Consider the following 72,089-nt stretch of genomic DNA (forward strand, 5'->3'; position numbering starts at 1 on the left):
AGGGGTGTGGTTAGGAGATGAATATATAGCGGTGGTGTTAGGGTGGCTCTTTTCATTTGAACCATTGGATGGAGTGCCACGTGGATGATTAGGATAAAGTAAACAATAGAAGCGCGTGGCGAGCTTGTGGAATTGGCGAATATGCTTGTGGTTGGTCCGGAATCCCAACGAAATATCTGATCCTGGACCTAGTTCTCTCCACAGGGGTTTTATTTTTTTTGAAAAATTTACGATGCGGAAAAGATATGGTATGAGCAGAGTTTTGACCAATTAAAACCCAATAAATAATAAATTCCAGTCGATTGATTAGAAGTTTTTCAGATATCATATCTTTTCGATGTCATAGTCGGAACCCTTTTTTTTATATTGATTATTCGTTTCTTTTTTACCTTACAGGGGCTTTAATCTAATTACCGTGACATAGAACCGCAATTCTTTATTGTTATTAGCGGAGTTCGAAACCGCATCGCCTCTGGGGCTTTCCCGGTTACGTGCCAACCGACTGGGGTTTCATTACCTTTACCTTTTGTGACCATGAAAATTGGAATCTTATTTAACCTTTTGCATTTTGCGTATACCAAGAACGATTATTTATTATTTTATTAATTATGAGTCCGAGCATGATACGGAACAGGCACAATCAATTATTGAAATTTGACAGTTGTAGACCATTCGATTCTTTGATCCAACGGCGACCGGCGGTCCAATTGATGCATTATTTAAATTGGACTAAACAGTAATTAACAGGTCAAACTGACGAAACCGCTGATAACTATGTGATAATGGCTCATTTGTCGTTAGCATTGTATGATGGCGTCTGGCTCGTGTCTCCACGTGTCCATTCTACTGCGATTACGGGAGTACGCCGTCTATGGTTCTTACTTCTTAGCTACCATATATCGTCCTATGGGAATTCATTGATCCAGTCTCTCGATGACAGTGGCGGGGTTTGGGTGTGGCTTGAGTTTATTTGATAAATGGTGTTATGACATCGCTAAATCAGTATTTGTTTTGATAAATGGATTCGTATGCATACATACTGATAAAAATTGGTTTTAATTTATGTGTATGTTAATCGTTAGGAAATTATTTATTTTAACATTTTCCCAACAGTTAACCATTCATTTATTATTACGTTGATATGGAGTTTAGTGCATGGTTTTTAAAATCAATCTGGAGACTGAACCGATCAGGGGTTTGGTTATCGTGTCTAATGGTCCGACAGTTGGGCCCATTCTAATAAAAAAAATAAAAAAAAAATTAGAAGAGAAAATAAAAAATGAAAACCAGTCAAAACGATTCAAATAGTTCGAACGATTAATTGCCTGGGTCAGCTATTTGCTGACTAAAATCAACGATTTTTATGGAAAATTCGGTTTTGAAAAAAACTAGCTCGATTTTCCTGATCTGACTATCCAGTCCGATCCAATTTTGAAAAAGATGATTTAGTGGCGTTTAATTGTCAACAAATCCCAAAAAAATGTTTATCGACCACTTTTTTTCATTTATGAGTTTAGTGGGACTTACAATTGAGTTGGGTAGAGAACTGAGCCTATCCACCCAAAGAATGTCTGAACTTATTGATAATTGGGTTAGCTTTACTTTAGGACTATTCTATTATTATAGACTCTATGGGGTTTCATTTGAGGACTCCGGATCTCCTGCCCATGCCTACCCACAATTAGACCTATTCATGGGTCAGGGGGCCCGGGCTGGCCTGGCCCCTGGATGGGCTTGAACAGGCTTTTTAGCCCGCGGGCTTAACCTCGGGCCAAAAAGCCCGGCCCGCATAAAATTTGAGTCGGGCTCGGGCTTTGCCAAAATAGCCCGGCCCGAGCTCGACCTATAGTTAAACCTAAGTAAAAATCCTATGTGATGTCCATTTGAATAAATTTTTTGATTTAAGAAGGTTGTTGATTCATTTGTAGGCCCATTGTTAATTTAAATATGGGAAAAAAACATCTGAATTAAAATAGATAATTTTCATTTGAATAGGAAAAAATTCGAATTTCTTTTATTAGGTCGGGCTTCGGACTCGGGCTCGGGCTTCGGGCTTTTTATCAGGGCCAGGCTCGGGCCCAAGTTGTAGGCCCGTTGGTCGGGCCGGGCTCGGGCTCGGGCCTAACATTTTTCTGTTAATAAGGAGTAAAAGCCCGGCCCAGCCCATGAACAAGTCTACCCACAATACACCACCCCCCGTGAATTGGGAACATCTCCCCTTGCATAATACTATGCAGAGGATGAGATATTCTCCATGTGTGGTTGCGATAAACATGGGCAGGAGATCTAGGCTCTAATTTGAGACTAGTTCTTTGCACATTTTCTTACAGTTTGGGATCTGGTCTATCAAGACCTAGACCAAATTTGAACCTCTGACAGCATAATATTTTGTAGCCAATAGTCTACAACCCTATTTTTTCCTCTTAGGCTCTCACTTTGTCAATCACTCTACTCCAAAATCTGGTGTATGACTATTCTCTCTCTCTCTCTTTGAAAACAAGCCAAATATTGCCTCTGGGTGATGGGTTGAATAATTTAACCATTTGGGTCAATAATAGATTATGGTTTTTTAACTGCCGTTGATTTGGATGATTGGACCGTTTATCCCAAGAACCGTTCAGATTACCGGTTCCATTCTACCTCAAACCCAGTTCTTGGCCAAAAATCATTGAATCAATCAACGATTCGTTGATCCGAGCAGTCAAACTATCGACCTATCAACCAATTCAACAGTTTTTAGCTGTTTTATTTTTAATTATTTTTATTATTTTTATTTTTGTGTTAAAATGGGTTATCCATTCAAACCGGATAGTCGAACCATCAACTCGAAAACCAGCGACCAAAACAGTTCCATTTCCATGTAATTTTCTAAAACCATGTAATAGATTAATAGTTGTGAAAACGGCTCTAAAAATAATGTAGAAGTGAAAACCGCAAGGTGGGGCATATTATAGCTGATGTGAATGGAGGGATGAAGGCACACGAACGATTTGGGGGCTTTGTGTATTGCCCCTTTTTATAGTTTCATGCAAGATTTTTAAAACCAGATCGGACAAAGAACCATTTTGGGTCCAGTTCCTGAGTCCAACGGTTCAACTGTTTTAACTGAAGGGAAGGCCATTTAAAGCAAAAAATTAAAAATAAATTTAAATAAATAAAAAATGACTAAAACTGTTGTCCAGTTCAACAGTTCGACCACCCAGGCCAACGATTTGTTGACCAAATTAACGATTTTTGGCCGAAAAGCAGTTTTTGGATGAAACAAAACCAACTAAGTGACCATTTTCTAGTTTTTCTGGTCCGACCGTCCAGTCCAATCCGGTTTTGGAAACACTAGTTTCATGAGTTAGACAATAGAGGATCAGGTCCCCGATGCCAATGAAGGTCATAACCCCTGACCCTGGTGGTAGAGGGATTTGATCCCAAGCTTGCACTACAACAACCGGCCAAAAAACTTAAGGCACCTCCTTTGAAGCTGCTTCTAAAATTTTCGATATAGTTGAAAGTTTAAATTTGCAAATTTGAAAAATAAACCAATTTTAGAAAATAGATTAGAAGGATTTAAGGTTGCGATTAGACTTGTCCATGGGTCAGGTAGCCTGACAGGCCGGCCCAACCCAATCTAATTTGGACTTGGATAGAATTTCAGGCCTATAGGCTCGAGCTTGACCCTCTTTTTGGGATAAGCTCGAGCTTTCTCAAAAAAAAAAACCCAACCTAAGCCCAAACCCAACTTAATAATGTATTATATAATAAAAATATATTTTATATAATACATTTTTCTTTATTATTCTTCTCTTTTTTTTTCAAGTATTAGTAAGATCTTTTATTTTTTTTAGATTTCGAAGTCTTTTAACTATCATTTGTCATTTGGTTAGTTGTGTATTACCAAATTTTCCGGATAAGCAAATATAACTCCAAAATGATGGAATTCTTTCTCGAATACATTACTTATACGAATTTGTTCATTGACCAAGCTGGAAAAATGGTAATGTCTTTCTCTTGAGTGGTTTTGAGGATAGATTCAATGAACCTTCTTTTTTTTTTTAATTTTTTAAGGCTGCGTTTAGATAAATTTCATGATTTGTGCATTGTCAAGCTTTCAAATCAGGTAGGAACACAGGATCCAATGACCAATGACCAGTGACAATAACCTTTATACAGCCATGCATTTGGGAACATGACGCTTGTCGTCAGTGAGATGTTGCCATTATACAGCTGCAATGACGGTTGGGACTAGTTGTTGAAACCCTGTGGGAACTAGATCCGGACCATCTGTTCTCCTTCACTATTGTTATGTTTTTAAAAGTAATTTTCACCAAATGCTCCAAATCACTTTTTCGACTCATTTTTTCCCAAACCAACCCAAAGGTCAAAAACTAATGCTCGTCACATGGAGCCTAACTCATAATTATTTTTTCTGATATTTGCAGGAGAATAATTGCATCTCTCTGTCTGGGCGATGAGAGGACACACTAATTGGGGTTGCATGTTGTTACTTTTAGATCTATTATTATAGATCATATGGGGTTTGGTTTGAAATTGGTTCTACACGTAGACTTAAAGTGTGTGACTGGATATCATAACCTAGACCAGATGAAAACCTAGACAGCAATATGTTTTGTAACCGTAGTCACAAGTTTGCAACCCTATTTTTTCCCCTCTCCCTCTGTCTTTTTGTAGGTGCTTGACATCAATGCTATTTCCTCGCGAAGGAAACAGTGAAATATCAGTGTCACATCATAAATCTGTTTTTTTGGGAAAATGTGTATTGTTTAGTTAGTTGTTGTTTTGAAAAACATTTTATCAGACCATGCTTTGAAAATCAGGAAAAATGTAGTATGCCGACATGGTTAGCCCTTTTTGGTATTTTCCCTTTTTTCTATTATTGTTAACAACAGTATGCTAACATAACATTCAAAAATGCCTATGTGGTAGCAATAACAATAGTACTAAATAGAAAACTTGAAAAAACAACATATTTATGCCTCTCAGAAAATGACATTGATTCCAAACACCACCTACATTTAGCCTATAACAGTTGGTTCTCAGCTCAAGCCTTAGATGGAAAATGGTTTTTTGATCTGGTTGAACCACATACCTGATTATATTAAAGTTTGAGCTTAGGACTCGTGACAATGCTGTATAGACGAGGGAGAAGATCATCTTGATTGTGTGTTTTCTGTTTATAAAATTGAAGTCAAAAACATGTTCTTGAATCTAATTTTAAAAATATGCTTTCATCTAATTATTTAACACCATATCTCACAAATCACATCATTTTTATACTAAAAAGAAAATAAAAATTTTATTTTTATTTTAAAAATCAATATTTTGTTGGTTCAAAATAAGATTCAAAAACATATTTTTTTAGTGATGTGACAAGTTCAAAAACAATTAAAAACAAAAATATTCATGTTGTAAAACGCCCCCGTAAGTGTTTGGCTTCAAAGTAGTGCTGTTGTTATGTACGGCCATCATCGGGCTGAAACCTTTAATCATCTTTTCTCGGTGGGAGTTAATGGCACACAACACAAGATATGGGAGGGATAGAGCATATTGTCGATCTAATAGATCCCTTGTCTAATGGATGGTTTGGACCGGCTGCAGGATATGGACTTGTGTAAATTAAAAGCACCCTAAGGCTATGGTTGATTTGAAAGAAAAGATAGGGGAAGAAAGGCAAAGGCAGGGAAACCTTTAGGCTGCTTTTGGAAATAGTATAAATATCGGTTTGATGCATTATTGCACCCTGGCCCTGATTTGCATGTGTTTGGAAATATTTTAAAAATATCATTAAGATTGAAGTAAATTTGTCAGAATTTATTTTGATCCTGTGGAGAAAAACTATTTTGATTTTTTTGAAATAAATTCATACCCTTCATCAATTGAGAGAAGTACCCATGCTTTACATCGTTATTTGCCAAATCAGAAGTGTAAAGCTTCCAAAATTTGTCATTCACACGTTAGAATTGGATAGAGTTCCACAAATTGGCATACATTTGACTCGCACAACATATGGGAATTTCTTCCATCAGGCTTTGCCTACATGTACCTGTTAATCATTAGACATGGAATAATCAATTAATCGTTTTGAAGCACTTTTCTGCTTGAATATTTTATCTTTTTATCATATTACTAGAATTAGAACAAACATCCAAACGCAAATGACAGGGGTGTTGGGAGGAAACATGGATTGAAATACCAAACATTAGTACATCAATAATCTCTTGAAACATAAAGGCACACGATATGAGAAAATGGGAGAGTTAGCAAAGGAAAGTTCACTGGATGATCGATTTTCGGAGGAAGGGGTAGTAGGTATGAAACATATGGCCGGCGTTGAGGAGAGGGATTTTGCAGCGGTCAACGGCACACCCTCTCTGGTCAGCGTGAGAAGCAAATCTCCCTGCACAAATCCCTCTCTACGGCTATCCTTGCAAAAAGTCCCTCTCACACAATGGTAAGGGTTTGGGGCCTGGGGGTTTTCTTTGCAATTTCAGTGATCCGCGAAGCACCAGATATCTCTGCCTCAATCACCATTCACCACCACATCACCATCCATGTAGGCACCACATCAAATGTGTGTTTCGTGAAACGTGAAGCCATTGGGGGAAGCTAGAAATTTTCACTTCCCCAAACGGCTCATTGCACGAAAATCCACCCATTTCCATTTATCAGTGTTTTTATAATAAACGGTTGCACCAAACAGCCGGCTAACCTCTAATAAACGTTTATCGCGCTAAACACCTGTGTCACCTACACGGCAACGTTTATTGAGAAAATGCTAACGGTTTCAAACATAGTCTAAGTGGAGGTTGGATCAAAACCTAATAAAATGGATTCCCGGCCCCACTCCAAAACATCAACTAAAATGTAAAGGATTACTCTTTAACACTCCTCCAATTAAAATGTATTAATTTTCATTACAAAATGTAATAGACCTAAACCTTTCTCAGGCCATTTTCCCCCAAACCCTACTTGTGCTCCCTATCTCATTTTACTGTTTAACACTTTAATTCCCCTCCCCCACCCACAAAAAAAAAAAAACAAGAAAATTTTTTACTTCACCATTGCTCCCGACAATTTCACAAACACGACCTTCAAGCTTTGTTGTCCAGGTGCTCACTTATGCATAAATTTGGAGCACAAAAATTAATGCGGATAAATTCAAAAGAATTTATTTATTTGTTTTGCAAAAATGTAAGTGGGATACAATTTCTCTCTTTTTTTTTTTTGCAATCTCTTGTCTTTGACGAGATCCGAAACCACGACTAGAACTTGCAATTATGAGAAACAAGTAACACCCAACCTTCTATAAACGAAAATTTATTCACACCCAATCAATGATTAGAACACGAACAGCTAAAAGCAATGTCCTCACTTGTAGAATTGACGGAAGCCTTTTAAACCATAGGAATTTGAAGATCAAAATTTTCTAGGTTGATGTAGTACGAAGTTGTAGCAATTTCCGTGTTTCAATAATTAAAGAGTTGGACCATTTCTTCTTTCTTCCTTGATCATAGTGCAGCCCGTTTCTTCTTCTTTTTCAAAAGCAATGGCAGCGGTCGGAGATGAAATCGGTGGTAGTTGAAGGGGGGCGCCAAATGGAAGAAAGACCGATGGAGGGCTAGAGCTTCCAAGAGGGCTTTGCTCTTCTACCTTTATCTATTTATAATGCCTCTCTTTAAATGAATTGGCCTAAGAATTTGAATTCAAATTTCATTTTGGCCAACTATTGTAATTAATATGGGCCCACTAGATTGACAATTAGATGGTCAATCTTTGATCCCCTTTTAAACGTAATTAAATTCATAGATTGGATTTAACATGCCACTTGGCAGTGGGGTGGACCCATGCATCATTTAGTTCACTGACCAACCATTAATTCCCTTTTTTTTGTTGGATCAATTAAGCCTTGTTGTGTGATTTCCTTTTTTAAATAAGCTTCTCTCCACCGATTTTGGGTTTAATCCAATCAAGATTGATTGGTGAGGCTTGCTGAATAGGCCACTTGGCAAGAGTTGACCCCGAAGATTTCATCAATCCGATTAAGCTACCCTTGCATATCTATTAGCCAACCATATTTCCTTTTCTATGAAACCTCATTTAAGTGTGATTACCATTCAATTAGGCTCCACTGAACTGACTAATTTGTTAATTAATCTTGTTAGGATTTCATCTCGTGTAATATGCCGATTTAGGAATTTATTGATGGGTTGGTGGAGTACCTCTTTCTTGGGCTGAAGAATTAGTGAGTCCCTACACTAGGTCCCACCATGATGGGCCAAAAAAATTATATTCCAACAAACCTTCACCAAATTACCTATCATGAAGTTCCAGCATAAGACTACTACTACCAATGGTTGATCAGTCATTAGGCTCGTTACATCATCAATAAACCTCCATCAGGTGGTTAACCAATACATGACCAGTGGCTTCCTTCTTTTCTCAAGAGAACCAGAACATTTTTTTTTAAGTTAGTCTTCGGGTTTGTAACTGAATTCGTTAAGAACATGGAAATTCAAATGAAAAAACAAAACATTGAGGAGTAATAAAAACTAAATGATGAAGTGAGGAACTAGAGTAAGTTTATTTGTTATAGGCCTAGTGGAAGAAAAGGGTAAACAAAGGATCAAAAATGTCATATGAAAAACCTGCAATGAAGATAATTCCAATTTCAAGTGATGTTATTGATGGTTTAACTTATATGAAAAACCTTCAAACAACTATAGAAAAGCAAATGAAAGTCGTCAAATACAATATTAGGTTTCTAGTGAAATAAATGGTAAGGATAATAGAAGAAAATGATCTCTCTACTTGGAGTAGTAATGGTTGAAGTCAGGGCTTGAACTTTTTCAAGTCTCATTCGCTTTTCGGTAAGTTATTTATCTGAGTAAATACACTTACCTAGGTAAATGTTTCTTAGGAAAGACTTATACAGATAAGTGCATTTTCTCATATTCTTTTATTTCCCATGTAAATAAGTCAATGACCATTTTATCCATAAAAATCAATTATTTAAAGGAGCACTTTTGTTTCATTTAAATGTTGGTAACTTTCCCCCAGATAGGAAAGTTATTTATCCACCTAAAAGATGGGTATCGCTTACCCAAGAAAATAAACTTTCCCTGATACTCACATAAATCTGAAAAAATAACTAGGGTTTCTTGGTTAATGGAAGTCAAAATCCCATTGACCAACTTTCCCCCCTCTCAATATCCAAAAAAGAGAATGCCCTTAATTATCTCTAATTTATAAGAAAATTTTCCTCCTCATTCTTACGTCTTCCATATCTGGGTTAATCTCTATTACTACCTTTGGTTTCTTGCTTCAGGGTTTTCTTTGAAATTGCCTTTGGCACAAGCACAACATTTTCTCTCCTTGCTATGTCAGCATCACCAACTTATGTCCAATCAACAACTACTACAATTGGTTTGTACCCATTCAATGAATCGATTAACTATTTTGTTTTTTCAAATAAGAATTAATATTGAATTGAAAATTATTAATTTTAGACAAAGGAAATTGTTGAAAAGAAGCAAAATTTACTCTTTGCTACGACTTGTGCAATTAGTGAGTGGTTGGCTATAGAAGTTCTTGAAGTTTTCTCTTTTTTTTTGGCAAGGATAAAACTGGAATTCATTAAACAACAAGTTAAGGGAACATTTGGATCCCTTTACATGGTTTCTCAAAAAGATTGGTGAGGTTTACCAAGTTGGCACAACTATTTATAAAAGAGTTCATATGCCTAGCTCTCTTTGCCATTTCATGGGCTAGCAAAATAACTTCCCTGCTTACATACATGATTTTAATATTTTAAAAAATAGATAGAAGTTCCAAAATATGGTCATAGAGTGCTTGTTGGTCCCACTTTATCTGATTGTTTGTCCCTTTGAGCTTCGCTAACACTCCTTTAGCATCTGAAAACAAAAAACCTGTCTTTACACCCATACAAAAAAACTTTCTTAGTCCTCTAATCACTACCCAGAGCTCAACTGTTGCTACGGATCTTGCCAAATATGGTTCTCCTTCTGCAAGGATAAGATGAGACATGTGAGTGAACATATACAAACCAATAGATGCAGTTTGTGTGAATGGGTTCCATGAGCCATCAACAAGAATGATTGGAAATTTTGAGGAGAAAACTTGTTGTAAATCTTCTTCTGATTGAGGATCTGATGGATTGAGGAATTTTAGTCTGATTCTTTGTAACTACAGTAGCTTTCAGCCTTTCTCAATATTTGAAGGGGGTTTGGGTTCACTTTGTTAAATAATTGATCATTTCTTACATTCCCATATGCTTCTAAAGATGGCACATATCTTTGCATTATAGTTATACTTTATCACTTTATTTTTCAAATGAGAGTTGTGTTGCCACCACTACTAGATTAGGTCCACTTGGCCAGAGTTCAAAAAGATTTCTGGTACCAAACCAACATGAGCTTGAATCCAGATTGCCCTAGAGAGGGAGCATTGTAGGAAAATGTGCTCTTGGGTTTTTGGAGAAACTTTACAGAAAGTGCACCCAGTTTCTTCTCTTCTCATACAGCTCCATATTTTTGTCTTGGTTCGAACAACTCTATGGAGAACCTTCCATATGAAGATTTGGCATCTGTGGGAGCATGGACTTTTCCAGATTCTGGACCAGCTTAGAGGGCTTATTTGTGTTTGGAGTGGAGTTTCTAAGAGTGAGTGGTAAGCTGAATTTACTGTAAATTCTCCATTGCTTGTATTCTTCCAAAGAAGTCTATCAGGCTATTGAATGTTCATCAGAGGGATACTTAGAATAGCTTCAATACTTCTTTCTTCAAATAGGCTATTGAGGAGGTCAACATTCCAGGTTTGTTGATCTGTGATTAGCTCACAAACTTTCATATGGATGAGTTCAGGGCTCTCAGCTCTTTTGGCTGGAATGTTGCTTTCAAGTTGAGACACCCATGGGTCCATAAAAGCTAAGATAGATCTACCATCTCCAATCTTCCAGAAAAAGTAATTTTTTAGTTTATTTTTTAATTTGATAATACATTTCCACCAAAAGGAGTCTGAGGCACTATATTCCCTTCTCAACCCCCCTAAAGACACTATATTCCCTTCTCAAACCATTAAACTCACTAAAACAGAAAATTCATAAATAACGATGGAAGAGAAAGTGATTGTAGTGATTTCAATGCGAATTGGTTAAAGAAGAGAAAATGACCTCGCTTCGAGTATAGGAGTATGGATTAAGTCAGGGTCTTTTTTTTTGCTCGGTTGGTTTATTCCACTAATGGCGTCCTTCGGTTTTTAGGATTGTTAATGGAGGGGAGCTCTTTTGTCTAATGACATCACCAGATAAAGGAGGTTCTAGTCCAATTAAAAAAAAGAAGAAGGGAGATTTCAGTATTTAGGAGAAAAGTCAGTGGAGGTTTAAGTTTTTTACTCCAATCAGTGATAAACAAAAACCTGCCCCAACCGGTGCAAGCCCCACAGGGTCAAATTGTCATCTCTATCCAACCTAAGACCAATCCTCTAATATGGACCTCAAGCTCATCTTGATCTAATCCAATGTCAAAGCCTAAGTTCGTAGACCAATGCCTTAATTGAGCTAAACCCAATACAACATGGATGATGGGCTTGGGTGGTCATGTTGGTTAGGGGTGACCATTAGACCTGTTCACGGGCTGAGTTTCGGGCCTGACTTACACTATGTTGGGCTCAGGCTTCAGGCTGGGCCCCATTCAAATTTTAGCAAAAGTCAAGCCCGAGCCTTGCCCATGAACAAGTCTAGTGATCATAGAAAACCAAAAAATTGAACTGAATCAATAAAACCAACTTGAAAATTCTGATTAACTAGTATTTTTGAAAAATTGATTTTGATTAACCAAACTGGTCAATTTGGTTTCAGTTAACCAAATCGAAAATTCAGGTTAACCAGTATTCTTCAGACTTACAGGTCTCTCTCTCTCTCTCATACACCTAAATCTAACCAATCACCTGAACTCTCTCTCTCTCTCTCACTAACCAATCACCTGAACCCTCTGTCTCTCTTTCTCTCTCACTCTTCACCTGCCCAACCCTCTATCTCCCTTACTCTCTCTCCACCTGCCCGAGGATCGCCTCATCTCTCTCTCTCCCCTTCATACGCCTTAACTAACCAATCGCCTATAAGTTTGAATTGGTTAGTTAAGGCATATATGAGAAAGAGAGCAAGAGAGAGAGAGAAATGATCTCCAGACATGTGGAGAGAGAGTAAGAGAGACAAAGGGTTGGGCAGGTGGAGAGAGAAAGAGAGATAGAGGCGATTGGTTAGTTAGAGAGAGAAAAAGAGAGTTCAGCGTATGAAGAGAGAAACATGTCTGAAGAGAAAGATGGGCTCTCCTCAAGCAGGTGGAGAGAGAGAGAGGAGAGCCGATGAGAGGAAGGATGAGCTGAGAGAGATGGAGGAGGAGCACATCTTATAATTCAGGTGCAACACGTGTGGAGAAGAGAAGTCATTCTTAAGCACCCCAGTCGTTATAAGAATATAATTATATATATATAAGATTTAATATTTATAATATAATATATTTCTAATATTTTATTATATATATAATATATATTATAACTATCAAAAAACCAACGAACTGATTCAACCTAAAAATGAACCAATCAATTGATTAACCAATTGGCTTTGGTTTGATTTCAGTTCACGATTTTTCAAAAATCAGTGGTACTGTGGCATGCACTCCTAATGTTAGTTGGATATTAAGGTTTTCATGCTTATATGTGTATACATATATGTTGCACTTCTACATTTGATTTGGATTTTATAACCTAACTCACAAGTAGATATCAAGAAAAATAGATGTATAAACACAAAACTTATATGTGTATACATAGCATGTATAACATATATTTGTATATTTTTGACATCTATACTGTTATAAAGTGAATGTTTGCCTTAATTTCGGTGCAAACTATAAAATTTAAATTTGATAATATAACGTCAATTTGTATCCTTTTTTTTTTATTTGCACACATGTACATGCCCTTAGGCTAGTGTGTGACTTGAATTGGTTATATAATTATTCTAAATATACTAGTTGTTTTTGCAAGTTTGTATGATGTGATGATTGTCCTTGTTTTGAAAAACAAGATCATACATGTTGTGAGCATCCCTAAACCTAAAAGAGAACCAAATTCATAAGGCTCCATTCTTTTGCAATAAATATTTCATTTGTAGTAGGTGTAAATGTATGGGAATGCAAATGACTGATTGTAAATTTTGGTTAAATTTATCTTCTGATTCAATTGATTCAACCAATGACATGGTCCCCACTTTAATGACAAAATAAAGGCGGGATGAAAGGTTTGTATGGAAGCAATCAAATAAGTAAAATAATGTATCAAAATTAAAGCATTTAATAGAATAGCTACTACGAGCAAACATGGCCTAAGTGCAGAGAGCTGTGATTTCAGTGAGCTGGACTTGATAACGACTTGTTAATATTTATTCAGTGGGCAGCTGTACATTTGCTGTTGAGCTCCTGAATTCAGTTGCACCTTCTCTACATAGCACAATGATTATCCGGATGATTCTTTATTATTATAATATATCCATTTCGGTTCTGTTGGTTGGGATTTTGCAGAGTGCAGTGGACGCTCCCCACATTTTTGTGATCCTGTAACCCCTGTTGGTGGTCCCCCGAGAGATTTTTATCATAGAAACTAGGTATTTTCACAGCTCTTGACTTGCTGAAAACAAGAACCTAAGTACGATATGTTTTCACTTTTCAGTTTTCAGGTAAAGCTAGCATGTCTGAATCCTAGAAACTAGGGCTCCCCACATTTCAGTTTTCACTTTAATGATAAACCCATTGAACGATTGCAACTATAACTTCAAAATGTAATACCACCAACAAAGATCAAGTTAATGGTTTTCATTTATTCCTCATGATAGCATGGGTTAGAGGCTAATTAAGGGTGATCATATTTTCAACAAAGGTTAGGACTTAAGACCATCCCCAATCTATGCCTTCCAAGACCGTAGATGGCTGGACCATTATTTGATAATCGACTTTTATGTATATTATGGAGAATTTACTATATGTTTTTCAAAATACAACACAAAACAACTGCTATATTAACAAAAATTAATAAAATTGTGGAGGCGTTTGTTTGTTTCCATCGCTGCTTTGAGAAAATGATGACACATTGGAGCCATATCAGCAATTCACCTTCAATGGACGTTGAATCTGTTATTTGGTTGATCATTTTCTCAAAAAAACGGCTGTCGATAAAAATTTCGTATTAAATTTGGAGTATAAAAAATGTAGATAAATTCAAAGAAATTTAATTTTTTTTAGAGATGTAAGTGGGATACAAACTCTTTTTTTTTCTACAAAAGAGACTCTAATGTAAATGCACTTTTACACCGATTGAGTTGAGAAACGATGGTTCAGTGAGAGTGTAAAATATGGACCAGCCATTGTGCCCATTTACACTCATCTTGTTGCAGCTGGAGATTTATTAGAGGGAGGGAGGGAGAGAGAGAGAAGGGTGGAACCAGGGTGTAAAGATCTCCCTTCTCAGAAGCTCAGAAGAGAGAAAGGGAAAAAAGACAGAGCCACCAACGGGAGGAAAACGCCTAGGAACGATGAGATACTGCAGCCATGGAGGAGCAAAATGCCCAGAAGCTGAGAACGCCCATCTGAATCGACCTCCAAGTTCCCCCAATCAAACCCCGTCGAAGGTGGTGGCGGTGAAGGAGAATGCCCAAGCAGAGAATGCCCATCTGAATCGGCCTCCAAGTTCCCCCAATCAAACCCCGTTGGAGGTGGTAGCGGTGAAGGAGAACGCCCATCTGGATTTGCTCCGATGCCACCGATATACACCACCTAATGTTAGGAGAGAGAGAGGGAGAGAGAGAGAGATGTATATTTATTACATCGATTGTCGATGTAATTAAATTAACAATAAACATGGTGTAAAATTACATGTTTACCAAATGTCTATAAAATTAAACCGGAGTGTAAAATTTACCCCGGTTCAATTTTACACCTCTACCAAACGCAGCTTTAGATACTCATTTTTAATGATAAAACCACGCCTGAGTGGCAACTCAATCCTAATGCCTTTTTGGTTGTAGAAATCTTGGTTGAGAGAGAGAGAGAGAGTAGCAGCATTTCTCTATACACTGCCAGTCGGGTCTTGACTTTTTCTTGAATAATCATGAATGAAATTACTAGAAAAGGATGGACAGATGCCTTACAATCTTAATCAGTGCAAAGCAAAAAAAAAAAAAAAAACTCGTGAGAGGGGTGGGGTGAGGAAAGACAACAAGTATTCACCCTTGACACAAGATTGACTAGCTAAGACATGAGATATAATGTTCTTAGACCTAATATGCAAAAGGTAATAAAATCAAACCCTTGCAAATCCACAACCAAATGTTGCTGCTCCGAATTGCAACAAGGGTGACGCTGATGACAAGTAGAGGAACTTTGAACTGGTGGCGACCTGATCATTTAATGATGATCGGAGGCCTTTAGGTGGCTCCCGAGGAAAGGTTCTTCAACATTTTAGTTAGGATTAGATGGGAATCAGGGCCAGTTGAGCTGGTGAAGTGAGCTGCGAAGTGTAGTGCAAGTTGTGAACAATATGAGCAAGTGAGCAACGAGATCGAGAGCAAGAAGTAATGCATGAGATGAGAGTGCTACCCTGGATGGAAAGTCCTCATACAAGCGTTTGGACTTTGGAGTGTCTCCCTTGGTTAGGGTTTTCCACTCTTCCAACGGTGGGTGGCCCACTTTGCTTTCAGTTTGTAAGCCACGCATCACCTCCTCGCATAGTTTTGGACCAATCCATTAATTGTGCAAGAGTGTCTCTAACAGTGGCTCATGTGTCCCATTGTTGACAGGGCGGAGGGCTCAAGCAGTTAGTTATGTTGACTCAAATCGTGGGGATAACTTTGGCTGTCTCAGTTGATCAGGGCCAATAGCATAGGCTGCTGAGAGCGTTTTTGGGCTGGGCAGGCTGGGCATGTTCACCTATTCGAGTCCGGATCTCCTGCCCATGTTTATTGCAGTCATATATGGAGAACATTTCATCCTCTACATAATATTATGCAGGGTGAAATGTTCTCAATTCACGTGGGGTGGTGTATTGTGGGTAGGAGATCCGGAGTCCACCTATTCATGTTCATGTCTTTCTTTTTTATCAAAATAAAATAGGGGGAAATTACTAATTTATCCACTCATGATAACGTGGCATTTCCAAAATTGCTCTCAACAATATAGGTTGTTGGCCCCCAACATCCAAATCCCATGTCGTCTGCTGCCCCATTGCCAATGAGCAACACATGTCACTTCCGTATTGGTTGGAATTAGTTGACCACATGTTGCCTTTTTAGTTGAAGCTTTGTTGATCATGTATTTGTTCCTTAGGCTGTGTTTTGTTACACTGCAATTTTATTTGCACTAGTATAAATGCAAGGGAGTGCAAATGAATATAATGTAAATTCTCTTCGTTTAATTTTGTTTTAGGTTTTACTTTATTTTGTTTCATGTCTTAATTTATTTCATTTGTACTGCAATCAAATAAAATAAGATAGGATTTTAAACAAAAATATGGCAGAATTTACACTCAAAATCATTTGCACTGCCACAATTTTTCATTAGTGCAAATTTAATTGCATTGCAACCAAACATAGCCTTAGGTCGGCCACATTTTTACATCTCAACTTGGCCATGTGTTTGTTTTTCATTGGAGCACGGACCATGACTGCATCACCAATGCTGTATTTGGATGCGATGTAAATCAAGAACCGATGTAAAATTTACATCGGTTCGCTTTTGTACGCGTTTGGTAAATAAGTGTAATCATTATTGACGTAAAACTACACTCCAATTCAGTTTTGCGCACGTTTGGATGGAGTGTAGTTTTACGTCAATGATAGATGTAAAACCTCATCACATTTAAAATTTTACTTCGACAATCGATATAAAATATCGATTTTATCGATGTAAAAATTAAACCACTTTTTACATCGATTTCAAAATACAACGGTCATTATATTTAAGGTTTAGTGTAAAACGTCATCAGCGTATTTTTACACTGATAACGTTTTACACTTCTTCCAAACGCAGCCCAAATATCACCTTGCAATGACAATTTATAAAGGATCTTAACCAATTAAACCACTAGATTTGTTGAGCGTCTTGGCTACCCTAAGACCAATAGGCACCGTTCAAGATGAGTTGATTTATTCCAACTTTTATTGTTGAAGGTGGGTTAATTTCTTCACACTTATTGTAAATGTAGGTCGAAAATTAGTTAACCTGCCTTAAGCCGTTTAAATTTCTGACCTAACTCCCAAGTAGACTTGTTCATGGGCCGGGCTTTTACTCTGTATTAACAGATTTTTCTAAGGCCCGAGCCCGAGTCCGGCCCGACCATCGGGCCTACAACTTGGGTCTGAGCCCGGCCCTCATAAAAAGCTCAAAGCCTAGGCCTGGGCCCGAGCCCGAAATTTAACCCATACTGTTACTATTGCTGAAGTGGCTGAATTGAGAGAGAGAGAGAGAGAGAAATTATAAAGAAAATAATAAAAAATGTATATATTAAATTATAAATATATATTTTAATAAATATTATATTATTTATATATTTCATATAATATATAAAATACATATTATATATTTTATAAAATATATAATGCTGAGTTAGGCCGGGCCGGGCTTTTTTGACAAATCCCGAGCCTAGCCTGAAACACAGTCGGGCTTACTGTGTTAGGCCTGAGGTCAGGCCTACAAGCCTAATTACATAACCAAGCCCGACTGGGGTGCGGGCTAGGTCGGGCCATCGGGCTACCCGACCCATGAACAGGTCTACTCCCAAGGTTTTGTAGATCTTGGCTCACATAGCACATTTAATGAGCACTTGGTAAATATTCTGGCAAATATTCAAAAGTGGTTTTTAATCTTTTTCAAAGGTAGGCTGGGGGTATTTTAAGAGACAGGTGTAAAAAAAAATCTAAGTGTGTATTGAATGTGCTTACAATGTTGTGCCTATCTTATTTGGATTTCACACAGGAATGGTCGTGTCCTTGTCCATGAGACTAATGTTCCATAGTTTTCTCGCCATATAATGTTTCCTTATTGTGTTTCAATGGTTGAAAGTTGAATCAGAACCCACGTTCTTATTCACTTCCCTTCTACCCAATATAACTACCATTGCGAGGACATTCCCTGACGAATGTCTACAGCTCCCACCATTCAAACACGTGGCCTTCTCATTTTTTTTTGGAAATTTAGACACATGGCATTTTTTGAGAAGTTATTAAAACCCACCACCACTATTCAAACAAGTGGTCTTCTCATTTTTTGAAAAAGCTAGACACGTGGTAATCTCTATTAAAGCCCACAACCCACTAATAGGTTACAACCTCCTACCATTCACACATGTAGCCTTCTCATTTTTCTAGAAAGCTAGACACGTGGCTTTTTCTAAGAAGTTGATGCTAAAACCCACAACCCACTACCACCACTCAGACACGTGGCATCTTATTAAATCAAGAAATATGATTCAAAAAGTGGGTAGTTTCACTCCTAAACATTTTCAATAAATAGTTATTTATTAGTTTAACACATGTTTATCCATAATCTGTTAAATACAAATAGTGATACCCATTAAAAGATCACCATAAACCCACATTTGTTTTCAAATGATTTTTTTTTTAAATAAAATACTTTATTAATTACAAACTTGATTTATCTTTTAGGAAGCAACTTAATTTAACTTTTAAAAATAAATAACTCAAAATAGATTTATTAGATAAATAGTAATTACCAAATAAAGTGGGTTATTGTTTACCAATAAAGCCTCATTTAACATCTTAAATCAAATTAAAAAAAAACATAAATTAATAATAGGTTTCAAATAAAATAGGTCTGAATAGATTGTCAATTACATAGATGCAAGACCCATATTAGCTTTTTAATTTAATTTTTGGTAATTAAATAGTAAACTTCAAACTAAATTATAGACACATTTAATTACCCCTTACTTAATATTGGGGTCATTCTCTAGTAAAAACATAAAGGTTATTTCCATGCATGCTAATGCTTAAGTCATTTCTATGATTGTATATTTCTCACTTAATTTCTTCGAAGTTAAATAGGTTCATGTCATTTCTACAAATTCAAACTGTTCATCCCATAACGATATAGGTCTCTTAGAGAGGGCCTTTGGATGTTTTGAAAAGTCCGACTATGTTTAAGAAAAACGGGAAAAAGTGAATCAGATAATAACAAATAAAAAAGAGAGGTTTAATCTAACAAATTGTTGAGCATGAGGAGTTGAGGACATATGAACATTATCAACTTTTATATCATTACAACTAACATATAACTTACTTTAATAATTAGAGTCGGGCACCACAATAGATTTATTATTATTATTATTATTATTATTATTATTATTATTATTATTATTATTATTATTATTATTATTATTATTATTATTATTATTATTATTTGTTTTAAGGCACAAAGCCGAAATTCATTCAACTAAAACCTTGATTACAAATCATTGCTCACACCAATAAACATTTAACTCATTGTACTTCATTGCTTCATTATTTTTATAATTTGATTTGAATAAATTGATTGATAAAAATAGATTAAATGATAGGGCAGATCTCTTAAAGTATTTTTAAGTTTTAGAAAATGGACTTATTCACCCTTACAATTTAGAAATTGTCTTAAAATACCTTTAAGTTTTTCTGACAATTGACTAAATTCTTCCCAAAAGTTAACATCCATTAGCGTTCTGTCACAATCTGTTCATATGTAAATCCATGTGACGTATATAATTTTTAAATTCCACTATTACCCTTTTATGGTCAATTTTGTCCTCCAGTACCATTCAAAATTTCAAAATATAACTCAACAAAGGCCAAAAGTCTTTTCCTTTTTCTAAAATTTAGAGATATGCATCAACTGAGAGAAAACAATTTTATGAGATCGGTTTCTATCAGGGCAAACTTGTGCCCACACCATTCTAACAACCTTTTGCAACCTTGCTTTTAGAATATCTCCCCATGAAATAAAGCACACAAGTACAAAGATATTCTCAATCCATGGTAATAAAGACTGCTCGAATGGGCTTTACCCGGACTAAAGCCAAACTCCAACTTTATCACACATAAACAAAATATCCTAAGGGTTCCAAATTTAGTTTGATAAACCATTTCTATCTATGTTCTAGAGTGAAGAAAAGAGTAACCCATTTGCTTTGTAAAGCGATATAGCATCCCTACACCTTTGTTTTGTAGCCTTGACTAAAACAGTAAAAGCAAGAAACTATTACTTAGGCACACATTCAAATAGGGATGGCGAATGGGTGGATTGTTAGATTGGGTTGGGTTGGGTGTGGGTTGAGTATCAACCCCCTCATATTGATTCTCCAACCCAATTGCCACCCATATTTATTGATGTTAGTGGCCACAACCCACCCTAAACCAAATTGTGATTTTTTTTAATTTTCTCTATTTCAAATGAATTAAACATGGAAACATCAACTAAGAAGACATAAAAATGATAAAAAAAGTTCAAAAAATATTTTTCAAATGAAAATAAAAATGCACAAAAACACTAAAAATGATAAATATATTTCATATAAAACATAAAAAATTATAGAAAAAAATAAAAATAAATAAATGAAAGTATCAATTTACATAAAATATAAATTTGTAAAAAAACGTAGAAAACTTCAAAAAATACAAAAAAAGCATAAATTTAGCAAAATAGAAATTGCATACAAATCAAATAGATTATAAAAAAACTATAGAAAAAACAAAAAATGCAAATAAATAACAAAAAATATAGCAAAATGTATAATCTACAAAAACAACAAAAATTATGAAATATTTAGAAAAGTGATAAAATTCAAAGAAAATACAAAAACTACTAGAAACATAAAAATTGCAATAAAATTTCTTTGAATTTTTTAATGCAAGAAAATAAAACGTAAAAATGTAGGAAAATTTTTTGATAGAAGTTTTCTTCATTTTTTTAAATTAATAGAAAATTTAAAAATGTAGGAAAATATAAGAAAATTTGAGAAAATATTTTTGATTCCATCTTCTTTAAAGGTAGTGAACATATATCTATCTTCATAAGGAAGATGATGAACACAAATATGGGCTTGAACCATATCTAGCATGATCTCCTCCTTTACAGGCGGTGGATCTGTTTTATGAACCTGTATTTGTTTTCATAGAGGAAGATGATGAAGGTTTGAACCAGATTTGCGATCTCTTCCTTTACAAGCAATGGATCTATGTTTGCAAACCCATATATATCTTCACTACCCTATATTCAATAGAGGAAGACAACAGTGTAATCCCCTCCTTTACAACTTAATGGGTACTTCGACCCAACTCACCCTGACCATCTTCCCCTAACCCAAATGAATGGCTCAACCCATAATGATCCACATCTTAAATGGGTGGGTTAAATGGGTTGGGGTCAATATCGCATCCCTACATTCAAAAGCACAACATCCCTAGCCACCTGCATTATTATTTATATTTTCTTCAATATTGAAAGTAAGAAACAATAATTAATAAATTTTTAATTGAAGAAGGACTTTAGAGATTACCATAAATAATCAAGTTTAAATTTTATTGCTTAGAAGATACCCATCTTTATAATAGTAGTTGGAGGAACCTAGAAATAATTAAGATGAAATATGAAAATTAATTATTTGTTTATATGAAAAAGTATATATACTATGTTGTTTGTTTGTTTGTAGAATAAGAATTTGAATACCTTACCTACTTCATTGACTTTCTCTTCCTCTCTCTCTCACACACACAAAAGTGTGCCTTTGTCCTCAATTGTTATAATTCAATTAGCAAAAGATCTCTCTCACACACGCACACGTGTCCCTTTGTCCCCAATTGTGTTAATTCAATTAGCAAAAGGCAATTAAAAGCCTTGATATAAAAAATGTTACATGTTTATTCAAATGCTCATTTTGAAAATTAAAAAAATGATGGATAAAATACTCATTTCATTAATTTAGTGGTAACTACAGTTCTCATTTATCAAAGAACTTAGCAATAACGATAATTTCTAAACAGTAGGGTGGGGTGAATATATCAATTTACTAAAACATATGGGCATTTTAAAAAATTTGTCTTAAATAATATTAGTGGTTAAACCCTTCTGTTTTGGTAATGGACACGTTCCATATGCAAAAGTTGCGTATTGTGTTTTGTTCAATCAATGCAATATGTTTTTCATTATAATTTACAAACAAATATATGGACATTTAGAGAAAATGCCTGATCAGTACCTTATATTTAGGGTTGTGTTAAGTCAGTTTCCAAACTTTAAATATGTCTTTGCATTATTTGAATTTTTAAAAACTGTATAATAGGTCCTTATCGGACAGGTGAAATGATAGCAATACCGGCCCATTATATATTATCTAATTTTTTTTATCTACCACATCCACATAAACCAATTTAATAATAGAATGGCTTGAATTGGTAGCGTTTCAGATACAGTGATTGTGGCGGAGAATCACAATGTTTGAGGGCGATTCAAAATGGATTAAAGTTGACTAAAATTTCCTGTACATTGAGTATGTATTTGGAATCATGGGCGTTTATTGAATAAACGCTGCCACATATGCACCACTTTAGCATTTCCTCTATTGTGCTGATTTGTACTCATAGATATTTGAAAAAGCAGGTATTGCTTTATGTGCGTGTGTACATTGGGGAAGCTTCATTTTAACACTTCCCCCAATGGGTAAGCGTTTATTCACTATTTTGCTGATGTGGCGTCTAATGGTGCCTAAGTGTCAATAAACAGATTCATTATTGTTTTTCTCAGTTTTACAAACAAATCAAGTACAAATGTTTACACATACTTATCATCGAGCCTAACTCATTGAGAATCGGTACCACTGTTACTCTCTCTTTATCTTCTCCAAGGTAAATATGGTTTAAGCACTCCCTTTACCGTACTTGCTTTGCTCTGAAAGACATCACTTTAGATTCTTCTCAGCTCATGCTGACTCCCATGACCGTTGACGGCGAGGGAGCATCGCCACCTCCTCCCCCTGCTCCCATCTTCGACGGCGAATTCATCCTTTAATTGCTTCAAAAATACCCTCAACCCCATATACCTCCTTCAACACCACCAAACACCAGTTCTTCTTTAACCCCACCTCCATCTCTCCCCGTCAATCCTTTTTGGTAATCTTGGTGCTGGTGGAAATTTGTTGCGGCTTCTAGAAACAACAGCAGAAGAGCACACTAATGTTTGGTTCATTGGCACGAGAACTTTGGAGCCACGAGGGGTTATTGAACGGGAATTCTTCGCAGCCCCGAGCCTAGAGGTTGATGGGGTAAACTTAGAGGCGCAATTCAATATTTAGAATGATCAAGAAAAGGTTTTGGGTAGCAAAACCTCATATGGTTGAGAGTTTTGTTCTCCAAGTTCTGTTGGATTTTACTCTTATGGGTTTGATTGGTCAATTACATGAGAAATTGCACCTACACACTTGATTGAAAAATTAGCTTTTCTCTTACAAAATCCAGTTTTGAACTTGTCCCCACATTAGAAAATTATAAGCTTTATTTTCTGTATTTTAATAGGAGCTGATTTACACTCCTTAGAAATAGTAGAGGAGAGTATGGGGGTTTGATACCGCGCAACGCACGTGCACGCGTGCGTGCGCGTGTATGCGGCGCAATGAGGCACTTTGGAGGTGCACTTTGCTCGCATTTCACGCGCACCCGCGTAGCTCGCAAAGGGCGGCTTTGGTTTTGGTGTGATGGTGACCGTTGATCACCATTGATGAGATCAACGGTCACGATTTGATCGGGTGTAATCAAGAGGCACAATTCAAAGTTAACAGTCATTAACTGTTAACTACTTTTTAAACAGTCACAATGATTGAAATTGTAACTGTTCAAGATGCCTTCTCTAAACCAACACCTACCTTTTCTTCATACCTCTTCATAAACTATTTAAGGAGCATGAATCAGACTTCAAAAACACACATTTTCGAAATCCACTTTCTCTCTCTCTCTCAGTCCGGTCTGCTACAGTCTCATAGAAGATTTCTTCGGAGATTCTTCAACTTTGCTGGTTGCAGATTCTCGCCCAAGGCTCTATTGTATCCTGGGAACGGATTTGCCTATAACCCAACAGCAAACTCAGTGAAACTGAGTGCGGGAAAATAACGTTCTAAAGACAGTGTCTTCAGACGCGCCTCAGAGCTTCTTCTCCAAAGTTACAGTGACCCCATTTTCCAGCAATTTTAGAACGTTATTCTGCAATGAAGGTGGAAACAAGCATGACTTTGATCAAGATGATGAACTAAGATCTTGTTCGATGGAGCAAACTTCAGCCGATGGCAAGACAATATGATTTTCTTTCTGACCACACTAAAATTATACTATCTACTGGACCCGAATTTGCAATCACTTCCTGAACCCATTGACAAAGACTCAAAAAACTAAAGAAGGAAAGAACAAAACGAGAAGATGACTCACTTCTGTGCCGATGACACATACTGAATGTCTTATCAGACCATTTCTACAACTTCTAAAATGAACTTACATCTTCAAAAGAACTCTGAAAGGCCCTGAAATTCAAACACAATGTGCAAGAAATAGGTACGAATAAGTATCTTATTACATAGTACTTTGACTTCACCACAATAGTTGAGACAACTATTGTGCATAATGAATTCATTAAAAATGATAAAAATTAATGAAAATTTAAAATGCATAACCCATTTTATTAACAATGATTTATTGCAAAAATTAGTAAATAATAATGAAAAATACTAACAATTAATTAAAAATAAGAAATTTAAATATAAAAAATATTAATTGATAATTTCAATAATATTATAAGATAACTTTGTATCTATTTTTTGTTCAAATTCGCGGTAATTAATAGGAAGGATACCATGAATTTTATTTATCCAAACCTTTTCTATTGAATCTTTTATCGAAGTAATTGAATAATTATTCATGATTGAGCATGAATACAGTATTTTGATTGTTCCATGATAGAGTCCGTTCAAAAAAGGATCATACATTTTAGGCAAGCAAATTTGTTCAGTTTCATCATTACACAATCGAGTCCTTTTTTTAAATACATTCAAAACAAGAGATCGCTTGCCTAGGGCTTCAATTCGATTTCTAAACTTGTTATTTATGTTATCCTTTTTTTGTTCATTGATATAAACCCAATGATTATATAGTTTGTCAGAGGAGAGTTTTTCTATCGTGCATAAAGAGATCTTTTTTGTATCATTTCTCCAAAAGTTGATAAATTAGGTGGATATGTAAAGTATATTTTCTGTTTTGCATCACTTTGGCATGTAAAAAAGAAAAAATATTGTGACATTTCATTTCTTACAGTATTTTCTAACCGATTTTTTTTATATATATCACAATGGATGATTCCATCATTTATAATTGAAAAGAAGAGTAACAATAGGTTTTTCAAACCAAAAGAGGTTTTTTCCTGTTTAGTCCCCTCAATTTTGGAAGTTGTTTTTATTTCTACATCTGTTTCTTCCTTACTTTCCCCCTTTCTTCCGTTTCTGAGGTTTCTTAGTGAAAATAGGTGATGACATTCTGCCTAAATAGTAGACACTGGTGATAAATAAGAGAATATAAAGATTTGAGCAAATAGAATGATTTTGCCATATCCAAAATAATACCAATCCAACCCATTTCATGAATAAAATGTGACCAATTAACCAACCAACAAAACTACTTGTTACAAATAACATCTTGTTGTTGCATCGAAACATATAAATGTTGACTAACCTGACTAATGTTGAACTTGATAAAATGAAATGGTTGAATAATTGAAAAATGAGATTATTCAGGAATACCATTGAATGTTGAGATTACACATTGAATTTCCAGTAGTAGATCCATAATCAAAAAAGTGTTTGTGATTGTTCCAAAAGAAATAAAACAAAAGATACAATAGAACTAGGACAGTTATTGTATGAGGTTTATCCAATGCTAGATGCAGAGGCACACAATAGATCGATACGAACATCATGAGCTGTCCCGTAATAAAACTAGTTGTTGTTGATACCTCATTCTCAGTTCCTTCTTCCATAACCCGAGTTCGAAGAAAGAAGAGATAAGAGGGCCCTATGGAGAATGTGGTTATAAATCCATAATAGAGTTCGACCACAACGACTAAACTGATTATCTTCATGCATAAGGAGAATAGATTACCAGGTAGAAAAGATTTCAAAATCATCATAAACCTCCCTTTTTTTCTTTTCTATTTAAATTTCTTGATTATTATATGATGATTTCTTAACCTTCCATATATAAAAATAGAAAGAGATAGACTAGAAATAACATCTCTTATGTTAGATATATATAGAAAAAGAAAGCATGCAAGTCATGTCATGCCAGCCAGTACGACCTGATTTATACCTCTACTTAAACTCACACAATACTGAGGACGGGGCGGAAAAATCCAAGGATTCCCCATCCTTGATGAGGAGTGGGGTGCCTTGCCCCTGAAATCACCAGACATTGAAGAGTGGTTGCCTTGTCCTGAACCTGCCTGACACTGGGGACCGGGCGGGGATGGGGTAAAGTGTCTTGACTATGGGGCAGGGACAGGGATGGGGTGCCCCGCCCTGAACCCACCCCGTTGTCATTCGTATATAATTATTAATTATCAGTGAAATTAATAAAAATATTTGTTTTTGTAATTATTTTTATTTATTTAAAGTTAATCAAAATTTCATTTAAAAATAATAATAATTATTAAAATTACTACAAATTATTAATAAAACTAAATTTATTAAAAAATATTTGTTCATATTAACTTAACAATAATTATTTTTTGTAAATCAGTATTAAATGAAAATTACAATTATTATTTTAGATATTAACAATAACTTCGAATACTTTTAGTTAATTAACAATAAATTTTGATTATTAATTTAATACTAATTAATAGTAAATAAAATTATTAAATCTTTCAAATTTTCTCGTGCATCACACGGGTCCCCTCTAGTTCTATTAATTAAATTAATACATAATAAACTAATAATTCCAATAACACAAAAACTTATACTTTTAAAAATCAACCTCAAAAAATAGTGTTTTCGTCTAAGTGCTGGTAATAAATTAAACCACTTGAGGTCAAATGGGCCAATCCATATTGTCACAATTAAATGATAAAATTCAATAATAGATAAAATGCAAACAAAAAATGATATTAAAAAATTGGAAACATTTTTAACATCATATATTCAACATATTAAACAATAATAAGTATGATAAATAATAAATGTTTTTATTAATAATAGAAATGGAATGTAAAATTTAAAACCAATTGGAAATAAAACTATTTTCCTATTCTCCTTCATTAAATCTCATATATAAGGTATATTCTCTCATTAAATTCTATATTTAAGATATTCTTTTCTTATCATTAAATTAAACTAATTAAATCAACAATTTAATTTTAATAGTATAAAAATAAATATTTTGAAAAATAATTTGAAAACAAAACCATTTTCTTCCTTGGGGTGAGAAAAAAAAATCAAAAAATCAAACCGAAAAATCGGTTAACCGAACTGGTTGATTCGGTTTTGGTTAACCATTTAAAAAAATCGGCAATTAATCGAACCGACTGATATATATACAATATTATATATTTATAATATTATATTTTTTTTTTGAAAATCGAATAAAAAAGTTCAACAGTCTAAGACTTTCAACCTTTCTCTTTGAGCCTTTCAATTGATAATTGAAATATATTATATTTTATTTCAATTGAAAATCGAATACTGCTAGAGTGCTAGTCTCTCGGTCTCTTCAAAAATCGAAACCTTGTCTTTCTCTGTTTATCTCTTCGAACTTCGAAACCTAAACCTTCTCTCAGTTCTCTGTTTCTCACTCTCTCAATCTCTCTTAGTCTTCAACTCTTCAAATTCCCTAGATGGCCAGACCCTAATCCCAAGTGGCCAGTTCGGTAGTCGGCACTACAGTTCCCTTTGCTTTCCTTTGACGTCGGTCGTCCTTCGACCGACGACCTCTCTAGCTCTCCCCCAATGTCTTGTCTCTCTATTCTCTGTGAGTGTCTAAGTGAGCATCTCTCTCTTCTCACCTGTCATCTCTGCCGCACGGCCTGCGCCAACCACCAGCACTAAGCAACAATGTTGGTCGTTGCCTCGCCAGCAAGCAAGCACCAACGCCATCACTATATCTCTCTTCTCTCTCTCTCATCTCTCCTCTCTACGGCTCCACCACGCACCACCTCTCAAATTCACACTTCAGGCGACAACCGACAGCAACCTCTATCACGAACCAGTTCGGCACCGACAGCAACCATCAACAGTTTTAGGGTTTTTTTTTTTATTTCAAGTGCATAAAAAACCGAAAAACCGAACCACGGTTAACCGGTTGCATCAGTTCGGTTTCAGTTTTGATATTTAAAAAGCCGATCAGGTTGGTTCGGTTTAAAAGAAAACCCACGGAGCACCCCCTACGAGTGCGAGTGGTGGGTAAGCAATTCAACTGTTCAAACATTTGGAGTCAAATGGGTTAATAAATAATGTCATAATAAAATAAAATAAATAAAATATATAATACAAAAAAAGAACTAGGCATATCTCTAATTTTGTATATTCATTATACTAAACAAAAAGAAGTATGAAATGTAAGAAGTATTTTTATTAATGATGAAAATGAATGCCAAATTTAAAATCAACATAGAAATAAAATGATGTCATCATCAAATAATAAAATTTTTTGAAAACAAAACATACAAAGAATCACTAAAATAAAAAAAATAGAGAAAAATTTGGGCACATATTTAATGTTATATATTTATAAAAATAAAATATTTGGTACATCTCTAATATTATGCAATCATTATACTGAACAAAAATAAGCATTATACAAAGGAAATAGTTTTATCAATGACGAAGATGTAATACAAAATTTAATATCAACCTAGAAATCAAATTATTTTTTTCTTTTCGGGTGGTGGGTTAGTGATTTGGTTTAATGGATTAATCGATGATATAATCGTTAAATAATGAATCTTTGAAAAATAAAAAAGTACAAATAATCAAAATAATATAAACACACACACACACACACACACATATATATATATATTAATTATGTCAAACAAAAATCAAGTGTGATATGTAATTATTTATATAATAAATATGAAAAATATATAATTTAAAACTAATCAGAAAGTAAAGCTATTTTATTATTTAGATGGTGGGTCAATGATCAAACTTTTCAAAGAAACCCATGATATGATAATTGAATAATAAATATTAAAAAAAAGATAGAACACAAAAAAAAAGAAAAGTTCAGAATTTTATTGAAAACATTTGGGAACATTTAATGTTGTAATTCATCATAATAATTAAAAATTATTATGAAAATAAAATTTATTTTTATTTATTCTAGAAATTGAATAATACTAGTAGCAGTAGTAGGAAACTAGTAATAATAATAATAATAATAGTTTTTGTAAATTAAAATCTCCACGTGCAAATGCACGTAATAATAATAGAAAGTTCAATTAATTTGGTTAACTGAATTTCTAATTCTAAAGACCAAAACAAAATTGAATTAACCGAACCGACTTAACTAAAAACTAAAAAAACCGAAACCAAAATGTTCGGTTTTAACCAAATAATGCTCACCCCTAGTCCTTTATCGAGAAGTAATCTTCATACTATTTCAACATTGTTATGGTTTCTTTTTAAATTTTATGTAGTTGATGAAAATTTCTTGTATAATATTAAATCTTAATTTCTTATATCTTTTTTAATTTATTGTCTATATGCTTTGTTACATATGCTCTACCAATTATTTCTTTTAAGACATTGTTAGAACTTGGACAGTTCCTAACACCATCATCAATTCATTTGAATTTGTTCCTGGCACCGTCGTAGTAATAGTGTGGCCATTTAGTCTCAAGGTAGAAGACAATGAATAGTGTCTTCATCCAATGATAGTTTTGATATTTTTAAATGTTTTAAGTGGCACATGTCATCATGTGATACATATAATTGATGAACCGTATAAGAGCCCATTAGACACATTTTGAAAGTTCAAATATTACATATACACGTTTTAAAGTTTAGAGACTAACTTTTCACAACCCCTAAAATACAAGATAAATTACCCTAACGCCTTGAGAATATGCACTAATACAATGTAACCTATATGCTATATAAGTATTTTTCTTGTTTGAAATAAGATGAAATAAGATGGAACCTCCGAGAATGATTTTCAAAAGTGGTTTTCGCTTAGGTAGTGACTCGAAGGCACTGGCTAATCAATTCGGGTAAGACTTGGGTGGTACAGGGAAAGGATTAGCAACCCCACTCCCACGTCCAATACGTGGGGCCTACATGGTGATTGCAAAATAAACATAATTGCAAATAAATAATTAAAATAAAGCAGAGATAATATAGAAAATAGCAGGCTGAAAATAACAAACTCCATCAGCTCTAAAAGACGTTGCCTTCCATACTCACAAACCAATCCCCTTTGGACGAAAGATACTCTGTCACCCCTTTTCTATTGAAAAATGTTCAGCCTTATATTTTCGTTTGAATTTAACTATCAACCAAATTATACAGAATCAACAATTTGTCATAGGATACAATTGTAGACATATAATGGATAAAAACAAATAAAAAAAAAGAATTGTCGCATTTGCATAAACATTCTTAGTTCAGTGATATAGTTCAGCAAGTTCCGGCTGCTCTGCAAGTTGATTCGGCAGGGAGCAAACAATGGAGAAAAAAAAAAGGAAAAAGAAAAAAGAAAAGACGATTAACGGAGCTTACCTGAGTTGGAATTGGATGTCGGCCTGAAAACTGTCACGGAACAAGGGATATCTTTGATTTGCTTTGATGTGGGACGGAACAGATAAAAGGAGAAGTCGAGCGCTGTAGTCGATGTGGCCTAAACGGAGGACGTTGCACAGTTCTGAAGACTTGATAAAGTCTGATCTGAGCTATACTTCAAATTTGATGTCTGAAATGCTCAAACAGGGGAGTTCAAACTAGCTTCACACTCGGGGGAGGTGGACGAACTAGTGATCTGGGAATAACATCGGCATGAGGGAGAAGAGGAAGGGGAAAGAGAAAGAAAGCAAGAGAGAGAGGGAGAATGAGAGAGAGAGCTCACCGTCGATGCTAGAAATTGTAGTGGCGATGGTGAGCTTTCGGATTGACAATAGGGGGAGAGAAGGTGTTTGAATCATCAAAAAAAAAGGGGGGGGAGAAGAAAGAAATTAAGCGAGTGATAGAAGTCAGGGAAGATGATAGTACGCTGCCGCTGTTGAGTTCGAATCCGCCGCTGAAAAGAGGAACGGGAGGGAGGAAGAAGAAGAAGGAGAAGAAGGAGAATAAGAAGAGAGAGAAGAAAAAGGGAGATCGGAGTGTGGTCGGAGGTAAGGGAAAGAACTTTACTGCCGCTGATTTCTTCGCCGCTCAAAGTCGCTCGAAGGGAGAGACGATGAACAGTGCTTCCTCTCTAACCTCTTCTGGATTAGGTTAAAAGAGAGTTTTGGTTTTGCATTTATAATGGTAGGGGTAATTTTGTAATTTCGGTAAAAATGTGGGCATTTTGGTAATTTAATTGGCTGGGTTAAACTGGATCCAGGGTTTAATGATGGACGGTCCGGGTCAATATACTGGAGGGTTGAGATGGGTCTAACCACGAGAGTGGGTTTGTATGGGGGTTAATAGGATTGGTCGAAATTGAATCTTTTTTTATGGAAGGTTTAATTGGGGTATTTTTGGCTGAAATTTTATAGAGTGGGGTTTTTGAACATTCTGAGTTGATTAGTGGGGTCAAATTGGCCCAACTGGGCCTGGATCAGACAGATCTGGAAAGGGCTTAATTCGACTAATTTGGAACCTCAATATGAAATCTATGGTCGATGAAGGGTAAACGAAAGTAGTTTTGGGTCAAATTTCACGGGATAGGATTTTTAGCTAATCTGAGGTGATTTGTAAGGTTATATTAATCCAATTTGGCAGATTTGGAATCCGATTAATCTGAAGCCTCGAAATAGAATCTTTGGGTGATCGATGGTAAATGAAGGTATTTGGGGCTGAAATTTCATAGGTGGGTATTTGGGGGTGTCTGTGATCAAATGATGTGGTTTGATCTGTATTTGAAGGGTTGAGTTCGTAGGAACAAAATGTTTCGAAATGGAATCTTGGTCTGATGAAAGGGCAAATGGGAAAGTCTATGGCCGAAACTTTATGAGTAGGTGTTTTGATGTGTCTAGAGTTTAATGATTTGGTTTGATCAGTTTGAATGTGTTAAAATCAAGAGAATCCAGGTTCCTAGTGTTTAGGTTAATGAGAGGTATCGAAATGGAATATTTGTTTGATGGATGGGTGAACGGAGGAGTCATGAGTTCAATCTTTCATGGGTAGGTGTTTTGGGGGGTCCTGGGTCTAATGGTTGTGTCTGATCTAATAGTTGAGGTGTAAGTGGGGTTGATCGGGGCCGTCGAATCAATATCGAGCAGGTTTAACGATGGATCTAAGAGATTTCAAGGTGAAATTTGGGATTTTTGGGTTTTTCAGGAAGGTTGGATGAGTTTGATTAAATGTTTGGGGTAAATTGTAGGTTCTCGCGGTGGATCGAACAAAAATCAGGGGTTGATAGTCATCTACAAATTATTATTTTTTGGGTAATTCTCCAAAACCCACCGTCACTTTTTATGAATTCTCTTAAATTCACCATAAATTTTCAAAACGTCCAAAAGTGAGATAATGGTAAAACCTTCATTATCTCTTTCTTCGCTTTCTTCCTTTTCAATGGCTTCTCCCTTTGCTCTACCGCCAGCGGGGACAATGATAGCGTTCTTGGAGTGATTCATTCATGAAAATGAAACTGAAACAAGACCAGGCGACGACGACGACGCAAGCCTATTAAGAGGCCTCGAGTTACAAGGGACAATAGATTTCGTCCGCACCGCTGCTGTTGCCAAGGATTTCGGCGGTATCGTTGAAGCAAAGCCGCTAGCGGTCACCATGCCAGCCTATCGAGAAGACGTAGTTAGAGTAATCATAGCAGCTTCCAGGTTCGCCCATCTCACGGTCGCTGCAAGGGGTAACGACCACTCCATCAATGGCCAGGCTATGACGAACAAAGGGCTGGTGATCGACATGGGGTCCATGGAAACTCAGATTGAGGTGGTGAGGTTTGGCGACTCGGCTTACGTCGACGTTGGAGGGGGAGTGCTGTGGGAAGATGTACTCAAACGGTGCGTATGGGGCTTCCTCTTTAGACGAAAAACATTTCAAACACTGCATTTCTTCCTCTTCGATGGGCTTATCCTGTCGAACGGTCATGCACGTCCAAAACACCTCATCGTACCAGAAACTTTTACAAAGCAATCTGATCACAACGGAAAAGGGGGATCGGACTAGATAAGAACGAGGGACTGGTGGCCGACGCGCATCTGTTGCCGACGACTGTAGTGGGTGAGAAAACCGGAGTCGTGATAATTATTCTCTCCGACTTTTCTGTTTGCTCTGCCACTCTCATACTCCAAGAGAGGAAGAGGAAGTAGGGGGTGCGAAGTTAGGGCAATGCCTGTTTCTTCTGTTGTTGTATCTATTGAAGAAAATGGTTCTCTTCGTTCTTTCAAACTAACAGAATTGACATTCTTAGCTTCACTGATGCCGAAGAAGGAGATCAGAGCCGACCGATTGTCAAAGCTCATCCCGTTAGTCATTATCTCCTCTTGGATGTTTTGGTCATAAATGAAGTTGACTTGAATCCATCGCCACCGCTATTTGGGACGATGAACAGTAGATTACCCATAAAATTATGTTTAATAAGGCTGATTTGTCATTTAAGGGTATTTTGGTCATAAAAATTATATTTGTGTTGGCGTAGATAATTTTTGCTAAATAAATATTAATGATACTTTGATGGATGGTGAGTTTTAGGAAATAAAAGCTTAGTGATATAATGAGTTTTGAACGTTTTAAAAAATTATTATGAATTTAAGAGCATTCATAAAAAAAGTGATGGTAAATTACAATTTCCCTTACTTTTCTTGCAAAACCCTAGAAAATGACAAAAGAGAAGCAAATGATTCATAAAAAAGTTTTTATGTTACTAGGAGATATTTTGAAGTCCGGAGGATTTAGATAGTTTTCATAACTAAAGGTAAACAAATAAAGCAAGGGTAAAGGCAATGCCATCGGGACGGGCCAATGACCTAAGATCGAAGTTCAATAAGGATTTCGTGCAACATCAGGGTCTGGGGATGCTGTGTCTTGTCCATTTTTGATTTAAGCATACCGTGACCTGCCTTGCCCGTGATGTTAGCATATGCAAAAAATAAAGAAAACTTAGAAATGGTACTTGAGCTAAGGTGTGTGTGTTTTGCGAAGGCTCCGTGAGGAACACGGTGAAGGGATCAAGACTTTCGAGCTTTGATATTTATTTCTCCTTTCTTCCCGATTGGAATTGGGTATATGTACTATCAGTTTCGTGCCCTAACCCCCACCCATCCTCTCTCTCTCTCAAGTCTACATCCTTACAAGTGAAAGGAAAAAGATCCTGAATAAACCCTAAAACATGTCTGGGATGTATGGTCCTGGGGGCGACGAATCTGCTCCACCTCCCAGAGGTGGTGGTGGTGGCTATGGCGGTGGCAGTGCTGGTGGAGGCTATGGATCTGGCAGTGCTGGAAACTATGGAACTGGCGGTGGTAGTGGCTATACAGGTGCTTCTAGCGGGGGCTATGGAGGTAGCGGCGGCGACGGGGGTTACGGAGGCAGCGGTGGCGGTGGTGGAGGCTATGGAGGTGGTGGGGGTTATGGGAGTGGCGGTGGAGGTAGAGGTGGCGGTGGGGGTGGATATGGCGGGGGCGGAGGCGGAGGCTATAGTGGTAGCGGTGGTGGAAACTACGGTGGTGGTGGCGGTGGAGGGGGAAGAGGAGGAGGAGGATACGGAGGGAATTCACAAAATCGAGGTACTTAAATCTCTTTTTTTTTTCTTCGCAGGTTTCGCTGAGTTTATGTTATTTCTGTTATTTATTTTTAATCTAATTTACTTTTCTGCTTGCAGGCGGTGGTGGCGGATACCAAGGAGGGGATCGCGGCAGTAGAGGTGGAGGTGGTGGTAACAGAGGCGGCGGTCGTGGCGGTAGCGGTAGAGAAGGAGATTGGCTCTGTCCCAACCCAAGGTGCTATCTTTCATCCTTCCTTTTCCCGGTTTATTGTTCTTTTCCTCTGCAATTTACTATGCGTTATTGGAATATGTGCTGAAGTTCTGGTTGTTTGAATTTGTCCTTCCATTCATTTCCCTCCGTAACTTGTGTTGACTTTGGATACTTTCGATCTTATTTTTTGTAGTTGTGGGAATCTGAACTTTGCAAGAAGAGTTGAATGCAATAAATGTGGTGCGCCCTCTCCAACTGGAGCAGGCGATCATGGTGGTAGTGGCGGTGGTTATAACAGAGGAGGAAGCGGAGCCGGACACGGTGGGCACCGTGGTGGTAGAAACGGTGGTTATGGTGGTAGAGACGGTGGTGGAAGAGGTGGCTCTTATGCTGGTGGTCAAGGAAGAGAAGATGGTAATTATGGTCAGATGGCTCCGCCTGCATCGGGATCCTATGGTGGTGGTAGTGGAAATTATCCTCCTCAACCGAATTCTTATGGTGGAAATAGTAATTATGGAACGGAGGCAGTTCCTCCTCCTACCAGCTACACTGGTGGTCCTAATTCGTATCCCCCATCCTATGGTGCCCCTCCAAATAGTTATGGTGGCGATGCCCCAGTTGATACACGCGGAAGTGGTCGCGGAGGTCCACCAGGTGCGTATGATGGTGGATATGGTGGTGGCCCCCGACACTCAGGTGGTGGCTATGGTGGTGCTCCAGCTGAACCTCCAGCTAAGATCAAGCAATGTGATGAGAATTGTGGGGATTCCTGCGACAACTCAAGAATCTACATCTCCAATCTGCCACCGGATGTGACTACTGAAGAGCTAAGAGAGCTTTTTGGGGGGATTGGCCAGGTATGTCTGTGTTTCTTGCACTCTGCATTTTCATTTTCTTGGGACAAAGGGCCATTCAACATTTTAGCCTACATTTGTATTTTGTGTTTTATGCAGATCTATTTGTTTGTGTCCTGATTAAAATAGTCTATAATGTACATTTGTGTTTTGGTTTGTCTAGGATAAATGAAATCCCAAAGAAATTGTTTAGATATTATTTCATTGATTGAATCAGCTATCATTATATATGTCATTGAAAGAGCAACTGAGTTACAACAAGAAGACAACAGAAGTAAAAGAAAAATTCACACATTTAGCATGTCTTTTGTCTTCTTGGTGTTTCTTCTAGTTGATCATATAAATAGGATGGCAGTAATGGGGCATCTACAAACTTCTGCACGAGGATGAGGAGGATGCCCCAAGTTCAAAAGCTTGAGAAAACAATGAATAGAAAATAAAGCTTTGATTATGCATTAGTAAAATTCGTCCCTTTTGTAACCTGAAAATTACTTTCTTGGCCATGCTGATCAACTATGCAATACTGATAGTTGCTCTTGTATTTCCTGTTAGAGAGAGTACCTATGCTGAGTTGAGCAGATTACCTCAACTACTTCTTGGTACTCAATAACCCACAAAGATGTAATACTGGTAGTGCAAAGGAATAATTGTTCACAGTAGCCTAATCATGATAGTCCACAGCAATGTTTTAAAACGTGGAGGCGTGACACGAGGCGTTCCACTACCTAGAGGCGTGAGGCGTGAGGTGTGGTTCAGAACGTATGAGGTGTAAGCCTCCTGAACACAAGCCTCCTTGAGAGGAGGGGAGTGAGGAGGAAGGAGGAGGAAGAAGAAGAGGAAGGGGGATCTCATTTTTCTTTATTCTTATTAAAAATCTTTTATAGTAAGAAGAATAAAGATGCATGACACTAATTGAAACTTGAAAGGGGGGTCTTGTCCAGTGATTTAAAAGGCACACCTCAGGCGAGCGCATAGGCGAATCGCATTTTAGGTTATGCGCCTTGTATAGGTCCTAGGCGCAGCTCTTTCAAAAGGCGTACGCCTGGTGCGCCTAGGCATGCACTTGATGCACCTTGCGCCTCAGTCCAGGCGTGCGCCTTTTGAAAATTTGACGCTTTTTTGCTTTTTTTGAACATAGCGGCTGGGTTCGCTCGCTCACCGAAGCTCTGAGAACCCCCTAATTGCTAATGTTGTTCATTCATTCATCCTAATAAAATATTTTCTTAAAAAGCAATTAAAATTATAAATTCATAATTTTTGTGAGGGAACTAAGAATTGAACACCTAACATGGACTTGTTTGGGCTTGCCTCGAGGGGTGTGGCACAAAGGAGGCTCATAGAATCAGGGATGTAATATGTTTTACATTACATTAGCTACTTGAAGTAATGCAATTGAGTAAAAAAAGAGATTAGAGGATTTACATGCTTGAAAATGTTTTATATCTTTGATTTTATTTTTAAATTCTCATTTGAATATGCTTTACGTCTTATGTTTTTGTATTTTAATTTTAGATAATAGGTTTTTTAAAACATTTATTTTAAAATTTAAGTTTATATTTTTTTTAATATTATGTTTAATATTTTTTTTATTTTTTTGGCTTTTTTTTAATTTTCTGATTTTCTTTTTGAAAACTTAGCATTTTTTTGTATTTTTGTGCCATGCTTCAAAAAGGTGCACGCCTCGCCTTGCACCTTGCGCCTCAAGCTCAAATTGACCTCTGTGTCTTTTTTATGCCTTGCACTTTTAAAACATTGGTCTTGTCGAAGCGGAGGCGAGCGCCTCTTGCACCTGAGGCGTATGCCTCAGAGGTGTCAGTGTCTCTGGCATACGCCTCAGGGCATTTTGGGAGCACCTCCAGGCGTACGCCATCCACGCCTTTTTAAACACTGATCTGCAGTTCAACACCTCAACTATAACACTTGCAAATTAAAACGAATAACATGTCTGACTACTTTCTGTGCTTAGGTTACTCAATTACATATTCTTCTTTGACCATTAAATTTATGCTTACTTGATTTATTTATGGTAATGCTTCAATTTTTCTGTAGGTTGGTAGAATCAAGCAAAAGCGAGGATATAAGGATCAATGGCCTTGGAACATAAAGATATACACAGATGACCATGGGAACAGCAAAGGAGATGCAGTTCTGTCTTATGAAGATCCCTCTGCTGCCCATTCTGCAGGGGGCTTTTATAATAGTATGTTCTAGAGAATGCCTTTTAGTAATGCCACTTGTGTTTATTGTTATTATTATTATTATTATTATTGATCAGTAATTTGTGTTTATTAAATTCTATAATTGGAACTCATTCTATCATTATTTATCAGATTATGATATGCGGGGTTATAAAATCAGTGTTGCAATGGCAGAGAAATCTGCACCAAGGGCTCAACCAGCCTATGGTCATGGGTATCTCTCTCTCTCTCTCTCTCTCACACACACACACACACACATTTTCTGAAATTCTCTTTCTAATTTGTTTTCATATGTCAATCCTGCTGTTCTCGTGTTAACTGCTAACTACCAGTAGAATAGTTGCAATTTTTTTTTTTTTTTTAATTACATTGCACAGGCTGTGATTGGTATGTCACCAGGTTTTTTTTTTTTTGTTTTCTGGTAATTGGTTATCATTTGAAACTGACCTTTATGTTCGCTTTTTTCTGGAATAATTGCAATATGCAGTTGCTGCGGACACATTCATTCTCTGTAGCCTATTGAGGCATACATTATTGAGTGTTTATACTTGTATTGAAATGTAATGGGTAACTCATGGTCACTGTTTGAGACCAATCCAGATGTTGAGTTGTTGACCTGCCAAGGCTGATTGTCCATGCTTTGATGTCTTGATCGGCCCATGTGAATATATAATTGGAAAATAGAGGGATAAAATGAGCAGTAGAAAAAAAAAACATTTGGGTAGCTTTTCAAACTTGTTCAATTGATTTTGTAGGAAAAATAATTGATGATTTTACTTAGCAATAGCATAAAGGACAGGGGGTTGACCTGTTCTGGTTTAAGGCATTAATGATGGTTTAAATTGTTAAACCATCTGATTCATTTTAAGTTTCAGAATATTGATTTATGTGGTTTAGAACATTGATTTACTGGTTCTCAAAATGGTTAGTATGGTTTAGAAAATTTACTAACTTCTTAAGAAAATGACAATGCATTTTTAGAACCATGCAATTCTTACTCTATACATTTTGCTAAATGTTCTTGGTTGTATTTTAAACCACACAATACTGCAGAAGTTGTTCAGTTCATGGTTTATTTTTTGATCAAACATGTGAATACGAATTTTTTATACTTCTCCTATCAATGACTTTTGATCACAAGGTCATTTTTTATCAAAATTCTATAAGCTTAAGCTGTTGTAAATATATCATGTTTGCATCAGTGAAACATATCTGGGTGATAACACATTTTCTGTAACCATGGTTTGTTGGTTCCAAAACCACTGAAAATGTGGCTGAACAAACAAAATAGGTTTCATCATTTTAGAACTAGATGGAATGCCCCTGTTAACTTAGCATGATGCATGGACAGGAATGCCACAGTTATGTGCATTTTTCGAACTGTGGGTCTTCGTGCAAGTGCAATGGATACTACTAGGCGATTGTACTGAAAATTCTCTTTCATTTGCTTAATGAAGTTTGGTAATTGGTGTACTTGGGTTAGATAAGTTTTGATATTGCATACTATTTTTTTTTTCAATTATTGTTGTTGAGATGGTTGTTTTACTGGGTTACTTTCTTTCATGATTAACCACTAGTTCTTTTTATGGTTAATGATTTCAATCCACTTTCTTTTATGGGTAATGGTTTAGATCCTCCATTTAGCTTCAGAAGTGGTTAGACTTGAGCTTATGGAGTGTTTCGAATGCCGGTGAAGGACACAGCTTAAAGAAATTTCATTTTATTTTATTATGATTTGGAGGTCTTCACCTTGATAAACTCTTTTCCTAAGGTTTCTTCTGAATAACCATTTATTTTGTCTTACTTTATCAGGGTTTCCGTTTTATCTTGCTTTACAAAGCTTTCTAACACTAGTTGGAAATTAAAATCCCTAGCTCATAACCAGCTTTAAGGTTCTATATTTTTTAGAAAACGAGTCTCAGTTATGATAGCCATACTTGGCTTGTCTTCCATTGCAATATTCCAGAAAGAGAGCTTTACCTGACTATGTCTTCATGCATGTAAAAGTGCATGATTGCACGGATTCCACTTGCTGACATTGACAAATTTGTCAGGTAAGTGCACTGTGCATATCTGATGTGTTGATCTGCAAATTGCTGTTGAAGTTGCAACTTATACAGGTCATGCAATGATTGAATTTCAGTACCAAATTAGGCCTTTCAAATTCTTGAGAAATTAGATAACTTCTATATTCTAGAAGTGATGATCTAGCAAGTAGCTAGTGATTTCTTAGCAGTACCAGTCAAGATTTGGATCATAACCCCATCATACTAGGAGGTGTTGGATAAATGTTAGAAATCATGGTTGAGGGGGTGATATGACTAACTTTAAGGGCCAGAAAAGGTAGATGAGCATTGTCAAGATTAATCTTGATGGCTGAAAGTTATGCTGTGTCTAAGATGAAATAAGGTACAATAATTATTATGTGAAATCCTGCTTTTTGTGTGTTCCTATAAAAAAAGCTCAGATAGGTGTTCTGTGGTGATCTCATCCTAATCTTGATGGGTAGAAGTGTTCATGTGTAGGATGAAGTACAATAATTTGAATTGATGTGTTTCTATCAGATACTTGGACATGGCAGGAGCAATCAGAAAAGATGGATGGGATTTTTTTTTCCATTTGTAAACATGTCTGAGGAAAGATGGTTGTAATGCATATTTTGATTGGTCAGATTAATCATTTAAGACTTGGGTGATATAATTCTCATTTATCTGTTGATGCCAAAAATGTTCATATGGACGGATAGGTGATTTGTTGACTTTTGCGTATTAAATGATAAATGATGAGGGGTTGGGAATACTTTTCTGGTGATGAAATTGCTTAGAGGAAGGTCATTGAAGGAAGGGGACTGTGCATGTGTAGTTTGGGTGCCATATGAAACGAAATCATTTCATTTTTCTCAATAATTTTTTGATCTACTATCATCACTTGAAATTGGAACCATTTTAGTTGTTAAGAAGCAATAGATATCTTTTCTTGAAATCTTGAAATATGGACTTCCTTTTATATCTAAATGGCTCTATGTTAGATTTTAAAATTCTTTTCCTAATTTCATTGGAGAGCCGTAGTGGAATTATTTCATTCCAGATACTTTCGAGATGTTCAGTGGTTTAGAAAGTTATTTCTATTATGATGGCAAGTGAATGTTTCTAGGATTTCATGATGGTAAAAGCAGTTCCTGCAGGGCATGGCATTTCCTGTGACTTGTTCTGGGATAAGAACAGAGTATTTAACATGATTATATTTAGTTTTCTTGATTTAGGGTGTATATGAAGCATTTGTGGATGGAGGGTTATATAGGTGATCAAAGTATTAGTGTCAATTCTTTCTGTTTCGTTTCTATCCAGTTAACTATCTCTTCCCTGTATCTGGGCTTCTTAGGTTGGAGAACATTTTAATGACCTAAAATTAGATTCACTGAACAAGTTTCAGTTGGTGGAAGCAAGGCCATAACAAAAGTGGTAGACTTTCGTTGATGACTAAAGAAAAGACTTACATCTTAACCTTCCTCAATCTAATAGCTTGCCAATAAAGGAACTTTTATGGACCTACTAGTTCTTTATGTAGGACATGTAGATAGTGCACTATTAAACTGTAATCAATATAGAGCTAAGGACTACCTTTTTATGCCTTTTTAAATAAACAGATGGGTAGTAAGTACACTCTTTTCTCTTCAATAAAAAATTACATTCTTTCTTTGATTTTATTATGAAGAAGGTACATCCTTTTGCTGATAAAAAAAGGTACATTCTTTTGTTTCCTTGACAAAAGGAGCAAGATCTTAACCTTTAAGGGAGGGGTAAGCTGAAACAGAAGATGCAGCATGGATGAATGAACAAACTGTGTTTGTGTGTGTGTTTATATATACACTGTATTTTTCTAGATAGTTTTCTGATTTCCTTGCTCATCCGAATAAAGTATTTGTGTGTCTATATATACACAGTATTCTGCTAGATAGTTTTCTGATTTCCTCGCTCATCTGAATTAAAGTATTTATGTGTGTATCTATATATATATATATATATACATACACAGTATTCTGCTAGATAGTTTTCTGATTTTTTTTATCAGTAACAGTGAAATTTTTTTAATGATAAAAACAAGATTACAACGGGGTGGAGCTAAAAGGTCTTAACTCCAGTTACCCAAGAACTTTCTGATCTTGTAGTGATTACAAAACAGCCCAGAATAATGTGTCTCTATTTACCCCTTGCCTAGCTAGACCATCAGCCAATGCATTTGCACTTCTCTTTATCCAATTACATTGAATTTCCATGTCCCTGGTTAACCATTTATATTTCCTCTTTTCATTGCTGATTTCCTTGCTCATCTGAATAAATAATTTGTGTATGTGTCTATATATACACAGTATTCTGCTAGATAGTTTTCTGATTTCCTCGCTCAACCGAATTAAAGTGTTTATGTGTGTATCTATCTATATATACACAGTATTCTGCTAGGTAGTTTTCTTATTTCCTTGATCATCTGAATAAAGTATTTGTGTGTGTCTATATATACACAGTATTCTGCTAAGACTTTACTGATTTCCTCACTCATCTGAATAAAGTATTTGATTATTTGCAGTAGATGCCAAAGCTAGAAAATATTTTTTTTGGAAAGAAGGTATTGCGTTTCATTACAGTGAAAAGTATAAGCCCATGTAGACCGGCAATATACAAAATTATGACAGATTAACACTCCTGTTTACAAAATGATCTGAAGGCCATTACCTAATGTTTCTCCCAGCTTTCTGGAGTCCTGGGAGGTTTGAACTGGTTATGGTCCTGACCTTTGGTATTTTTGCACACAGTGGCCACCCTCAGACTCAAATCCATGTTCTCATGATTAATAGAGGTTTTACCCTTCTTAATCAAGTAATGGCCCCTCCTGTTGACATGAGAACATGAGATCCATGATAAAAAAATGGTATCCCCTGGAATGGCTTATGTACTGTCAGCGGCCAGCTAAGAGCAAAACATGCCTTTGAACCTGCTAAGCACCTCCTCTTTAGAGCTATGTTTTGCCTTCAAGAAGGCGGGTGTGGATCAAGTTGTTGATAAGCTCTAGATAGTTTGAATCTTGCTCTTATTCTGTACTTTTCCTTATTTCTATTTAATAAAATTGCGTAACCTGTTATTACTGATCAAACGAGGAGAAACAAACCTGGTCCTCTTGTTTCTCCAAGCCACTTAACGAGTCAATTACTGAAAATCATTATTTAAATCTTTTGTCTTGATAATTATCATTATTTAAATCTTTAAATGCTAAAGTATTGTTGTTATTGACCAATGTTTGGATTTTAATCTCCCCTCAAAGATGTGGTCCCAAATCCTTTGTGGCCCTTAAAAAATAGCATAATTGCACTTGCTAATTCCCTCAAGATTTCTTTTTCCTGTTGGTTCCATATTATGTGAGGAACAGCCATCAAAACGGGCTACTCATATACAGAAGGAAATACAAAATCTATTCTTGTAAACACTCTGTGGTCACTAATGGTAAAAAAATTACAACTCTTTTGATGTTTTGTGTGTCTCTATTGTCTGGAACTTGCTAATTTAGGGCCTTGGAGAATTTATGGTTTCTTTTCCCCTGTGGTGGGGGTTGAGTGTTTAAGACATTTTTAACTTCTGTAGTGAGCCAGATGAATTACATGATTCCTATGCAGTTTGGCAAGCTTTCTGCTAGTTTGTCAAGATTTTTTTAATATTGCTTGTCTGTTCTTTTCCATTTCATATTTGTTTTGATTAGATATTTTCATGGGATGAACCAATTTCCTATTCAGGAAAGTTCATGTTGTGTAATCAGATTGTAACTTTGAAACGTTTATTGGTAAAATACAATTGCTGATTGTGTAATGAGATTGTTTTGATTAGATATTAAAATACAATTGCTGCTTATGCCTTTGCATCATTCAGAAGTCAAAAGCTTCTAGGCTGTTGCCAGTTTGAGGAACCACATGTTAATAAAAGCTTTTTGTCAGGAACAGTGGTGGTGGTAGAGGTGGATATGGCAATGGTGGGGACAGACGCAGGGATGGTGGAGGTTCTGGTCCAGATAGGCATTATCATGGTGGGCAGCGCTCACGTCCATATTGATTGAACATTGGCTCTGCTTTATTGTACTAAGAAATGTGATGAGGGAATTCTAAATCTATTCCTGTTCGCGGGTTTGTTTTCATACAGGAGAGTAGGAGACTAAGAGGTAGGTTGTTCGCTTTCTTGGGCAAAACCTAACCTTCTCCTTCTATCATTTATCTTATTTCTACAGGTTCAAGGGGTCTTGTTTCTTTAAGATGGGGATTAATTTAAACCATGTGAATGTTTTTTTAGAGGCAAGTGGATAATCTCCAAATTGCTGCTAAGGTAGGTTGAGATTTTCAGGTGAGTGCTACTCTTTCAAAATTTTGTCGTTATGCTTGGGCATCAATTTGAAAGATGGGTGCATTGCATGGCTTTGCATGCATGTTTCTGTACTTGAATTATGTAGCATTGAATAGATGATTGTGATTGCATCCCAAGCAGGATTTTTTCACCCAAAGCTATATTCTTTTTAAGCCTGCATGCCAGTGCCATGTATCCTAATTCAATTGTTAGGTCAGTTGATTGGAGACCTGGCTTCTCAACGGCATTTGTTCCGTCTCAGTTTACTCCTGAGGCTAAGGTGTTAGTTGTTCCTCCATAGCTTTCCTAAAACTTGAAGGAAAAAGATTATTCATGCGCCCTGAAAAATATCTCAACTAGTGAAATAGATGCTGTCATTTCCCAAATTCGCGATATGGTTGATTATTAGGCAGGTGTCAAGGGCAAGTTCCACGGTTCCTTTTTCCACTTTCCATCAAAATGTTTGTTGGAACTTGGATCTATTCAAGATTCACCGTGTCCTTTTGGTACGTACCCTAAGCAACATCCTGTCAACTAGATTGGCTTTCCTCCCTCCAACATGTCATTGCTACATGGCCTTGGATAAAAGGAGATCATCTGGATTATGTATGATTCAGGGGACTAGGGGGGACTTGCCCTCTGGGATGGAGCTCGGTTCCTTTTGACCTCGGTCAACAGCAGTGCGTTGCATGCTCAAATTCAAATGTTGGACTGTTGAAGTGTTACCGACTTTGAACGTCAGTTTTGGCCACCCAGAAGTCTTCATTTTCGGTTGTCATGCCAGTTGCAATGGCTTATTGTGATTTGTGAGCGCTATTAATCCATTTGATACTGGCTTGCGGTGTATTTACTATTTTAGGAGGGAACAAAGATATTTACTACGTAGGTTTAGGTGTCTACTGGTCTTGGAAGTCTCAATTTTGTAGACGATTATGTTGACACACACTACTATTTTTTTATGCACGAAAGGTCGGTTTTATTGCATCTCTGAAGTTTCAGTTTACAACCCTCCCCCCCGTTGTCATTGTCGATTTGTACGAGTATCTCCAGCGTCAAACCGGGAGTGTGCGGAATATTTTATATGATGTTACATGGCCAGTAAACTTTGCTAGAAATTACCTGGCGGTTGGGTGTATGGATAAACATGATTATGTTGATGATTGATGATGATGACGATCTTTCGTCGACCTGAGTTTAAATCATTTACTCTGAATGATTTAATTCGATCTTCCGCGAGTGAAAATTTTTCATGTCTGTTTCAAGTTGTAATGCTCCAATGAAGCCACCCTCGGGTTCGTGGCAATTTAATAACTTGTGCTGCCATATGGTACGGTGGAAATGTTCCGGTCAGCTGCCATTTCGAGAACAACTGGAATGTGAAACAAATCCAGCCACTAAGGATGGAATCGCAATCCTTAACATCATATGAAAATAATGCCGCCTCAACTTTTGATTTGATAATAATCTATTGTACTCTGTGGAGCTATGGATGCAATTCAATGGGATTATTCTGTTTTGCTAGATATGGCTATCATTGAAGTTGGGATCCACTATGATATGGGAAAAGATATGATATCTGAAGAACTTCTGTCCAATTAAATGGAATCATAAATGTGGTAGCTAATCAGGTGTTCTTTATCAAAATTCATGGGTGGATTTAGGTTGGCCAAAGCTTTTCCTATACCATATATTTTCCGCAACGCATCATAGATTTTCCTATTGAAATTTGTTTTCAGTTTTTTTTTTGACCAATAACTACACGGAAAAAGTTTCGCTGTTGGGGTTCAACCGCCTAGGCTTTTGGGAACATTTTTCTGTAAGACACGTTACCATGGGTGGAAGATTAATTGCCCTCAATTCTTTTGAACAAAAAGATAAGCAGTGGATTGATGGACTGACGTGTCATGCTCAAGAACGTTCTCAACAACCAAAAGGTTTTACGGTTAATTTTTTTGGGTTCTCTTCGTTTCTGATTAAACATGGTTTATAGGGTGTGTTGCCTTTAAGTGGTGTGTCTCAGCATTATATGGGTTTGAAAGGCACAAAAACTATAAGTTTCATTCGCCCCTTTTATCATAATATGTCTATCAAGCCCGTCTTTGTGCTGCCTACCTCCGGAAGTCAAACGTTACAGCACTTAAGCATTGGTTACTTTCTTCAATTACCGGAAAAACTTCGGCTGTTTGTAAAAAACAACCTGAGCTGTTTTATAAGCCTGCGGTGCATAGCATCTCATAATGATTGGGGGAAATAGTATTTACACTCAATACCTTTTTAGTTGAAAAGATAAATGAAGACTTAAATTGATTAAGGTGTTATGTGTATAGGCTCCCAAAACAGCCTTGATCTCCCAATTACTGTCCTTCATATTAGGTGTAAGGACAAGTTTTGGGGTAGGAGTTGGTTTGGGATTCTACAATCCCTATCAGTACGGATAGGGTTTGGTATTTGGTTAAATCCAACATTCCCTGATATTTGGTTAAATCCAACCTTCCCTGATCTGTATATTGTTGGAAAGCATGTAAATTTTATGCACTAGGTGTTGAATTTTATGTGAAGGGTAATTGATAGTTTGTGTTTTTCTACATGGTTTAATAAAATAATTGAAAATTTTGTTGTTTATTGGTGTTATTATACTTATTTATTGCTTATATATGACAAGGAATAATAGGAAATTACATGCAAGTTCTAAACCCAACCCACCTCTACCCTTGAGTGCGGGGAGGGTCTGGATTCTCAAAATCCAACCTGTTACGAATTTTGGGGCGGGTCAAAGGTTCTAAATATTGACATGGGCTGATACGCTTGGCGTATCAGCTGTGCTAATGCTTTTTTTTATGTTTTACTTACTTTTTTCGAAATTGATTCAGAGGGGCCGGTTTAAGGCCCAATTACCCTCTGAACTTGTGGCTAATCCGATACAACCCCTGTAGGGGCATATCGAGAAGCCACCGACAGGATATGTATCAGTCGATGCGGGCCAATATGTGTTGATACTTTGAACCTTGGGGGGGGGGGGGCTAAAGGTTGGTCAGTTTAGGGAGGTGGGTAGAGTTTACAATTTACAAAACCCTCCCTGTACCTACCCTGTTGCCATTCCTTAATTGTGAAAACATTTTATACTTAAAATGTTAATGATATAACCATTGTACATCCAAACTAGAATCTCCTCGAAGAAGAAAGAACATGAACAATGTTAACAATACAAATATAGAATGTGAACATGATATAAATAAGAGTTAATATCAAGGGAAAACAAATTTCCCAACTAAAGGTGGTTCTTTGTGTTTGTAAAGATCTTCTAATGATAATTTCTTCTTAAAGTAAAATCATGAACATGTTGTAGTTTTTTATACATCATTTTGACTTTTTTTTTCTTAAGAGTTTAAGATAATATATTATATGTGTTTGTGTTGGAGAATAAAAATCTATTGGGGGACCTCACCTAACAGCTTTTTATTTTTTTGCTATTTGGTGCCATGCATCATTGATAACTACCATTGACCCCCCTTTTTCCCAAAGTGCTGGTTGTGGGATTTGATTCCACATCAACACTAAAACAAACCAGTTAACAGTTTAAGATTTTAGGTTAAATGGTTCTTTAATACGGCATCGTAACCTGTTTGACCAAGTGGTCTAGTGTTCGATTTTTGTTGTCCCCATTATAATTAATTAAATTTTAGCACAATGTATGAGGGGGAGTGGGATTGTGATTGTCCATGCTTCAGGCCTAATGGTCTATCACATGAGGGGTGTGTTAGAGGATAAAAGTCTATTCAAAGACCTCACCTAACAATTAGGTGAGTGTGAAGCAAGGTTTTAAAAATCGGATTGGACATAGAATCGTTTTGGGAATTGGTTCCCAGGTTGAATGGTCTGATCGTTCGGCTCAAATGAACGACCCATTCTGACTTAAAAAATAAATAAAATAAAATAAAAAAGTCAAAAGCCATTGTTGGGATCGATTGTTCGACCACACAAGTCAGTGGATTGCTGACCAAATCAACGGTTTTTGGTCAAAAAGTAGTTTTAGGGTGAAATGAAACTGGCTATTTGCCAAATTCTCAGGTCAACCGGTCTGACCATCCAGTCCGGTCCGATGGCATGAAGATAACTTTATCATTTTTATGGGAGAATAAAAGACAACCTTATCATTGAAGCTATAGTTTTATGTAATAGAAATATGAGGTGATTATAGGATATTTTTTTCATGTTCATTTTGGATGAACTTCAGGATTAGATTTATGTTTTTGGAATTCAAACCCAAAACCATAAAGTCTCAATTTTAGGACGTGTGCTCTGGGACGTGAAAGCGTTCTTTAGATTTATAATCTTTGTAATAACAAATCTCACGAAGGCTGAGTTTGGAATGAGTACAATACAAATAATGTAAAATGTAAAACCTTGTGTTTTGTGTTATTTTATATGTATCTGTATTGAACATATTTGTATTTGTACTCAACACTCAAAAAAGCTCTTTGTTTTACTTTTATTTTTACACCCAAAGCTCAAAAACAAAAACTCATCCAAACGAAGCTTTATAAAACAGTATCAAAATATACAGACAAATGTGTCAAATGACATTTGTTTGCCGAAGGAACTTGCCCCTGGAAGAGGCAACCTTAGATGGGGTATCCCTCTCGAAAGTGGTCTTTCTCTTTCCCATTCTCTGTGAGTTATTTTTATTAGAAGAGGGCAAGCACGCTTTGCAGATTGCAGTCTGGCCAACTCTTCTATACAGTTTGTTCAGAAGAAGAGGACCAACCATGCATCCACAGTTTGCACCATATATAAACAATATGATAATATGAGTTCCAACAACCATTTGATATATTTAGCGTGTTTTAAGCTTTTCTTTGCAATAATTCTAACGGAACCTTTCTCCGTTGTCAGAATATTTGACACTTCGGCAGCAACAAGCATCAATAGCTGGGACTATATCCTAAGCGGATTTTTGGCCTACTTAATCCTCTAGATGAGACTCACCCAGTGGCTGGTCCCAATCCTTCAAAAATGGGACAGCTGGCAAGTTATGAATGCCCTAAACTCATTAACGTGGGAGATGGAATAGTAAATATCAGCTATATATTATTGTTGCTCGCACCATTCCAGCAGCCCCTTGCAACATTGTATAGGGAATATTTTCTATGAATTAAGTCATACAAGTACGGAAATATTCCTAACGTAATGGTGGTGCTATATATGATAGGAATGTGAGAACAATTTATAAATAGCAGATCCAGAATGGGTGCAAGAAAAAAAAAAAAGAAAAAAAAGAAAACGCTTAACCCCAGTACAACCAAGTTGAAGCTAGTAGGCCTAATGTAAAAGAATTATAGACCAGAATTTAAGTTGAATATAAAAAAGTGAGTGGCTTGATAAGTGGGTTGGGTCTGGAATCTAGGTCAGTTAGGTCTGGCATCCTTTCATTCTCCATCCAGAATTGGATGACTAAGGATAGCAAACACAAGATGTAAACAGCTAAAAGTAGACAATAGCTCGTGCAAATACTGTAGAGCTGATAATTCAAGGGATGCTTCTAGCGAGAAACCTAAGGAGTCAATTAATGCAAGACAGACATTAATTGATATTGTTATGAAAAAAATATAGATAGAGAAATTAAGATTCAGTACTTGATGATGAGCAGAGATGATTCTCATTTTTCCCTTGAATCATGAATCCTGTGTAAATGTTACGGAATCTAAACCATGTGATCGTGCACCGGCCCGAATTTGAATTAATCAAAAACCAAAGTTGTAAATGGTGTTTGAAACTATGGTGACAAATCAATGAAACCCCATTTTGATATTACATATTTCAGGGTTGTTTTTTCTTTAGAAAACAAAAGCATTCACATTGGCCAAATGCCTCCCATTAGAAATCGTTTGTGCTTTTATTTGCCAGATCAGCATGTACTATTTGGCTCACCATCATTTGTGCTTTCGTCTGCCAAAGTCAAGGATCAAAATATCAAGATGCACAATACCCAAAAAAATATTGAGTATCGTGTGTATGGATTGTTCAATATATATTTATTTTTTTCGTTTCAATAGGATGGATATTAAAAACTCAAATTATAACTCTTACGGTCTGTTTGATTTGCAGTCAAAATCCTTAGGAATCGAAATTGGAATCATAATCTGTTTGGTTCAGACAGGAATGTGAATGGGAATTGAAATCAGCAGGAATTAATGAAATTTCATTCTTAAGGGAGGGGCAGGGAATGGCCATTTCCTCAAATGGGAGAATACCATTCCAGCAAGAATGAGAATGAAATTCTTTTTCTGCCCAACCAAACTGTTGAAATTGTTATAGCCCATTCTGCAGATTCCGATTCCATACCCCTATTCATGCAAACAATACAGGGCCTTAATATTTTCCATGTGAACAGGGGCTGGGCAGAGCTCGGGTGGTGGATGTGAGCCATGCCAAGGGGTGTCAATGGATTGGTTTTGGGTTGACCCATTCAAATCAAAATTAAATTGGATGGATCAATTAGACATAATGAATTAGACCAGCCCAGTTTTAATGGTCCAATAATTAGATTGGATTGGACCAGGCCCATCAGTAAGAAATTTATATTGGATTGAACCAATATACGGTCCATTATTAAAAGATAAGAATACATGTATTAATGGCCAGTTTTGATTTAGAACCAATCTAAATAAAAATACAATCCAAACATTGAATTGGACTGATCCGAATGGTCCTAAATATTCATTAGATTGCATTAGACCTGGTCCACCTTTAATGTACCTACATTAGACTGGATTGGATTGGATCTAATCTGGTCCAATTGGCTTTTGAACAGAAAAGGTTGGATTAGAAGAAGATGGCGCATGTAGACATAATACATTTAATGACAGCCAAGGTGGTGGGCACATACCACATAGGCATGCACATGGTTCTATACTGATAGGCGCACGTGTCACGACCAAGGTCTACAGCTGGGTGCACGTCAACAGAAAGATATATACATGTGCACATGATGCCTCTCTCGTACGTGCCAAGACACAGTTCTGAGCTGGTGCCTGGTGTGTTGCTCTAATATTGTTGCATGGTCAGGTTCTGATTCATCCATTTCAACAGCATATGAATTTCCATTTCCAGTAGGTAGCGAGCCAATGCCAATAACCACTCACTCACTAACTGTTGCAAGTGTTCATCCACCATGCATCGTTTTGGCCATGCATCTCGAAAACGAATCTTCCTCACCACAATGCGCATTAAATGCTGCATCGAAGCTCTCATGTTTTTTTATTTTCTTCTAACATGGAGAAGATGTCTGTTTCTTTCCTGTTTTTTATTTTCTAAAAAATATTTGTAAAAACAGCAACAAGGTTCTCACCTCTTTAGAGGGTTGAGACTGGAAGCTTGAAAGTACGCGTCTAATGCTCTTAAATTAATTCAACAACAACTCGATCATGGTTTTTTTTTTTTTTTTTAAATATGGTCTAATATAAGCAACAAACAAATTGGCTTATAAGACCAGTGTGACTGTACACGACCATGACAACCAGGAAAGAAGAGCTGTTTTTCTTGGGACAGAAGATGTGAAACTTAGAATCATGTGGAGTGCATTAAATGCAGTAGCAGAGTGGGAATAGGACTTGGGTTGGGTTTCAGACAATCCTAAATAATTTCTTTTTCAATCTCTCTGGGAATCGGTTTGCCTTTAATAATTCTTAGACCTTAATTGGATGTCGGATCTCATTAAGGAGATGGTTCTCAGAATCTCATTAATGACTCTGTTGGTGTTTTTTTAGATAAGTATTATAAAATGGTCGATGGGTTTAGCTCCAATTATTCTTTTTCACAATTAATTCTTTTATTTAATCAATCAACGAGGTAGAAACACTGTGGAGTAGTTGCCGATGCCACATGGTTATCTGTTTCAGTCTTGATTCTTGAAACGTGTCTGAATGACTGAATCAATATATGAATTATTTTTCCAAAAAAATTAAACATCCATTTTAGTTGAACAGTACTAATTAACATATTTGGTTTCTCAAAATAATTGCTGTACACAAAAATTCCTACTAAATATATAAATTGAATTTTATCATCATCTGCCTTACCCCACTGAAACAAAAAATCCCAAATATCCAAAAAAAAAAAAAAAGAAAGAATTGCTCGTGACATCCTGATTCTCGATGAATCTAGAAAGAATACTACACTCACGGGGTCGGTCCAGGCTTATCTACCAAAGGAATGATAGAAGGGGAAAGAAAGAATATCTATTTAAGTTGGTAGTCGTATATATTACGTTTTATTTATTTATTTATTTTTCTCTGTGTGTTTTATGTTGTTCAGTCATGCTTATCCACCATAAACGATGGAATAAAGAGAGAAAAGTTTTATTGATTTTTTTGCTTAATTGGCTAGTTTCGGTCTGGATGAGTGTGTGTGTACAACTACATGCATCCATGTGCCCATACGACCGCTCTACATACGTGTTTGTGCCTTGCATCCGTACCACAGCTAACGGAGATGGAGAAGAAAATTTAGTTAAATTAGGTTCCTGCCGGCCTTAAGATCTACATTGTTATTTATTATAATATATAGCAAGCACAATTATGGGTATCGGTATTCTAATAGATTCTCATTTTTGCCCTTTAAATTAATTGGCGTAATTGAAAGGGCAATTCCATCTTTTGTGTCTGTCCAAGGTTCAATTCAAGCCAGCTAACATTTAGATAGGAATCAGTAGGAGCAGCACCTACTACTGTACATGGAGTTGGCTAATTATCACTACTGACTAGGGATCTCAGGGACCATGCTGGACTGAACATCAGATCAAAGCCCATAACAACCCAACATGTCAAATATCTACAAGACCCAGTCTGTTAATCCTCCTGGGTCCACCCATTTTCATGAGGTTGGATTGGCTTTGCTACTCCCAATTTCCAATCCAGTCCACTATGACCTGGTCTAAGCAGCAGCTGCAGCCTACAACCTTTGGCCACCCTGAGCTGGATATTGTCTCAGCAACTGTAAATGATAAAATAAGATGGGTTAATGACTTTATATGCCATCAATATTCTCTTATGTCTTCTCTTGCTTGTATTAGTCTTAAAAGAGATAATTTGATTCAGCAAAACTCCTACCAGAACAGAGCATATCCACAAGAATCTTATAAATAAATAGGAAGGATATAATTAAGGAGTCATTATTATTATTATTTCTTGTATCTATGTATTGTGTTAATTAACAATCGCTGTCTTAATTGTGTATCTATCTTCACGTGAATGTCTGTCAACAAACATTCACGTCGAGCCCTTCTCTTAATCTCGATCTCCCTCCTGGCCTCCTGGTCCTGCGCGCTTAGGGTTTTGCATCCTTTCCAAATCTATTATTGTCTCTATGACCCTAACCCTAATTACTCTCTCTCTCGAACGTGGATTGCAAACAAAATGCATGGCCGGCGATGGATTGCCAAACTTTCACGCGCCTCGGCGGCGGTCAACCCTCACCCCAGCAATTTTTTTTTTTCACCATGCACGATGACGTGTTTAAAAAACTCAATAAAAAAATCTTATCTTTCTCAAATCACCAGATACCCCTGAGATATAATAACATATATTTCAAGGCTAGAATCGTAAAATAAACTCAAGGCCTCGTTACTTTGCTTGGATTGTCTCAAGGATATATCAAGTACTCACTCCTATATGTCGTTGATGTTGATGATGGTGATGATGATGATGATCATTGATCATTCATAATATAGTAAATAAAATAATGACAAATAATTAGTATGTTCATGCTTCGAACTACTTGACTCGTTAATAGCTCACAGGATCTATAATTGTTATAAATAGGCCCCAAGTACTCCTTCCAGTCCTCACTGCAAAGTCTCATTTGCTTGTTTGTTCCAAGTGGTTAGTATAGACAAAACAAGCTAACTCACTTATCCTCCCACCACTTCCTCCTTTCCTTCCTTCACCAAACTCTCTCTCTCTCTCTCTCTCTCTCTCTCTCTCTCTCTTCCTTATTCACTACACACAAGAGATGGGAGGAAATTCGCCTTGCGCTTCCTGCAAGTTGTTGAGACGTCGCTGTGCCAAGGACTGCATCTTTGCCCCCTACTTCCCTTCCGATGACCCCCATAAGTTCGCCATTGTTCACAAGGTCTTTGGCGCTAGCAACGTTAGCAAAATGCTACAGGTCTCTCTCTCTCTCTCTCTCTCTGCAAGTCTTGAATGTCCGAAGTTTGTTCAGGACTGTGCTTTAAAATCATAACATAGTTTTGCTTTGTTTCACGTATATATCTTACAGTCTTTAAATTTCTGCTTCTGTTTGACTTGGGCATAGACCCATTTTACATAAGGCCTGTAGAACTTTGTTTTATGTTGGAGAAGCTAACAGGGAATTAATTGTTGTTGCAATTTTGATGTTGGGTCCTTATGTTTCACTACTATTTAATCCACAGGAGCTTCCAATTCATCAAAGAGCGGATGCAGTGAGCAGCCTGGTATATGAAGCGAATGCGAGAGTGCGAGATCCTGTTTATGGATGCGTTGGGGCAATCTCCTACTTACAGAACCAAGTCTCTCAATTGCAGATGCAGCTCGCAGTGGCTCAAGCAGAGATCCTTTGCATCCAGATGCAACAAGAGCCTGCTTTACCTACTCACCAGATCGACTCCGATGACAAATCACTTCTTCTTCACAGTAACCTCAACAACCTTCCGCAGTATCTTAACTTTGCCTCTACAAGCAATGTAATTCAAGACCCTCTCAAGAGAGAGTCTCTTTGGACTTGATTATAGTTTCCCTAATGAAATGGTGCAATTAATGTCGTCTTTATTCTGCTTTCATTCTTGGACACCCATTAATTACTGAACTTGCTTACTGGACTCAGAGAGAGAGAGAGAGAGAGAGAGAGAGAGAGAGAGAGAGTTGTGCAGTAATAGCGTTATTATTAATAATAGAGGTGGACTGGGGTATGGTTTGCTAATGAAAACAAGGGTTGCCATATGCAAAGGTCAACCCTAGCATGTGAGACGTAGAGAGAAGTGGGTTATTCGAGTTGGTTGCTAAGCAAATTAAACAGTGTACGTTGTTCCAGCAGATTAATGCGTGGGAGGGTCGGTGGGCTCTCATAACATCTCCAGTACTGACTGTGAGTTCTTTTAGTTAATATCTCGGTTAAGTTGCTAAATCCCTTGTTTAGTGTTCACGTGGGAGACAGTGCAAAGAAGTCTGTTCATGAGAAGAATACAGACAGCAAGGTAATAGTTATTGGTTATCGTAATACCAAATATTTCACCACTTAACTATTTTCTTGAATCCAAACCTTCTCACATTTATTTGTCGAATATTCAATGTATTATTGTTTTAGAAGTAGTAAAACAAGGACAACATCACCTGACTTAAAAAGATTCCTCTTGATTTGTTTAAGGCGGAAGCATTTCCTAAGTCAAACTTAAGGGATTTCTTCTCTCATGAATTTTCATTCATCTCCAGCTTTTTGGGTTTAATTTATTTCTTTTCATGGTGATGGGAAACGTGAGTGCATATAGCGCCATTTGGCTACGTCTTGTAGCTGACGGTTATATATAGAACCCTAAGTTTATTTTATTAATCACTAAAACACTCCATAATGAGTTTCATTTGTCATTTATTTATTTTACTATATATTGAACGGAGATAATCCTTTATATTTGGGAATATGCTATGTCCAAGACTCGCAGTAGCCATGGCTAGCTCTATATATATGACACGAAAGGCAAGTATTAAACAAGGTCTTCACACCCTAAATTGTACGTTTTAACCTAAATACCCTGTAATAAATTTTTTTCCCTTTTGTGTTTTAACAGATCATGGTGGTGACTGCGGCTCGTGGCTCTAGCGTTTAGTTCTCTGTTACTTTTTCTAACTTGGTTCTGTTGAGACCATAATAATCTATATATATATATAAACAAATAAATATAAGATTTTTCCCCTCCCTAATTAGTTTCTTAATAAATTTCACCATGTATTATAGAACATTCCTTTTCTTTAGCTCTTGTATATTTTTTAGTTGGATTCTTTAGCTTTTTTACATGTATAGAAAAACCTGTTTTCTGGTGAAGTGATAAAATCAATACATATTTTCAATAAATTAAAACCCTGATGACCCACTTAACTTTGCCATGGTTAGAGTCGGGTCAGCTAGCGCCTAGGACTGGCTTAACTTAGGGCTAGGATTATAGATCCATTCAACCATGCATGTTTGAATAGATGCTATATCTGATGCAATTAATTCATGAATAGATCGAACCTGTAAGCTAAAAAATATATTCAGCCTGGGTTTAATACATTTAACCTTCGTCGGTTCCTTGTGGAGATTGGTGACAACTGAGAAGGCGGTGGATGGGAGTAAATGAAGAAGAAAATATGTAATTAAGAAATAAAATTAATCTAGTGTTACATAACAAGACAGAAAAGATAATCTAAAAGTTACATAACAAGACAAAAGCCCTCTCTATCTATCAATCTCGATATTGCTTCTTACCTAGATGCAAAAGATATGGGGACCTAAACATTTCTCTTTTGAGGGCTCGAGGATAGTGCTTTCAAAGGATCAGATGTCAATCTTCTGATGGTTTTCTTCATCTTCTACTTCTACTTCTTCTTCTCTTTCTTAATCCATTAAATTAAACAAATCGAGACTTTAATTTGTAGTTTGTACAATATAATACAAAAGTTGTTGGCCGTTAGTTATTAATTTATTAAAATTTCTCCACTTAGATTATTCATCAAATAAATAATAGTATTGGATTGTTAGTATTTACAGTAAAGTGTACTTTCCGAATAAATTATATATCATGTCCCACATTACATCTTATCAGCAATCGGACGGATAGTATACTACTTAAAGTGGTATCATGGGTCCCAGAATATTCTCGCAGAAAGTTTCATCAATGTCTTCGGTTTGAACTTTGTAAAACTGCTGTGTGAAGGCCCTGGCCGGTTTTCCCCACCCTCCCCACATTCTTACTGTAAAGTGTAATCTCTCTCTCTCACACTCACACATAAATAAATTAATTAGGACAAACAGAACTTACATTAGAATCCGCAATGTTAGTTAAGGTAGTGATCGAAAACGTCCAACACTTGGCACACAGGATGGAGCTGACAAATTAATGCTATATTTCCCAATGCATAATTTGAAAAGAAAAACCTGTTTGTAAAGCTCGTAATTAGTTGACTGCAATGGAGTTCAAGTTTCGATAGAGTGTGGGTACGTAGGAGGTTGGCAGAAGGCTATATATATAGTTCAATAAAGGGAAAACATTTTCATCCTGATGCTCTATAGAGAAAAAAAAAAAAAAAACCATCTCTTCCTGAGTGGATTGAGTTTCCATTGATGCAAGACGAAAAAGTCTAGCAGATAACCCTGAGAGGTTCATTGGTTCACGGGCTTGGAAAGATGAATATGCCAAATTGGTTTAATTTTACACCTTTTTTGGAGTCATCTTTATTTTAACTTTCATCAGAGTAAACGGGATATACAAGTCAATTGTTTCTTCTTGCTACGTGGTATTAGTCTATTACTATTGACTATAATTAGGTTTTTTAGATTGCATTTGGAAAAGACACAAATAAGTGTGAATGTAAACATGTAGAGTGTAAAACTGTTCATATAAATTGCAAAATTAGGTTAACATTGCACTGACAAATTTATCATCTTACCAAATAAACTTTTAGCTGTAAATGCAAACATAAATTTTAATAAAGCATATACATTTTTTTTAATCAAAAGCCCACTTGAATGCAAATTTACACATTTTTTATTGATGTACTTTTACATCTTATTATCAATGTAAATATGCATTGATCTTTCATTTATCAATGCATAAATGTAATGTTGCCAAGCAAAAGTGAACCAGAGTGCAAATTTACCTTTGAATCGGGATTTACACTCCATTTGCATCGATTCCAAACGCAGCCTTAAGCTATTTTGGAAGGAATACAAATACAAATATGTAGAGTGCAAAACCTAATATTTTGTATTATTTTATATGTATTTGAACTATACATATTTATATTTGCACTCTTTGCAAGCTGAACCTTAAGAGAACTGCAAACAGCTGTATTCTCATTCATGGGAGATGTTTCCAATACCTATTGTGTCCTGTGATAAAACATTTCATGTGATTGTGTCATATTTAACTGACATGCAACTTCCGGTGAAATGCAAATACACCAGTGCTTGAAATAAAAGATCAGCCGATGTGATGCCTTGAATTTGTTTCAAATACTAGTGCATTCGCATTTTATTGAGGAGTCTCTATCATGGATCGGGGGTAGTAGGAAATGTAAGCTCATGTCTTGTGGGTCGGTAGGTATGTAACATTCTTCTTAGACTTCAATGCTTGCATATGAACATCAAACCTATATAATCTGGTCCGATCATACATGTTTGACATTTTCAATCCTAATATAGCTTATGTCTAATCCAATGATCCTTGTTTCAATGAATCCTTCAACATAAAAAGACTTGGCATGGTATATTAGAGCCTATTTGACCAGATTGTCTAGATTCCATTACCACCATGCATCCCCATTATAATTAATTAAATTTCAGTATAAGATATGACTGAGACTATATATTCTTGTCCACACTTCAAGTTTAATAGGCTTTTGCGTGAGAGGGTGTGTTAGAGATAAGAAATATGTTTAAGACTGGATCTCATCTAACTGCTTAAGAATTTTAATTAAACCGTTGCTTGGTACTAGCTTATATCTTGGGTTGACAAATTGGTTTAGGCCATGTTTGAGAGTGCTTAAGTTAAATATAAGTGCTTATTCGAATAAGCACTTATTTGTCTTTGGCACCCAATTTTTTCAAGTGTTTATTTTAAAAAATAAACACTTATTTTGTATTGGGTGTTTGGTAGTCTTTTTCTCTAATAAGCACTTAAATAAGTATTTGTGACTATTTTGTCATTCATTTTCTTTCAAATTCTCAAAATATACCCTTTGAAAGTAAAAGTGCTTTCATAAAAGTACTTTTATGATAGCACTTTTAAGAAAGTACCCTTACAAAAGTACTTTTCGTAAAAGTGCTTTCGTAGATATACTTTCATAAAAGTGCTTCCATATAAGTGTTTTCATAAAAGTACTTTTGTAAAAATACTTTCATAAAAGTGCTTCCATAAAAGTACTTTCGTAAAAGTGCTTCCATAAAAGTACTTTCGTAAATGCTTTTGTAAAAGTACTTTCATAAAGATAGAATTGTAAAAACATTTTCATAAAAGTACTTTTATAAAAGTGGTTTCGCAAAAGTATTTTTATAAAATTCAACTAGGGAAAATTTTGGAAGAAAAAATAAGCTCTTATTATTAAAATGAGCACTTATTTCAGGCTTATTTCCCAAGTGCCAATAAGTTCTTAATAACCCAAAGAAGCACTCCCAAACATGGCATTATGAGAGTTGAATCCAACCTATAGTTAGCTCCTATATCTGTTCCTAAATTCATGATTACAATCTATAATAGTCCATTATAGAAGGTGAGCCAGTTCACAAAGGGTAGGGCCAATAGTCCATTATATCTGTTCCTTCTTTGCTTAGGCTGTATTTGGTTTTTGGAAAAAATAGGGAAAGGAAGGGAAAGGTAGGGAAATCTTTACGAGCCGTTTCCCTACCTTTCCCCTCCTTTCCATACCTTTCCTTCAAACCAAACATAGCCTTAATTATTTATTGAAGTGGGCTTTTCCTTAATTACTTACTATTATGAAACAAAAATAAATAAATAAAAAGTGACTTTGATTGACAAGGGATATCCAAGATTTAGTTACATGCAATGATGATATATGTGGATGAAAACATTGTCTACATACTAAGTTTGGACGGTTTTCAATGAGCCTTCTGTTAAGAGAATTTCTTTTTCTGGTAATAGTGTTAAAAAATCTTGCGTTAATAAAAAAAAATTGTCTTTTTTGCCGTATAAAACAATAAAGTGGTATAGACATAACATAAGTTCTAAACACCAAAATTTGAGATTTTGTTATTCAAAATGGAGATAAAACCGTGTTTGATCGATCAATCAAAGATCGCGTAACCATCAATTTGAAGTCTTTATATAGGTTCTGTGTGGCTGTGTCACGGGAAATGGAACCATTTTATTTGAACCCACAATATGCTGCTGAAATGAAGTCATTTCATTTCAATTTTCAACTACCGGGTCAGGTTGCTGCTATACTTACGTAGAAGAAATTAAAATATATTGAAAATAAATATGAAACACTCAGTTTGGATTGGATTTGAATTCGGCTTTGGTAAGTGCAATGGCCATTCGAATATTTTTTACAGCTTTGCATTAGGAATATCAAGCACAGGCTTGCACTGACTTAAACTGAATTCATCCAAATCAATTCTTATTTGTTGCTTGGTATAAGCACAGGCTTGCACCTGCTAGCCTACAGGTGACTGGCCGGTTCACAAATCCATTGGAATTCCTTCTCCATCATATAGGACCAAAGAGTTCACATGTTCTTTCTACGCTTAATTCCTTCTTGAATAAGTGGTTTTCATTGACACTTAAAGTAAAAGTACTCTTGTGTTGATGGGGCATGGAGGCTGCTATATGTATCTGAAAAATAAAAAAGTTGTTTGGTTTTTGCCTTACAAAACAATAAATTAATGTAACATAGAAAGTTCTAAAGGCCATAATTATTTGATATTTTGTTGTTTATAATGTACATCAAAACCGTGCTTGATCTATCAACAATCATGCCATCCTCAATTTGAATTCTTCTTAAAGGCCCGCATCACGGGAGATGTGGAATTGTATAAATTCAATTCGGTATGGTATTAATTTCATTTTCAGCCCATATTGTGATCAAAGAAATTGGGTTCATTACGGCCGGTTAAGACAAATTGTGTTGTGCTTCCCCCACATGCAGGAACCCAACCCAGATTTCCTACTCACTTTTGTTGTAAATTGCAATTATATATTTTTCAATTCATAATAAAGATGTGTGACTACAATTCACAGCAGATAGAGAATGAATAGTAGGAAAATTGAGTAAGAAATCCCATGTGCACATGTAGAGGAAGTTTCACGATTGTAATGAAGTAATTTCATCTCGTGTCTCGCCAAACTGGGCGTAATTAAAGTGCATCTGTTCGTATTGTATATGCCATTTCCATGCATTATCATGTGTTTGGGCGCTTTAAATTTCAAATTACGTTATGAACTGTTATTTAGTTGTATACACTATGGTGATTTTTCTGATATGGCAATTGTTTTTGTTTTCATTGGATCAAGCACCACTTAGACTCTAGTTCCACTTATAAACTTAGGCGGCATTTGTTAATGCTGAATCTGCCTCTTATCTCTGAAAAACAAACTTGCTTTTCAGAAATAGTTTGGGATCATGCCTAAAAGTGGATCTTAATGTCACTTTCAGATCTGAAACAGTAAAAGATCGTCCAGCTATTTAATGCGGTCAGAGGCAATTCAGAGCTGATAAATTGGCCCTTCAAGCTGAATTTTCTAGCTCGCCACTGAGGTAATACTATGCCAAATCAACTGTAGTTTTAAGAAGAAATATTTGCTACTTTTTTCTTTTGAAGTGGCTCCATCCATTGCCATCTCGCTCATTATCCTTGCTTGAAATCGTAAAGTCACCAAAGCTCCTTCCTGCCTCCACTACTTCACTCTCACTATCAGTCTCACAGAAGAGCCCAAAGACAAAAGAGTTTCTTTGATATCTTGTTTGCAAGTTACAAAACTTTTAATTTTTTTAAGGCTCAGTTTGGAAGGAATACAAGTACAAATATATAGAGTGTAAAATTATATATTTTGTATATATTTATACTGTACATATTTGTATTTATACTCCTTCCAAATTGAGCCTAAATATTTCACCTGTAATAATTAATCAAAATCTAACTGCTCTTATTGTTTTTGTATGGGATGGTAATTGAGGCGTAAGCAATAGGGTGAAGAAGAGCGTGCTCAATTTAATACTTGGTGGCCTAAGTTTTTGTAAAAAGGCCACATATTCAAACTAACCTCGGTCCTCTATTTATAAATCATGTTCTTTTCGATGGTCCTCTATTTGTTTCATCATTTCCTGTTGCTAAACACTTTGTACTTCTTTGTAATTTTTCTCTTTGTTTGGGCGAATCTGAAATCAATGTTTTAAGACTTGGCCCGGACCAGACGGTCGGGCCATGAAAACCAGGAACTAATAGTACTTTCTGGGTCTCGATTAAATAGTGGTTTTGGGGATTGGACGGGCAAACCTAGAGAGCATTCCGATTTATACTCCAGTCCGATTTATGCTCCACTTTAAATTTGTTTATTGAGTGAGAAAGTGTTGAGATCTGATTGGTCCAAGCGCTCAATTTCATGGCTTTAAAATATAAAAAATTCAAAATTTATAAAAACGGAAATAGGGATTTTGGAGCAAAATTGGAAGAGGAAGAAGATGACACATTCACTGATATCTAAAAAACAACTGACCAACAAACTGGAATCATAAATGTGATAACGAGTTTTGATTGGTCAAAACTCTTTCCATGCCTTTCATATATATATATAGATGCATGGTCCCTTATAATTTTCAGGTATCCATCCCTCCACCTCGAGTTAATTTTGGGTTTAAAAAAGGTAGCAGAGATCATATCTGTGTTTTATTGAGTATCTTCTCCTCACCTCAGTTAGGGCTGCCAACATACTTCAAAAGTTCCGCATCCAACCCAATTATCTTGTATTTGGATAATGTGTTTACATCCAAATCAAATTTTACAATTTATATCCAGTTAGTTAAACGGATCGGATGTGATTTTAAGTCCATCTGATCTAGTTAAAAATCAACTCTTATCATTTTATAATATTTATTGATTTTAATAAGGAGTTAATATAATTATATATAAATATAAAAATAAATAATTTCATATGTTATATTATACAAAAAATTATGTATAATAAATTAAATATTTCATATATTTATTTATTTATTTATTATAAATAAGTTAAAAATAAAACATTTATTCTTTATTTTCAAGACTAAAGCAAAATGAAATTAAGTCCGAATCCGATCCAAATCCCATATGATTCAAATTCGATTGAAATCTTTTCGGATTTTCATGTTGAATAATCGGATCGGATTAGATTTTTCGGAATACTGCCCTTCACCGGCTTCAGTCAGTGCAAGTTCATGTTCACACCGTTCAAATAATCTCTTATTTTGCATAGCTTTGAGAAAATCTTCCCATAAAATAAAGTACATAAGTACTAAGATATTCTCAATACGAGGCTGTAAAAGGTGTTCGAATGTGGAATATCTCCTCAGAACTCAGAAGCCGAACTCGCTGCTGAAGTCTATGTAATTTCAATGGTGGTTTCACCACACACGTCATTCACATTTTGGCGAGTCCGGATTACCTCGTAATAAAACACGTTCCAACCCTCTACCAACGTCAGCTTACACCGCACATCTCATATATGGCGGGTCCAGTCTCATTGTAAGATGTGTGGTGTGAGATGATGTTGGTAGAGGGTCGGAACGTATTTGTTGGCAGAAAATCTCAATTCCGCGCTCTCCGCCTTTATGGATTGTTTGGCGCTTCTCGTCTCAAAAGTGACAACCCGATTTGAATAACAAGTACGGCCCACCATTTCCCACCAGCACCCAGACCAGACTCGACAATTTTAGCCAATCAGCACAAAGTAGGTTATGAAAGAAGCCAATAGGTGAAGGATAAGGTGCCGGCTTGGATAAATGCTTCTTTCTACCAAAAGCCGCGATATTTTTGCAAGTTTTTTACCTCATTCACTTTCCCAGTTCCCACGGCGCATCCATTGATTAACCAAACTCTATCATATCATCTATTTTCTCTACAGAGACACGAACACCCCATACTCGCACATACACAGACACAAAGTAACAGAGAGAGAGAGAGATGGGAAGATACAATTCTTTCTTGAGGAGTCCAAAACAGGAGGAACAACAAGTGCCTGACACTGCTGCGGCTACCGAAGAATCATCAGAAAGCAAAGCCGTTCACTCGTTTACCAGGGAAGGATACAATATCATGGGCGAATTGGAAGACATCTTAGATGCCGAGGACGACGACGAGAAGTTTGCAGGGCAGAATTTGTATGATAACTTTAAGTGGGATTTCATGGACTGGGCGGAATTCCCTGATCGTGGACAGCTCAAAGAAGGTGATGACGATGAAGTTGAAGATGACAACGTTGAGATAGGCCACTGGACGACGAACAACTCTACGGAACTCTCCGAAGATCAAAGCCATTACGCTAATGTTATAAAAAGAGAAACAGTCGTTCTTTGGGAGGAGGATGAGGAGAAACTCATGTCTTTGAACCTGAATCTTAATTATCAGAATGTTCTGGATGCATGGTCAGACAGGGGTTCGCTTTGGGCCGACGATACTTCTCTTTCCATGGTTAACCACAACTTCGTACGTATACATATTCAAAAACTAAAGGAAAATTTTTCATGCTTCTATTTTGATTTCATTTTCAAGAAAATTATACAGTAAAATGGACTGACTTCCAAAACTGATGTCTGTCTTTTAGACATCACAGACTTAAATGAGTTACTAGTACTACTTCTTTTATTGTTTGACCATTAACAATACATCTTATTTATTACAGATAGGAGAGGTGCCTGTAATGGAAGAAGAGAGATTAAGAAGAGAAGCCAGGGTTCTTAGATACAAGGAGAAGCGGCAGAACAGGCTCTTCTCTAAGAAGATAAGATATCAAGTGCGCAAACTCAATGCAGAGAAGAGACCCCGACTCAAGGTTAATTTGTCCTTTTTTCTTTCTTTCTTTCTCTTAAGTATTTTGGTTCAGAGTGGAATGGAGTCGAACCATTAATTTCACAATTCACATTTCAATGAGGGGTGCACCATGTGAGACCATCTTCTATAACCAATTTCAGATTTGTTTCTCTGGGAGAAGCTAGCTAGCGATCTAGCTATACAGGTATACAGTTAATGGTGTCTCTGGATTCCAATCCGAAGTGGAAAAAAGATGCTGACGCGTCATTTGTGGGGAACCCTCCAATTGGAGTTCTTCATTTTTATTTAATCTTCATCATTTTATAGGTTAAATTGACTTTATAATTTCGGTGCAGGGTCGTTTCGTGAAGAGAACACTACCGGCCGACAAGATACTCAGATGACGAGAGCCAGAACCAGAAATATCTGGAAAATATCTCACCAATTGTGTAGATCTTTTTGATGTCGTACCCACTTTATTATTATCAAACACTTTTGTGCTTTATCACCATGAAAATATCTCAATTCTCAAGGCAAGGGTAAACCTTTTTGGCACTTTTTTCATTTAATTAGTAGAATTATGGAAACGGAACTGAAGTCACTCACTCACTCATGCATGATCCGTGGGCCCTACCCAAACCGCCCACGTGGTAAACATGACAATTTCAATTTGGTCCAATCCATGCCCGAATGGTCCCGAATCAAGATGCTGGTGGTGGTCCACAGTCCACACTATATTTATATTATATTGCATTGAATTTTCAAAGATAATTACAAGGGGTAGACTTGCCATTTCAGATTTCGTGTCTATGACTCTCTCCAATTCTTCATGTGCCAAGATCATCAGAAACCGCCATTTTAGTTACAGACTTACAGTCTGTCCAAGTCCAAGAGACCAAGCTTGATCTAAACCATGCGTCCATGCCCCACGTCTCTGTAGTCTCTACTCTGTACCCACACACCCACTGAATATCATTTACTGTTTCATACGTAATTGGTAGGTGTTCCGTGCTAGTTCATATTGTATCGTTCGTGAGCATATATTTGGGCTGGGATCAGTGGACTTAAGGTTGTATTTGGCATTCCTTATTTTAATAACTTTATCTTCTTTTTATAATTAAAATGTGAACATAGTTTTTAATTGTAAAAAGGAGGTGCCAGATACAGCTTTAGTTTGGTTTGAATGGTGGCAGCTCCTGATATTGTCATAAGCGTATGGATGGGCATGGTTGATTATAGGGACAGAGGATGCATAGTTACAACCTGGGCCCCCATCATGTCCCCACCAGCTGTTGTTACATTGTTGGAACATTTTATTTTTCCAACTGTCAGTGTGATATAGTGAAAATGTATAGGTGCTATCAAGTTGTAGTCTGGGTTTTCGTCCAACTCTCCAACTAATCTCCATCATAGGAGGACCCATTTAACGGTGGTGGGTTTTAATCATCTGAATCAACTCAATCAAGTTCAAATCGCTAGTCATGGGCCCTGGTTACAGCTTACAGTTTTTTCTCTGTCCCTGTACCTACGCTTTTGCCATCTTACAATCTACTATTGTTGGGTTTGGATCATCTTAACATAAAAAAAAAAGAGAAAATTTTCGAATTAAACAAGCCCAAACGTAGCTCAGCTCAACTCATCCAAGGTTATAATCCAACAGTCCAACTATTTGGGTTGGGGTCTGCGCGCAATTAATTAAGCAAGTCGAGCACGAGCGTGTCGTATAGTATACTCTATACTGCTCACTACTCAGTGAGTCTATCCTGCGCAGTCAGCACATGTCCAAGATGAGCCCAACCCAGCTATTAATTGGTTCAGGAGGCTGATTCAATCTCGGCCAAACTTGGCTCAGATTGGTTGGTTGACAACCCTACTGTGAAAATCAAAACCGTCTTCCGAGGAACTACGGCAGGCTTATTTAATTGCATGCAAAACTAACATTTCTGCAATAATTCCGATTATTTTTTGGCATTAACCATCATTCATATCTGCATGTACGTATGGTGTATCTATAAATCCTATTATGATCCAGATTTCTCTTATCTTATCGCAATTCCTTCATTCTAGCCTGCTATTTCCGATTATTGTTCACTGTTCGTAGGTCGTTTCACTTCAAATCATGGTTTTCAAAACCGGATCGGATGGTCGAAGTGAAAAACCGGAAACCGGCCAGTTGATTGGTTCTAGTTTTCTCCAAAACCCAATTTTCTCTAAAAGCAGTTGATTTTGGTCAGCAAATCTCTGACTCGGGTGATTAATGTTTGAACGATTTTGAATGTTTTTTTTTTATTTTTTATTTTTTATCAGAATAGGTCGATCATTTGGTTCAAATGATTGAATTGTTTGACCCAGTAACTGGACCTCTGATCGATTCGGTCTCTGGATCGATTTTAAAAACCATGCTTCAAACGAAACCGTAATATACCTCGCATCAGTTTCATTAGATGACTAATCATCTGATTTGGTTTTATTTGTATAAGATCTATTGCCTCGCTTCAAGAAAAGCTTCTCTCTACTCTCTACTGTCATCTCAAGTGTAAGAGACCTTCGCACAAGCCAATTTTTAGTGTTAACTGATAATCGAATTACTCCATCTGACTGAATCTTGACGGTGGCCGTGTTCTAACTTCCAATACTCCAGACATGGGACAAATGGCAGATTATGGGCCCCGTATTCCAAAGCCCAGGCCCTTAGTCTTAAAACTGACCTACTTTATGCATGCACAAACATTCATGTCCCTGGTGGGTACGTAGTCAGCGTCCTAGTCACGGTTCTGCTGTCTAGATGGGCACAGATATTTCCAAGGGAAAAGTACGAAAACACCGATGCAGAATTCTGAATTCTAACCCCCTACAACTAGCTCTCTCCCCCTATAAATCACATTCTGCCCATGAATTTAGCATCAATTCACAGTCAGGATGCATTTCCCTTATACTTTGGGCCTAATAAATTCTGATCTAGGCTGATTGGTACTTCTCCCTATTTCCAACTGGTCTCCTATCATATGGCCGAATCAAGTCCACGTAGCTAGATATCACGTGAAAAAAGAATCCAACTGGTGGGGCACAACACTGATTTGACTTTTGAGGATCCGTTTCAAAAGACTGGAGAGTAATTTTATTGGCCTTAATTTTTTCTTTTTAATTAGCATTTGCTTGGTTTGGATTTTGGGTGGTCCTACACTTGTATAGAAGGTGGTTAAAGGCAATTTATCTAAGAATGGACCAATGGTTGCATTGTGGAGCTAAAAGATGGCTTTCCTTTTCCTTCTGTTCGAACTGATCAATCCAAAGAAATTGCTTTGTATGGAGTGATGATGATGGAAATCTACAATGAAGAAGGGTCTATGTCATATCCATGTTGAATTGCACTTGGATCGGAATATTTCAATCCTGCGATTGGCAAGATTCAAAATGGATCATAGTCTTCTACTCCACCGACCCCATTTTCTAGAGGAAACGTGGCTTTGTTATTGCATTAGCTTTAGCCTTTATGTTCTTTCTCTTTCTGGCCCCTTAAACCCTTGTTGAGGTGGACAATACGTTCTGAGTGAGAGTTGATACCCATGTGGATGTGGAAAAGAATCTGCATTCTTCATTTGCTTCACCTGGGAATAACAATAGATAATTGGGCACTAAAGGGGGAAAAAGTGACTCGGACAGATGACATGCTACCTGTGTCACAAGTCATAACGTTATCTGTGGTGGCTATGCCAACCATTGACACATTCCATAAATTGTAAATATCCTACTTGATTTTTTTTTTTTTTACAATTATAAATTCCCATATCCCATTTTAAGGTTTTGAAATTAAAATTAAAAGAATTCGGATATGCTCTCACATAGCACGCTTCACGCCAAACTTCACTGCAGCACGTCGTTGCAGCCATTTATTAGGAACATCTCTCCAGTGTGCTATGAGATTGGAGTGAGATACGCTCTGTGAGGAGCAAGTCCAAATTTCAAATAGGAAAGTAAAAATCGTGCATACACAGCATCCAGTTGTATATTGAAAATCTCTCCATGATTTTAATATACAAATAGAAGAGAGATTAATTTTTGATGTACAACTATACCGTTCTCTCATGGTGTGTACATGGTTTTTTGCTTTCAGTAGATTTGGGCTCTTGAAATTAGCCTCTAGTCAAAATTAAAAAAAAAAAAAATGATATGACATTAACAGTAATTAATTACATAATGACTCAAATAATCCCAATATTCTGCATATTAATTTTATAATGATGATATATTAAAGGGCTGATTGTATAATTGCTAAGTCAAAACATCATAAAGTGGTGTGTTTGTTTTTTCAATTGATTTTGGAATCATCACTAGTCTTGTTTTGAAGTGGTTTGTGATTTAATTTAGAACCACCAATCCATGGTTCTAGAACCTACAATTCCTTCAATTTTTGAAAACTAGAAAATATTATGTTCTATCTGGAGCCAAATTTGAAAATTTTATTTTCTATTGACATAAGCATGATGCCATTATGACATGATTTTCCCAAGTATGGAGAAACTTCGGCTATTTGAAAAAAAAAACAACTTGGGCTGTTTGGGGGCTTTCTATACAAGTGACACGTTATCTCTCACCCAGTCCCTTGTTTGCATTTTTAATTAAAAGAATATTGATTATAATTACTCTTTTACCCCTCACCTATGCTAGCGTGTCATTCGCATGAAGCTTTATGTTTTTTAATTTTTTGGTAATAAGGCTATATAACAGAGGTTAGCCCTCTCATTCCTCATGTCCCATATCAGTCTGAACAAAATAAAAAAATTTTCCATCGTAATATCCTGTTCTCTTTTCGAAAATTGGGACAGTTTACTTGATTTCCATTCCTCTATAAACTGAAATCAGTTCTGGGTTCACATGTCTCAACTGAGCAGCTATCCACACAGCCCGGGCACAATGGTATGAGAAGAACAAGTGTTCCCATGTCTCAACTGCTAGTGCTAATTCACAAATACCGCATTTTTTTTTTGTCTTGATCATTTAGAAAATAAAGTTTATCTCTCGTCAGTATTGATTTGCAGTGGATGACTGTTGAGTGGTGAAGAATTTATACCCTGATTTTACATCATAGGAACCATGTCTCAAAGCCTTCCATAAAAAGAAGGTGCTTATTTAAATGAGAGGAGATAATTGTTTGCGACATGTGAGATATGTATGCACTCCTACTCTTGTAGTCTTAGGATGTCCCAATTCCCCGAGGCTGTTAATAGTTGATTAACAGTCTTAGGAACCATATCTGGGTTAACTTCTTCCTTGAAGTGTGGGATGCCTCCATTTAGTGTGGGAATCCGTGGGTTTGTTGTGTAGATCTTTCCGCCATCTTTAACTTGCCAAATCAGATTTATTCTAAGCGTCTTTAGGCAATTAAACCACATGTTTCCACCATTTGGAATCTGAGGCACACCTCTGTGCATAAAACAAGGATTTATTTTTCTTTCAATGCCTGCTTCCATAGACCTATTTCCCCATCAAACATCCTCCCAATTTGTATTGAAAACAGGGCCAAGTTAAATATTCCTTCATTTTTCTAAAGTTTATGCCATATTCGTTCCTAGGTCTACAAAGTTTCTCCCATGGAATGGTGTGCATGGTTTTTCTTTCTTCAGTACCCCCACCAAAAATTCCTTTGGATTTGTTCCACCTTTTTTGTCAAAGAATTAGGGAGAATTGTAGAGTCCATTAGCAAACAATAGGTAAGAAATTGGAGTTCCCCCTCGACTGATTTTGAATACATTTAGGCTTTTATGTAGTTCAACTTGCTGGAATAGAAAAGAAAGGATTTGTATACCTATTATCCATATCAATATAAACATATTAAGTTGGAATGTGCCTGAAAAGGCAAGAAATGGAATTTAACATTAAATTTTGCTTTTTTTTCCTTTCAAATTACAAGAATTCCACTCTCTACCAATTCTCTCTCTCTCTCTCTTTTGTTTTTTCTTTTCTTTCAAATTACAAAAAGGCCACTCTCTCCTACCAACTCTCTCTCTCTTGCTTTTTTTCTTTCAAATTATAAGAATGCCACTCTCTCTCTCTCTTTTGCTTTTTTTCCTTACAAATTACAAGAATGCCACTCTCTCCTACCAATTCTCTCTCTCCCCTTACAAATTACAAGAATGCCACTCTCTCCTATCAACTCTCTCTCTCTCCTTACAAATTACAAGAATGTCACTCTCTCCTATCAACTCTCTCTCTCTCCTTACAAATTACAAGAATGCCACTCTCTCCTATCAACTCTCTCTCTCTCTCCTTATAATTTATAAGAATACTACTCTCTCTCCAATTGAGGGAGACCTCATCTCAGCATCTCGACTACTAGGGGACCTGCAATCAAAGGTAGTCGAGCTCAAAATTCTGAGCTCGAGCTCAAGTCACTAATTCGAATCGAGCTCGAGCTAGACAACACCTTGACTACTGAGGGAGACCTCGGCTCAGCACCTCGACAACTGAGAGAGACCTCAGTTCGGTACCTCGCCAACTAAGTAAGACCTCAACTCGACACTTCAGCAGCTGAGGGAGACCTTGGTTCAACACCACGGCTGCTAAGGAGACCTATAATCAAAGGTCGCACGAGCCTAATTGAGTGTGTACATAGGGTGTCACCTCGGTTACTGAGGGAGATCTCATCTCAGCACCTCGACAACTGAGGGTGAACTTAGCTTGACA

The 72,089-nt window shown here is 36.5% G+C and overlaps 4 protein-coding genes across 8 annotated transcripts in view; 3 read left to right on the top strand and 1 right to left on the bottom strand.

Annotated features, from left to right (window-relative positions):
* Position 1, bottom strand: part of FER4 (ferritin 4) — a 3,386-nt gene extending 3,385 nt beyond the window's left edge. Inside the window, exon 1 of the mRNA XM_010266252.3 lies at position 1. This exon is cut by the window's left edge and continues 409 nt beyond it. The gene's annotated coding sequence lies outside the window, so the exon portion shown is untranslated.
* Positions 2–34,519: 34,518 nt separating this feature from the next.
* TAF15B (TBP-associated factor 15B) lies at positions 34,520–45,641 on the top strand. 4 transcript variants are annotated; one of them, XR_736088.3, is made up of 7 exons: positions 34,520–35,036; positions 35,132–35,249; positions 35,419–36,082; positions 38,129–38,279; positions 38,410–38,491; positions 44,258–44,478; positions 44,607–44,808. XR_736088.3 is itself a non-coding variant. In XM_010266250.3 (6 exons), exons 1-6 carry the CDS (start codon positions 34,640–34,642, stop codon positions 44,370–44,372), a joined length of 1,527 nt encoding a protein of 508 aa, XP_010264552.1. In that variant the 5' UTR covers positions 34,520–34,639; the 3' UTR covers positions 44,373–44,808. The 4 variants fall into 4 exon arrangements, 2 of the variants coding, with proteins under 2 accessions (XP_010264552.1, XP_010264553.1); XR_016082856.1 differs by having other exon boundaries at positions 34,521–35,036; positions 44,264–44,478; positions 44,607–45,641; XM_010266250.3 differs by having other exon boundaries at positions 44,258–44,808.
* An 8,875-nt stretch (positions 45,642–54,516) lies between these two features.
* On the top strand, positions 54,517–55,452 carry ASL5 (Lateral organ boundaries (LOB) domain family protein). The gene is made up of 2 exons (XM_010266248.2): positions 54,517–54,821; positions 55,087–55,452. The coding sequence occupies exons 1-2, from the start codon at positions 54,666–54,668 to the stop codon at positions 55,417–55,419; spliced, it is 489 nt and encodes a 162-aa protein (XP_010264550.1). The 5' UTR covers positions 54,517–54,665; the 3' UTR covers positions 55,420–55,452.
* Positions 55,453–64,406: 8,954 nt separating this feature from the next.
* Positions 64,407–65,974, top strand: LOC104602523 (uncharacterized). Of its 2 annotated transcripts, XM_010266247.2 has the most exons (3): positions 64,408–65,081; positions 65,278–65,427; positions 65,762–65,974. In XM_010266247.2, the coding sequence occupies exons 1-3, from the start codon at positions 64,560–64,562 to the stop codon at positions 65,807–65,809; spliced, it is 720 nt and encodes a 239-aa protein (XP_010264549.1). In that variant the 5' UTR covers positions 64,408–64,559; the 3' UTR covers positions 65,810–65,974. The 2 variants fall into 2 exon arrangements, with proteins under 2 accessions (XP_088755393.1, XP_010264549.1); XM_088899267.1 differs by lacking the exon at positions 65,762–65,974 and having other exon boundaries at positions 64,407–65,081; positions 65,278–65,750.
* The last annotated feature ends 6,115 nt before the right edge of the window (positions 65,975–72,089 follow it).

Source organism: Nelumbo nucifera, chromosome 2 (assembly GCF_055504915.1).
Source record: "Nelumbo nucifera cultivar China Antique chromosome 2, China Antique-T2T, whole genome shotgun sequence".
In the NCBI taxonomy this organism is placed as follows: Eukaryota; Viridiplantae; Streptophyta; class Magnoliopsida; order Proteales; family Nelumbonaceae; genus Nelumbo; species Nelumbo nucifera.

What these genes read in the sequence shown, in the direction of transcription:
- ASL5 (XM_010266248.2), top strand. Translation starts at nt 54,666, where the DNA reads ATGGGAGGAAATTCGCCTTGCGCTTCCTGCAAGTTGTTGAGACGTCGC. An exon ending in ACGTTAGCAAAATGCTACAG is followed by an intron (nt 54,822 to 55,086) that starts GTCTCTCTCTCT and finishes TTTAATCCACAG; the next exon opens with GAGCTTCCAATTCATCAAAG.
- LOC104602523 (XM_088899267.1), top strand. Translation starts at nt 64,560, where the DNA reads ATGGGAAGATACAATTCTTTCTTGAGGAGTCCAAAACAGGAGGAACAA. An exon ending in CCATGGTTAACCACAACTTC is followed by an intron (nt 65,082 to 65,277) that starts GTACGTATACAT and finishes TATTTATTACAG; the next exon opens with ATAGGAGAGGTGCCTGTAAT.
- TAF15B (XM_010266250.3), top strand. Translation starts at nt 34,640, where the DNA reads ATGTCTGGGATGTATGGTCCTGGGGGCGACGAATCTGCTCCACCTCCC. An exon ending in AGGGAATTCACAAAATCGAG is followed by an intron (nt 35,037 to 35,131) that starts GTACTTAAATCT and finishes TTCTGCTTGCAG; the next exon opens with GCGGTGGTGGCGGATACCAA. An exon ending in TGCAGGGGGCTTTTATAATA is followed by an intron (nt 38,280 to 38,409) that starts GTATGTTCTAGA and finishes ATTATTTATCAG; the next exon opens with ATTATGATATGCGGGGTTAT.